Source organism: Amphibalanus amphitrite, unplaced genomic scaffold, assembly GCF_019059575.1.
Source record: "Amphibalanus amphitrite isolate SeventyFive unplaced genomic scaffold, NRLGWU_Aamphi_draft 000584F_arrow, whole genome shotgun sequence".
In the NCBI taxonomy this organism is placed as follows: domain Eukaryota; kingdom Metazoa; phylum Arthropoda; class Thecostraca; order Balanomorpha; family Balanidae; genus Amphibalanus; species Amphibalanus amphitrite.
This window is the reverse complement of record NW_024882078.1, coordinates 318,678-390,054: the sequence shown is the minus strand read 5'-3', so window position 1 is coordinate 390,054 and position 71,377 is coordinate 318,678. Positions and strand designations below refer to the sequence as shown.

General features: G+C 49.8%; 3 protein-coding genes across 3 annotated transcripts; 2 read left to right on the top strand and 1 right to left on the bottom strand.

Moving 5' to 3' along the window:
- Positions 1-26,033: 26,033 nt before the first annotated feature.
- LOC122394309 (zinc finger CCCH domain-containing protein 10-like) lies at positions 26,034-31,072 on the top strand. The gene is made up of 4 exons (XM_043391090.1): positions 26,034-26,241; positions 27,839-28,544; positions 28,967-29,886; positions 30,345-31,072. Exons 2-4 carry the CDS (start codon positions 27,867-27,869, stop codon positions 30,346-30,348), a joined length of 1,602 nt encoding a protein of 533 aa, XP_043247025.1. The 5' UTR covers positions 26,034-26,241; positions 27,839-27,866; the 3' UTR covers positions 30,349-31,072.
- A 12,102-nt stretch (positions 31,073-43,174) lies between these two features.
- LOC122394308 (putative phosphoenolpyruvate synthase) lies at positions 43,175-57,638 on the bottom strand. The gene is made up of 25 exons (XM_043391089.1): positions 57,327-57,638; positions 55,722-55,900; positions 55,132-55,267; positions 54,661-54,775; positions 54,151-54,363; positions 53,607-53,837; positions 53,345-53,469; positions 52,864-53,017; positions 52,306-52,632; positions 51,980-52,107; positions 51,392-51,675; positions 51,029-51,146; positions 50,727-50,878; positions 49,525-49,652; positions 49,030-49,204; positions 48,621-48,791; positions 47,991-48,216; positions 47,642-47,733; positions 47,325-47,480; positions 45,998-46,158; positions 45,572-45,679; positions 45,261-45,380; positions 44,895-45,102; positions 44,414-44,591; positions 43,175-44,197 (listed from the first exon to the last, which is right to left on the bottom strand). Exons 1-25 carry the CDS (start codon positions 57,424-57,426, stop codon positions 43,512-43,514), a joined length of 4,671 nt encoding a protein of 1,556 aa, XP_043247024.1. The 5' UTR covers positions 57,427-57,638; the 3' UTR covers positions 43,175-43,511.
- Positions 57,639-66,879: 9,241 nt separating this feature from the next.
- LOC122394313 (larval cuticle protein 65Ag1-like) lies at positions 66,880-68,164 on the top strand. The gene is made up of 2 exons (XM_043391100.1): positions 66,880-66,940; positions 67,667-68,164. Exons 1-2 carry the CDS (start codon positions 66,932-66,934, stop codon positions 68,057-68,059), a joined length of 402 nt encoding a protein of 133 aa, XP_043247035.1. The 5' UTR covers positions 66,880-66,931; the 3' UTR covers positions 68,060-68,164.
- The last annotated feature ends 3,213 nt before the right edge of the window (positions 68,165-71,377 follow it).

Below are 71,377 nucleotides of genomic sequence, written 5' to 3'. Positions count from 1 at the left end.
CGATATATTCGAGATACGCAACGTCAATTTTTGCTGATTTTCAAAGATGATGTTTGTACGGTTTGCTTGTCATTTAGAGCGATATTGGTAATGGTATTCGCTACGCTTCAATAACCTGAATGTTTCCAAATCATTAGCCTGCTGCTCGCGCAAAGCATAACCAAACTTTGATCCATCCGTCTCACAAAGCCTGCGGCGTGCCTCCACCCCTCCAACAGCGTTATTTACAAAACTACCACCAGGAAAAACATCCCGGCGGCTTCTGTCGGGGCCACATTTTGCGGAAAAGTGCCTTTTCAGCATCATCAGGCTCACTTCAATGCGATGGTTTCGCTCCCGGCGGAGCGAAATTGGCGCAGCCTCGCCCGCCGTCGCCCATAGCACTACCCCAGAGAGTCGCCCCCCCCCCCCTACCCGTCCCCCACCTACGGGGGAGGGAAGCTGTCCCACCATCCCACGGGAGCTCCTCCCAGGGCGGGGGCGGGGGCGGGAGCGGGAGCGGGTCGCAGCCGCACCGTAACATGAGCGATCGCACCACATCCGTCGAGGCGCCGCTCTCAACACGGCACGGCGCACGTTAATGACCAATTACCGGCTGTGCGGCTCGTGCCGGGACCGGTGAGCTCCCTCCTCCGCGACTCAGGTGCGAGGAAACAGCGAGTCTCGTCGCGTAGTCGAGAGGAGAGGCCCTCCGCCGCCGCGCCGCCGAGACGAGCCGTCGAGTTGCGATGAAACGCGCCGATAACGCCACTGGCTCGGCGTCGCTCAGTCGCCGTCCGCGGTCCGGGTAGACTGAGAGCGCCAGGCCGGCACCGAGGTCGCGCCGCCTTCCTTTTCGGGATAGGCCGCCGGCGGCAGACGACCGGAGTCCGGCTCGAGTCATGACTCGCGCCAACCGACTCGCTCATGACTCCGCCACAGCCAAGAATGGTAGACAGGCCCTCTTCTATGGAGGGAGGAATGATAATTTGGCGTGATGCTGTGTGCCTAATTGATTTATGTAAATGGTTTTGATAAGGTTTGTGGTTTGATCATCGTTTGGTAGCTCAGTCAAGATTGTTCTAATGAGAATAATTTATGACGATCCATTAGCATCACACAAGTTACATTAAAAATATCATTTAGATTATTGCAAATTAGTCGAATGTGCTTATAAAGAGCAAAATAATTTAACGAGAGATGCACAGATAGTTTTTAATTGAAGATGGAATGTCACAGTTGAGACATGAGTCGGAGTTTGCCGCCCGCGCCGGGACCCTCTTAGAGAAGCAGTGCAGTGAGATCCTCGCCGACTGGAGTTCGTCGACCTCGTCGGACCGCGCCGGCGCTCCTCCGTCAGCGCCGACGACCGTCAGCTGGCCGCGTCGACACCGACGATGAGACCACCGGGACATACATGGGCAATGCAGCGACCGACGGCGGCGGTAGCGGTACGATCCCGGAGTCGAATCGACACCGCTCCCAAAATCGTTATGCTCGTCCGCTGCCAGCTCTCTTGAGAGCCGCGACTAATTGATTAATTAAAGCAGCTATCGCTGGCGGGGCGGGGAGGCGGCTCGTTTTCGGAGGCTGCTCGTGAGGAGGCGGTGGGGAGGGTGGTGTGTGGGTCGGGGACACAGGAGCGCCGCCGCGGTCGGCGGGGACCCGCCCAGTTCCGTGGGCGGTGCCTCAGACTCGGGTGATGGGCCGCCAGGCGCTGACATGGCTCCACTCTCTGCGGACATGTGTTGGCAGGGAAGGGCGCAGTGGCAACAACGGAAACGGCTCAGAGTTGTTCGACAGCGGACAGATGCGCTGCATTTGTTGTATTAGAAACAAATTAATGAGTTAGGTCCACTAGGTAATGTAGCATATCATGCTCAGCTCAAGTTGCAATCGGCTACTTCACGGCTTTTTTTTTTTCTTTTCTTTTTTCTTGTTTATTTGTACATCTTTCAATGCATTCGTTTACAGACCTTTGGATGTGTTAACATGCGCTTACATTGTTTACACAATCCCGCTTCCTGCAAGCGGCGGAAACTGGTTTACAGGGGTCACGTGTGACCATTACGTCGGTGACAGCGATGCACAGTACAATCGAAGCGCCGCGACCGACGGGTGGAGCGGCACCACTGCACTCGTCGGCCCACTGCCCGTCGCTGCCTGGCGGACAGAACGGCGAACGCTTAGCCAACCCCTTCGCGTGGTAGTATATTCCGCTGACTGTCCGTCCTCGCTCCCACTGCACCGAGCATGGTCAACAGTTGGCTATATTTACGACAGAAGACATCTACCCTATTAGTACAGTCTGCTATATATCGCTCCACATTTAAGTAATTTGTTATAAACGTGATAAAACCGGAAGCATCTGGTCTTTTCCCCAAATTTCTACACTGCCATATGTAAGCTTTACCGAGCAGGAGCGCCACCCGCAGCGGCGCCGCCGCCAATGGTCCGTTGCGCTCACACGTGCCCAGCACTATCACCGACGGCACAAGAGGCGTGGCAAGCGAGAACATTCTTTTGAATTCTAACCAAAAGGTTTTACTGGATTCGCAGCTCCAAAAAATATGCAAGATGCTTTCAACGGGCCATGAACAACGATCACATTTTTCGTCGTCCCTAATACGGTATAAAAACAGGAGCCTGTTTGTAGGTAAAATCCTATGTAATAGACGTAACTGTAGCCAGCGAATTTTGAAGTCATTTGTGCTTTCATAAATACATTTAAAGACTTCTTTCCATGAGCCTGTTTGGATTTGTAGTTCGCGTTCCCATTTTTCTTGAGCTTTATTAGGAGTAGTTGTCACAGTGAGATTTATCATTTGTTTGTATGACCACTTTGCCGTTTTGTAAGTATTGTTTAATTCCTCGTATAAATCAACCTCACGATGATTCATTGTTTGTTCGGGCCTGTTCAGTTTGCGTTTCCAATCTCGTGGAATTCGTTCCAAAATAGTGTGCCAGGTAAGGAAGTGACCACAATTATACTTCCTCTGTAGTTCATCACAGTTCATGATACGCCTAGCGCTGGCATTATACAAATCTTTAATTCTCAATACGCCATTCGATAACATCCTTCTTTTCGGAATGCTGGGATGGTTTTCTAATCGCAATGCCTGATTGAGCCAAAGGGACTCGTTTATGATCGACAACTCAGTTAAACTGGTACCCTGTGAGATAGTCTGCCAGGCAAGTACTGTCTCTATCCAGAAAGGATTATGCACTACATCACATAACTCTTTCTTCGCTATGTTGCATTCAAAAATACTAAGGGTATCCGTAACACTGAGTTTGCTTTTCATCACGTCTTTCCATTTCCCTCGGGTATCATCGTCAAGGTATTTCTTGACCCATGTTATTCTAAGGCTGTCGGCCTGCACTGACGGATCTGGCACTTTAAGTCCTCCAAAGTGATAGTCATTTTTCATTGTTGTTCTCTTTATCTTATCCTTGCCTTTGTTCCAAATAAAATCGAACATTATCTTTTCAATCTCTTTTAATTGCTGTTTGTCTGGTTTCTCTATTACTGACATTGTGTATACCAACTGTGACAATGCAACCGATTTGATTAGATGGACTCTACCGTATGGCGTTAAGCCAAACTTGAGCCATGGGTTTAGCGTTTTTTTAAGCTTCTTTATTTTTTCAGGATAGTTTAGGCTTGCTAAATCTGATTTCACTGGGTCGACCCGCACACCTAAATATTCTATCGGACCTTGTGTCCAACAAAGTTCCAGGTCATCACAGATCTTGTCAGTCCTATGCTTATGTTTTCCAATCCACATTGCATTTGACTTGTGCCTGTTAAGCACTAACCCAGATAATCCACCAAAGCTTTCAAACATTTCCATACACACACGTAAGGACTGCTGAGACCCATCAAGTATTAATGTTGTATCATCTGCATAGCTCGAAATTTTTACCTCAGTGCCATTAAATGTCATACCCTTAATACGCTCATCCCTACGAATTGACTGAAGGAGCGGCTCCATACAGATGACGAACAATAAACAACTCAGGGGACATCCCTGTCTTAACCCCCTCTCAATCTTGTATGACCTTGACAGGTGTCCGTTCATTGTTATCTGCGCACTTACCGGATTGTTCGGACATTGCGTGTAAAGCATTGAGACCCATTTTATAAAGTTCTCCCCGAAACCAAATTTGTGCAAAGCAACTTTCAAGTAGTCCCAGCTCACACAATCATACGCCCGCTCAAAGTCACAGAACACGAACAGCCCTGGTAAGTCACGTTCACTCGATTCTCTTATGATATCAATAACCAATCTTACATTCTCGCCTATGTATCGTCCTTTTAGAAAACCAGTTTGGTCTTCATTAACCAGACACTGGATCACCTTTCCAAGCCTTATGGCTAAACTTTTTGTGATGAGCTTGTAAGCAACATTCAATAGACTTATTGGTCTTAGATTTCTCACCAGACGTTTATCCTTTCCCTTTTTTGGAATAAGTGTTGTGATGCTGCTCTTGAATAGTTTTGGTACGCTCCCGTTTACAAAAAATTCCGTTGCTACCTGCCCTAATATACCTTTTAGTTCGTTCCAAAATATTTTATAGAACGCTGCAGAAAACCCATCCGGTCCTGGGCTAGAACCATTTTTCATCGTTAGCAGAGTTGATCCCAACTCCTCTTCCGTGATAGCACCCTCACACTTTTCCTTCAGCCCAGATGGAAGTTGTTCAACATCGGCAAAATAATTTAGATTGTTATCACTGCGTGAAGCAATGAAACGATATCGATCTTCAAAGTGCGTAACGCACTCTTCTAACATGTCTTTTATTTTGTTTGAATAAGTTCCTGGTGCCGTCTGTTCTAGCTCTAACGATTCGTAAGACAAACAACCCCGATTACGTCGGATAAGATCATGGAAGTATTTCGTGCCTCGTTCTGCATTTTGCCGCCAGTTTGCTTTTGAATAGAACATATTCCTTTCGGTCCGTTGTTTGATCAATTCGTCGCGTTCCATTTTTAGCTCCCTTAACTCGTTGCTGTCCCTTAATGAGTTGTCGTTATCCATTTCACTTATCTTTTTATCCATTTCCTTAAGTGCCTTGTATCTCTCTTTCTTTTTGTAACTCCCATATTTAATAGTTTCACCTCTTACCACGCAGAGAACAGTTTGTAGCAACGTATGTTTACTCACATTATCCGTATCGTTTATACGTATTGTCTCTACAATAAGCTGCCTAATTCGGTTAACATAGTCTACGTCCAGCAAAAGCGAGTCATTAAATTTCCAGTAAGATTTCCCAACGTCATCTTCGCCTAGTTGCAAACGAATCTCAAGTCTCCTATGATCTGTTAAATAGCCGTCTAAAATTTTTACCTCTGGCTTAGCCACTCGAAATAGGCAACTTGAACTTATCAAGAAGAAGTCAATTCTAGATTTACTCGGGGGGTTCTCTCGATGGAAGGTGTACTGCTGCACATTGGGATTATTTACTCTCCATGCGTCTACAAGGTTTCTGTGCTCCATAAATTGAAGGACAAACTCTCGACACTTGTTGTTGTTAACAATTCTACGTGCAGTGCTTAGCCGATCTACCGAGACATCGAACACAAAATTCCAATCTCCACCAATTACTAGAGTTTCACTGTTTAATTCTTCGCAACTGTTGAACAGATTCTCGAATGTGCTAACATTGTCACAGTTTGGTCCGTATATGTTTGCTAGGGTAATCTTAGACCGATTGATTACTGCTTTGACGGCAACAAACCGGCCAGCCGTACATGTCCTAACATCAACTATTTCTATTTTAGCTAATGGACTGAGCATGATAGCTACCCCTCTGCTATTACGATCACCGTGAGAAAAATAGCATTTTCCACCCCATTCGTTTTCAATCAGCTTTCCTAGGTTCTCATCACTGTGTGTCTCCTGAAGGAAGACGACATCTGGTGCTAATCCCTTAAGCCAGGTGAAAAGTTTACGCCGCTTTAGAATACCATGACTCATTGTTCTAAGCCCGTTGACATTTAATGAGACTATATGTATTGACATTTTACGTTGCTCGTTACCTGCGCGCACGCCTCCTGTACCGTCTTACCACCAACAACTCCAGATTCCATGCTCGCGCAACGGACGGCGCCACCGCGACGGCCAGCGCTCCCGCCCCAGATGCTTCCTCTCCTCGACCCCATTGCGTACACCTGTGAGTGAGAAATAAAGTCACCATCGATTCTGAGTAAACACCATCGTGGGACCATCGCTCCTGTCACCAAAACAACCCTGCGTAGCCAGCAGCCGCCGGACTCAGCTCGATCAAGTCCGCCACCGCTGTCGCCGCCCGCGTAGCGACAGCTGTAAGCTCCCACCAACATGACTATTACCCCTACTTCAACCAACCAACCAACCTAAATACGTACGGCACTGACGGTGAAATTGCCGGCCGGCGCCACTTGTATTCGTGCTAAATATGAAAACAGATTATCATTGCCACCTACTTTACCGTTTACACTTTTTAAATGTGTTTTCCTTGTAAATGTAGCTACCTTACTTAAACATTGCAAGCAAACATCGGTAAGTATTTTTTTTTACTATAGCTAAAGAGATGTCGGGAACATTTAACATTTTTCATCTTAAGAAGCTTTAACTAAATATGTACACATGAAAAACATTTGAGACAAAAGAGCTCTGTGGAATCTATTACCGTGTCACCGTTAAATTAAACCCAAAGCAACAACAATATCAAAACTTGTTACGTTGAAACGTCAAGATGAAGCCAACAGAGTAACTAGAGAACGTGTATACTTATCAGTTTTTACTCTTCCTTAGCGTTGGCTCGAAGTGTCGAAGTTCCCACCTCTCTCCCGGATGCTGCCGCCCCTCCACTGCCGAGCACCTCCGGCGCGGCACTGACCGGCGCGCGGCCCCGCCCCGCCGCGACCCAGGCCGCGCAGAGGCGCCGCCAGGTCCCGTCGGCTCGAGGCGCCCGCTCAGGTCACGACTCACGAGCAGAGCCGTCCGCCCCGGGATCACTTGCTGCGGCGTCGACGTTCGACGAGTTCCGCGGCTCATTCCCTCCGCGCCGGGAAGGGGACGAATCCGGACGCGATGAAGTCTCCTCAGGCTCCGGCGCCGGCCCCGTCGCGCTGATTGGTGTTTGAATCTCGAGCGACCCTGGGCCGCGCTGCGTCGAGTTCAACTCGGGTCCCACGGCGACCCGGCGGGCAGGATCACGGCGTCCGCCCCGCGCCGAACCCCCGGGCCGCCCAGCTGCAGGCCGCGCAGGGGCGGCGCCAGGTGCGGGCGGCGCCGGGGCGCCGGACAGACCCGCTCGCCGCTGACCGGCGCCGGGACCTTGTGGGTTGAAGATCGTCTTCACTTGGTCCATGTTGTAGATGCGCCTCCCCGGTGACTCGAAGTTCTGTTTGCAGAACACCAAGCCTCTCTTCGTGTATACTGTGTATATGCGTCTCTGTCGTTTTGCCTCCAACAGGGCATTGAAGACCGTCTGATTTGCTGGTGACAACGACTCGTTGATGAAGAGAGGTGCCAGTTCTGGCCTGGAATTGCTGGGGTTAGTGCGGCTCAGGCGTTTTTCGTACAGCTCATTTTTGCGATCGGTCTTCACAAACTTACAGATGACGGTTTGTTCACCTTGCAGTCTGTGCACTGTCTGGAAGTCGCCGCCTGATATTTTGAGCTCCGGGAACCTTTTGTTTATTACTTTCACCGTCTCTGCCTCTATGTTTTCGTTGATCTTTCTCCCACCAAAATCTTGGCACTTCAGGATAAGAGTATTCATTCGCCTGTTTGTTTCCATGCGGTCCACCTGTTCACTCAGTGATCTGATGGTAGCCTCTTGTTCGGCTAGTTTCTCATGCATCATTTTACATTCACTGCTCCTTTCAAAACATTCCACCTCCAGAACCTCAATTCTCTTCTCAAACGCTTCAAACTTTCTTTCTATCTGAGACAGCACTTTCCCTATTCCATCTTCAACGATTTTCTTTACCGCAATCAACGACTCACCAGCCAGGACGCATGAGTGGACAGGGTCATCAGCGTCCTCGTCTTCCTTGCTGTCACGCTTGTGTTTCTTGGATTTTCTTTGTTCTGCACGCGAACACGTCGCCTTCCTCAGCAATGTCGGCGGACCTTTACTGGCGGGTCTCGCCTGATCTTTTCCGGTGGCGCTGTCCTCAGCGTCGCCAAAAACAGAGTCCGCGTCTGACGCCGCCGTGTCCGACGGCTACTTCACGGCTTATCTGTCATAATTTATTCGTTTCCTCGTTCCGTCACATCTTTTATTGAAACATTTAGGAGAGCTCCCTCCTTCTTTTCAATCGCCGTCGCAGTATTAGTTCGTTTTTTTTTATCGATGCACATAATGGCTTTCACATTAGAGCCAACGTTTGTCATAGTCGCTTCGACTTTTTTGATTCGGCCCAAAGTCCTTCGACAAGAAATCATCAGTCGATGATCGAGTCGAGTCGGTGAGCGGACCCCACCATCGCTCGATCCAAGATATGCACCCTCTCTTCCCCTCTCCGAACCCTCTTCAATAACACGAAAACCACCAGCTCGTCCCGGGGCTAGAACGGGGCCACATCAGCTCCGATGGCGCGACCATAAAAGGGAGCCGAAACTTCCAGCAGCGACGCGTGCTGGTAAAAAGGCCAACACGGACCCCGCCAGGAATAAATGCAGGGAATAATGACGGCTCAGCTGCCGGAGAGACAAATGGTTATCGAGTGCCCCGGCACGTTTGGACAAACAAAGAGAAGAGAAAGCGATACAAGCGTGCGAACACTTAAGTAGATGATTTTAAAACGGTTGTGGTAAAGGTGCATGCACGAGTATGAGCAGTGAGCTTACACATTCGAGGTTGTTATTTACAAAGTTTCGAATAAACTTAAAGGGGAAAGATTGCGATGGTCCAAAAACGTCGCATTAACTTTCAATTCAGGACACAATGCAGAGCTTAACCTCGAGTAAGGCTATGCCATTCAGTACATACCAGTCACTGTTCATGCTTTAAACTCGTCACTTATTCAAACAGCCGTTTGGCACTGCATGAATGGATTCCAGCTTTGCGCAGCAGCTAACAAGCGCCGCACATTGTGAGCATTGTGACGGTGCCCGGAAGCACCGCTCCATTCGGCGCCGCGTCACACCTCGTAACATTGCCCGTGACATCATCATCAGTACACAGCGTGGGCAGGACCAGCTGAAAAACCCAGCTAGTGAGGCCCTCCAAACGGCCCGACCACCCACAGCCAGTTGGGCCCGGTTCTCGCCCCAGAGCGGAGCCAGTGGGCACGACCTCCCCTCTGACCCGAGCGGGAGCTAACGGCGGAAAACCCAGCCGGGCTCCTCTCGTGGCTAAGTCGTCTCCTCCCTCCCGCTCTCCCAGTGACCAGTGCCCACTTTACTCTGCACAGCTCCCTATCTCCTCACCCATGCAAACTCAGCATATAAACTCACACTTCAGTGCCGCAGCTCTTACACTCATCCGTTCCCCGTTCATCTATCCACCACATCTCTATCCCACTTCATTTTTTCACGCCCTCGCACTGAAATCCTCCCTCTTCCATCACCGTACTAACACCCAGCGAGGGGTGCAGGCAGGCGCGCTGACCCACTTGCGATTTATTGAACGCGCCGCGTGCACCGGGCGCAGTGTCAACATTTGCCCAGCGCTGGGAGATAGGGCGTTACCGGGCGACGGTCAGCGACTTTGTGAGCTGAGGCCGTGGGGATTCGATCCTAGGGGAGACCGGGGGCCGCTCAGGGCCAGAGAGCGCGCTGAGGAGAGGTTATAAGGAGGCTCGAGAGGCCAACCACCTGTGGCCGATGGCTGAGTGGTAAGGCAGGCGTGCATTGGATGGTGAAAACACAAAAAGTTAAACCACAGTATTATCCCGAGAGATATGATTGTGATTGGTGATTGGTGGATAGTTCGTGCCTCGTGGGCTTCGTAAGTGATCATTTCTAACCTTATGTGCGTATAGGGGCATGGCATGTGCAACTTAAGCGGATACCTATACGACAGGAAATTAATTTGCATGAAAGCACTGTATTGAATATTGATGCTATACCTATTAGCTAGTTAGAGGAACATGCTACGAGGAAAGTGGAAACAGTTCCGACAGTGGAACACTCAGACATTGCAATAGCTGGGAACTACAGAAAAGGAGAGTCAACAGAAAGAGTTAGCAAAACTTGAACAGGTAACAGTGTCTTTATTGTGCAGGGCAGGTGCGAAGATGGTGACGGTGCATGCTACTCTTCTTCCGGTGTCTAGTGCAAATTTCCCGATATCTGGTTACGGACAGATATTTCCTTCAGTCGCACCTGGTGAGTAATTGGGAGACGGAGCTGGAGACTGTCAACCATCACATCGCGCCCGAAGCGAGTAGACGGAGGGAGACGAAGAAATTGAAGGCTGCCTGCAACACAAGGACAGAGAGAGCTGTTCAGCCATAGTCACTCGCCCATTTTTATGCCAATCTCACGCTGAGATAGCATTCGACCATTGCAGAAAACCGTGTTTTGCACTAGCCATATCAAAGACGGAGAGAAAATCTGAAATCTCTGAAAAAAAAAACTCTGGAAAAACAGGCTTACCTTGAACGCCTAATGAATATTCACTAGATCGCAAGTAGATGAATTGCAAGGCGCTTGCATTGCGACAGATGTAGCGTAATGGATAATGAAAAGGTCGTTTAGTTGAAGAAATTTGAAAGTTAAAACCTATTATTTATAAGGCGTTCCAGTCGGCTGCATGACTCGGGACGCCAAGGAACTATTCGTATTGCAAGTTAGATGTTAGGCATGTCTTGCCAAGTCACAAAAACTGCTCCCCATGAAATTCATGAGAAACTATCGAAACACAGTATCGCACTTGGCCATCCCATCATGCTAGCTCATCTGCTTTATTCGTTTAAAAAGCTGGACAGAACAAACCACTTCGGCTTCCACTTTAAAGCGCACTAACAAAGTGAGATCACTATACCAAACCAAAAATGTAACATTATAAGTCAACTGATAATGTTTTTTCTCCGCGGTGAGGGCGAGCGCCGCCCATGTGATTGCGTCATACCGCCCGCTCGTCAGGTCCGCATGACCCGAGCCCGGGTCATTCGCGCTCGCAGCGCCGCCGAGAGCAGTCAGCCACTGAGCCGTGGGCTGAGCGCGGCGCTTCCTGCTTTTCGTGACGTGTCGTGTTTTTTTCGACACTGCTGCTGCTTGACAGCACTGGAGGTGAGGTGTCTTGGAGATCGCATTAGTGATAACTATGTCGATACCTTTGCGGCCGCATTGCCGATCAGCAGATATTGCATCTAGATTCTTTGCTTGGACTTGACTTTCCAAGTCTGACTGGTTTCATCGCTGATGACATCTTAATGTTTCGCGTTACGTGCGAGCTTGACAGTCTGTGCTGTGCGCGCAATATTCTCGGCCCTCCGGTCTACCTCGTCAACCTACGGTCTAGCAGCATGATTTTCGCATTTTAGGAGGCTCGTTTGTAAATTACCTAAGTACCTATAGGTAGCACCAATCAAGCAAAATCTAACTTCTCGCTGAGTTTTGAGCTGCATGGGACGGTCTAATTCCGTCCCCGCCTACCGGTTTCCTTCCCCGTCTGTGCCGTGGACGGTCGCCAGCCGCATCAGCTGCTCATGCCTCGGGGCATTTATCGGCGTCTGGTGCCTGGCCGGCGCGGCCCGGACACTAGTCCGGCCGACCTGCCCACTGGGCCCCCGGGGCATTGACCTACTGACCTCTCTCCCGCATGAGGCGATTCGCATTGACCAGATTCGGACGCAGATACATAAGTGAGTGATGGACAAATAACTTACAGCTACATCACTACAGCTATTACAGCAGCCTGGCATGAAAATTTTGCGATGGATTAGTACATATGAGCTTTTCCACCGCTGCATTGGCGTCTCAGTGCATCGCTTGCCTCAACCTCGGTCGTCTCCGGGCGTTTTGCAAAATAAAAAAAATAATAAAACTCTGGTAACACAAAGTAGCCTTGGGTAACACGACTCATTATGCATTGCTGCCTCAGTACAGGGCTCGCTTAACGCGTGCCCCGTGCGTCTATGGTTTGCTTTTTTTCTCTAACGAGCAGAAATGAGCAGAAGTACGCGTCACTTGGCAATATTATTCCATTAGTAGTCAAGTTCCGGTTGTCTCCGGCACACAGGGCAGCCTGACGCATTAAATGCTGCGTTTTCTGGCATGAGACAGTAGCATAAAGGCCTCTCAATTGCACTGGCTCAGGACATGTTGGATTTTTCTCCGGCCATGCCAAGTGTTACCGGCTATTACTTAGAGTACGCCATGTTGGCACGCCACATACCACATTTTTAGGTAACACAAGTTGGCTTGTTTGTCCGGTCATTTTATCGGCATTGCCGGTTCTTCGTATTAAACGGCAGACTATGTAAAGAAAAGGCTGCACTATTTGCGACTTTTCCGTCGTTTATAGGCATCACAGCTGCGTTGTCGGCTCAGTGCATATTATCAGTATATATATAAGTATATATATAAGTATATGAATAACTTGCTACGGTCGCACCCGAGTCCGGTGCTGCCGCCTTGTTAATGGCAAACCAGTAAAATACTGGTCAAATTTCAGTAGCATATTCAGCTAGCGCTGCGTTTGAGTCGAGCGCGCGTTCAAAGCGTTGTCGTCTCAGGGTCGAGCTAGCATAGGCTCCGGTCGACTCCGGTGCTGCCGCCTTGTTAATGGCAAACCAATAAAAGGGTCGAGCTAGCATAGGCTCCGGTCGACTCCGGTGCTGCCGCCTTGTTAATGGCAAACCAATAAAATACGTACTACTGGTCAAATTTCCGTAACACATTTCACAGCTGCGTTGTCGGCTTAGTGCAGTCTCGGCTCCGGTCGTCTCCGGTGCAGCCGTCGGAGAAATTAGTACGTAGGTATCTCCCGGCCGTTTCCATAGCCCAATGCGTAATACCTCGTTAGAAGCACATAGGATAATTTGCACTCGATATCTTAAATATCTCAAACAAATTATTAAAGTAATGAAATGTCCAGTAGAGCATAGCATCTCTCAAATTCAGTAACTCATCAGCTCAGTATATATAGCTCGCTTATGCTCCCGTCGTTCCCGGTACTGCCGAATGCCGGCTGCAATACCAGAGCTATGTTTGAGCCCCCAGACAGAGTTTTCTCTCAAACTACATGCATTATCCGGGTGTGTCACTTGACGGTTTTTGCGTCACGCCTCTAGCAATGCAATCGTTGTCTTCGTATACGAAGACAACGTTACGAAGGCAATGCTATACGGAGCTGCTTTCCGCTTATGTCTTACCCCAGTCATACCGACTTTAACCTGCTGAGTCAAACTGGCTTTTTATCTCAAGTTTAATAACAAGTGTCTCAATGATGTCGTTTCAATGCAGAGCTTGATTATGAGCCGGTCGTCTCCGGTATCGCCTGCTTATGGCCTTGCATAGTCCGGTCGTCTCCGGTATAGCCTGCTTATGACCTTGCATAGTCCGGTCGTCTCCGGTATAGCCTGCTTATGACCTTGCATAGTTCGGTCGTCTCCGGTATCGCCTGCTCATGGCCTTGCATAGTCCGGTCGTCTCCGGTATCGCCTGCTCATGGCTTTTGCATAGTCCGGTCGTCTCCGGTATTGCCTGCTTATGGCCTTGCATAGTCCGGTCGTCTCCATTATCGCCTGCTCATGGCCTTGCATAGTCCGGTCGTCTCCGGTATAGCCTGCTTATGGCCTTGCATAGTCCGGTCGTCTCCATTATCGCCTGCTCATGGCCTTGCATAGTCCGGTCGTCTCCGGTATCGCCTGCTCATAGCCTTGCATAGTCCGGTCGTCTCCGGTATCACCCAAGCCTGTGTGAAATGCGCATTACTGGTCAATCATCGGAAACTTATGGCCTTGCACCTATGGCCTTGCACCTAAATCAGTCGTCTCCGATGTCGCCGATGCTTATGGCCTTGTAAATATGTATAGTCCGGTCGTCTCCGGTATGGTCTGCTTATGGCTTTGCACCTAGTCCGGTCGTCTTAGTATCGACTGGCTTATGACCTTGCATAGTCAACGCTGTTGCATAACGCATTATACCGCCCGCTTAGGGCATAATTGCAAGGCAAAGCGGAACAAGCGAACGTGTCGGTGATAAGCGTTTCCACTGTCTCCTGCGGCGCCAGACACAACAGGTCGCCCTGTTCATCGGCGGCAACGATATCGCACGCAGGGTATTCCAGCAGCTTGAGCTCCTCTGCAGCAGGTTGAGGAGCTCTGCATGGCTGCAATTGCTCTATGAGCTGAATCAGTTATATAGTTCGCGTATACCCCGTCATGCTCAGAGACAATCTTCGGAACGCTCGCGCTTTTACCCCCGGGCCTGTTTCTCTGGGGCGGGATGGTGTCCACCCTTCGAAGATATAGGGCGAAGGGCTCTGGAAGCGTTCTTACCTACCCTTGTTGAATTTAAGATTGGGCACAGGCAATGAGCTAGCAGAGGAACATGACAGTGAGCAGTGCCAGTGTGTGCTACTTTCGTGAGGTGTGTTGCAGTACGCATGATGTGGAACATATGATGTGAGCATGATTTCTGTCTTTTTCATGCCTGCCACGAGTCCGCCTGATCGACACACCCAAAGCCTCGGCGTCAACACGCAGCAGCCGGCCTGACAAGCACACCTCGTCCAGCGTCGCTCCGCAGAGCACAAGGGGCGCCCTCAGGGGCTGCACAGCGCCCAGAGGCAACTCCGTCGCCGCTATGCCCCGACGTTCTCCTGTCCGGCCAAGCAGAGATCCTGCACTGGCTGACGCAGTAGCATCTCTGAGGACTGCTCAGTACCCAGCTACACTCGTCCGCTACACCAGCAGCCCCTGCCGATACCATCGCGATCAGCAAAAAGCAGCTGCACGGGATAGTCGTCGGGATGTTTCAGGCAGCCATCGCGGCCGCTGCACCAGCTGTCATCCCCGTCCCATCTACGCAGCACACGTCGTCGGGACCATCTCTAGGTCTCGAGTAGCCGGCGCAGTTCCGGAGGAGACGAACACCCAGGTAATACCTCAGGTTCAGCGACATGCCTTTAAAATTAGATATAAAAAATAACAATTACAATGTGTGTCCGCGGACATCACTTTTAGTGTATCAGCTATCAGATACAACATCGAGAGCCACCGTTTTGCCAATCTTGACAACTGGTTTTGTACCTCTGATCCTCGCTATGAGGAGTCTGTAGTGTCGGCACCTTCAGCGTTGTGGGTGGTCTTCTGCAGCCAAGCCATCCATACGCGTCATCCAGACATTCGCAGTCAGTAGTCTTTGTCCGATATACGGGTGGTTACTTGAGCCCATCCTGAGAATGTCGCTCACATGCGTCAAGTCAGCTTTCTCTCAGCTCCCGGCATGGGGCTCTCCTGGAGGGAATATGACAAGTGGTTAACACGCGCTAGTGAGCTCCCTCCACACCTGTACAGTGTACACAGTGGGGCGAATCTGATGCTATTTCGCCAATCTGGCTCAACTCCACTGGCCGCGGCATCACCACTCACCAGCGTATCAGCAAGGTAGGAGCTGGGGCGTTCGGGGCGCGGAGTTCTCAACTCCTGTGTTTCCGGTGGATGCACGCACGGCCGCTGCCACTACAGCCACTCCTGGCGTGTCTGCCGCGGAAACCACGGCGCTCTCCGCTGCCCCCGCCGCAACGCCATTCGCAGCCAGCGGCCGGTCACCCCTCACGCCGCCCTACTCGCTCCTAGGGAATAGCAGACGACCCGCTGGCAGAGTGCCCGCCATCAGCGTGCCACATGTCGTTCTTCGTGAGCTTCTTAGTAGCTATAACTTATTTCTTGCGCCCTATGTTGGTGTAAGACTTCGAAAACTGCTTCATAACTGGATGTTTGGGCGCCCATTATAGTGGATGCATATGTCAATTGCGATAGACGCGCGGGTCGCATTGCCGGTCCTGCTTCCTCAAGCAGTCAATGGATAAGAATGTTTGTCCCGAGCAGACTTATTCCCGAAAACGCCGGGGATGTAACACTTTAACCGCTACCTCTCCCTTCCGGAGGCCGATCTGTTAATGAATTTATCCCCACCTTATAAGTTAGAACACAGACACTTAGAAATATGACCCCCAAATATAGCTGACTCATAGACAATCCTCTCGGACGGATGGTTTCTGTGCTGATATTTTTTTCAAAGACGGCATTCATGACGTCTCTGAATTCGCTTCAGCGCATGTGCAGCGAGCTCCACGTTCCTTTTTGCTCTAGCAAGGCAAAGGAGCCCTACCGTATCCTCACATTCCCACGTAAAGAATGTTTTACATTCCAAGTTCTTAATGAGTACTGTAGATACATCAGCATGAGTGCGTCCATCGGGCAGAAAGTGAAGCTCCAGTGTGATCACCGGGGTAGGACGGATTAGGCTCGCTATTAACGCTTAAAAATCTCCCCTATCGCGACGTTCAAATCTTACATTGGTTTCATAACTTGCGTGCGTGGGTGGATCGGCCTTGGGAGTGTTTTCCTACGCCGAACGTATGATCTGCACCAAGGCACGTTCCGTCCGCACCATCGCATGGCGGTCAGAAAGACAGCACGTTTGGATCTCAGGGCATGGCCGATGATGTTGGTCCTTTTTGCCCAGGCCATGGGACTGGGGCTACCACGTCCCCGTAATCCATAGAAGTGTTCATGGCAGTAGCGCTGGCTCCTGCTACGACACGAGCCTATCACGCTGTCTGAAAGGAGCAGAACTTTCCTCGGGAGTCGGCTTCTGACAGCCTGTTTCTAGTCAGCGTCACAAATGTTGACAACCTTTGGCCAAGCAGAGTTTTGCGTACTGCAATGCTTTTGCTAGAGCTGGGACAGCTATGTAACGCTCGCCGGCAAGTCACCATGTTTCGTTCAAATTGCTCAACGTTCCATGCCATTTTCACGCTGTTTTTTTGCCCCTCTCCGTCGCGGCGAAATGGTCCGTTGCGGGCTACAGGAACATACTGGTGCACGTGCAGTGCCATTGAGTCCTGGCCACGACGCAGTTGTAGTATTCCGTGCTTCTTCCCGTGCTCTCTTTCCGGTGCGTGTTAGTCGCCATGCTCCACTGAGCGTTGGTCGTTGTGCCAGTTTGGCCAGAGGATTCATGTAAGCGATTCTCCTGGCTCTCTTGCCGTGCACTGGTCCGAAAGGAAAGGTTGCCAGTTCCGCCAGCCGAACTTTCTCTTTGCACTGTTCAGCCGTGCGCTGGTCCAAGATTGGTGCCAGTTACGCCGGCCGATTTTTCGTTGCACTGCTCAGCTGTGCGCTGGTGCCAGTTACGCTGGCCGATTTTTCGTTGCACTGCTCAGCCGTGCGCTGGTCCAAGATTGGTGCCAGTTTCGCCGGCCGATTTTTCATTGCACTGCTCAGCCGTACGCTGGTCCAAGAAAGGTGCCAGTCTCGCCGCTACACTGCTCAGCCGTGCGCTGGTCCAAGATTGGTGCCAGTTTCGCCGGCCGATTTTTCATTGCACTGCTCAGCCGTACGCTGGTCCAAGAAAGGTGCCAGTCTCGCCGCTACACTGTTCAGCCGTGCGCTGGTCCAAGATTGGTGCCAGTTACGCCGGCCGATTTTTCGTTGCACTGCTCAGCCGTGCGCTGGTCCAAGATTGGTGCCAGTTTCGCCGGCCGATTTTTCATTGCACTGCTCAGCCGTACGCTGGTCCAAGAAAGGTGCCAGTCTCGCCGCTACACTGCTCAGCCGTGCGCTGGTCCAAGATTGGTGCCAGTTACGCCGGCCGATTTTTCGTTGTAATGCTCAGCCGTGCGCTGGTCCAAGATTGGTGCCAGTTACGCCGCTACACCGCTCATGCAGCTGCGCGCTGGTCCAAGTTTGGTGCCAGTTACGCCAGCCGAAATTCGCGACACGAATGTTCTGTAGTCCCTGTTCTGCTGATCTCCCCCGTGCTATAGCAGCGCATTACTCTCAACGTAATGTAACTCGCTAGGGCTTCCGTGTATGCAGCAGATGTAGTTTTGCTAATTTGCAAGCACGCTGCGTGTGTTGCGGACCATGTGCTGGTGTTGAAGCGAGCTGCGTCTCACGCGCTCCTCAGTTACCGTTTGCGGCTATTGTATGTTGTGTGCCGGACATGCGCCGGGTGAATGCATTTGTTTTACTTTTATGCAAATTTTTATCTGCACTTAATTTTGCTAAGCTTACCTGCCTACGCATCGTTCTCGGGTTCGTGGGGGTAATGGGCTTTTCCTCACCCAAAGGCATTGTTGGAGTGCACAATACATAGACCCATAATCACAACAACGCCTTTGCGAGCTCGAACGAAGCGTAGAAATGTAACATTATAAGTCAACTGATAATGTTTTTTCTCCGCGGTGAGGGCGAGCGCCGCCCATGTGATTGCGTCATACCGCCCGCTCGTCAGGTCCGCATGACCCGAGCCCGGGTCATTCGCGCTCGCAGCGCCGCCGAGAGCAGTCAGCCACTGAGCCGTGGGCTGAGCGCGGCGCTTCCTGCTTTTCGAGATCACTATACCAAACCAAAAATATATCTTCGCTCTGCTCAATGTTCAGTCTTCATTGGTCATTACATCGAAAACGTGACCTCCCCTCTGACGACGGAGCCGGACACATGTGGCGCCGCCGTGGGTGGCATTCCACGATAGCACGTGACACGCTCATCGATACCTGTCCGCGTGTCACGCCCGTCGCCAGTCAACTGTGACAGCGGTGTTATTCTTGGGCCCGCCAAGCTCCATCGGTCCGGATCGTGTTGCCTTGAAGGAAGTACTGATAGCTAGTCAGTCTCATTGTTAATGGCCAGGATGTGTATGTATGTCCTAGCATGCATAGGGCATACCTTTGTGAAGTTCATAAACACTGAGGATGGGCTACCCAGATGCAAGAGCAAATTTGATATAAAAAAATTCGGTTTGATTTCCAGAGGATGTTTAGATGCGGAAAAGCTTACTCACCAATCATCAACAAACTTTCAAACCCCAGGCCCTTTTACCTCATGCAGCCATCCAATTCAAAGTTCAGTCTCCCTTTTTACATCGACACTAAGAGCAGTTCAACTGCTCAACACTTTGGGGAAAATGTGGCAAACTACAATCAAAACGGAAATGCATTCACATTCTTTGACAGTCAAGTAGATAACTCCCTACGGAACTACACCAGTCAATCATATTTTCGCATCTCCTCCTTAGCTAACCGAGCACGTCTGATCGCTAAAAGCCGCGCCTGGTGATATAGAATATCGACTGGCAGCACGTCGGGTCGTTTTCATTTCCGCTCGCCATCGCGATACATCATTCAAACATCGCTGATTTATGAATGGCCCTGAGGCGTTCCATTTGCTCCTCCGCGCTACAGCAGCGGGGTTCAACCCGGCGACCCGTGAAACGCAGATAAGTGCGTTACCGTTGAGCCTTAGCTGAGGAACTTCTGGCCTGTGCTCGTTGGGTCCGCCGTGGGCTGCAGTGTACGCGATAATTGGTTTTACTCTGAAACAGTCTCTCGGAAAGTCTCCCGGGAGGTGCGATCGAACCGTGGAATATTGGGGGTCCAATAGAACTCGACATAGCGTCACGTTACCCCCTCCAGCACATCCCACCGTGACCATGGAGTGGAGATCAGCGTTCGCCGTGACGGGTGACGGTTACGGTCATACATATGAAGCAGGGATTACAGTCCTACTGCGGGCTATCTCAGGACAGCGTCTCCGGTCCACCGCGGAAGTCTGAGATATCGCCCCCGCCTGAGAAACCGGCGCGCCCCTGACAAATTGTGTCTGCAAAGTATCCGGACAGCGTACTCGGTCACACGTTGACGCGGGACCAACAGCAATGTGGCCAGTCAGGGAGTCTTGCAGTGTCTGCGACGAAACTGGCGATAGAGCATCCTGGTCTGCCTCCTTGAATTGCAACTGCTGCAATGAAACTCCTCTTATATAAGTGTATATTAGTTGAAGGTGGTGCTCCAAACATGTACGATACACAGAATCTTCTCAGTTTGTCGTAGGTTACGAAAGACTGCACTACTTTATAAGGTTTTTAATAGAAAGAAATGTGTTGAGTTAACTGAAGCTTTTGGTCATACCTATGTCACAGCACAACATTTACTTTTACATACATAACAGAAAAAAGCATAACACAAAAACATTTACATAAGGGCATTTATTTAATTTATTCTAGCTACGCATACGTGCATGGGTGAAGGTCTAATGGAACCCATGATATCCATGACCTTGAGTAATGTGAGTCATTTTAGGAGATAAGGAAAAAATTGTGTAGGCAAAACTACACTACGTTTGCTTGCTTGGTAAGTGTTCTTGCAACCAAGCAAAGTCGACAGATCTCGATAACTGATAAATAGCGTCAAGATCGACGAACTTAACAAAGAATGGCCCAAAAGTCAATTCATCGTCGAATCTTCTGGTCCGACGAGCTGTTCGTCGCTCCCGTCTAGCCAACGAGCAGAGCGGGTCCGGCAACCTCCATCGAAATTCATAGGGTCCAAGGAAAACAGGCTGAGCGGCGCGGTGGCGACGGCTCATTAAAATGCGAGCAGTGGACACCGGGAAATGGATGGTGCCGTGTCGTGGGGAAGGTCGGGCGGGCGTGGCTGCTGTCAGGACACACTACACACAGGGTGCTGTATTGGTGTGATATTTGAATATGGTTCTGGATATTGGGTCAGGGGTGTAAGGAAACGTAAATTCTCCTGATAAGAAATAAAAAAGCAAGTGTTGGACGTTGACACTTAAAAGTATGCCAACTAAATTTCTCATTTGTTTGTGGAAGTATGAGTTTTCTAGCATTAATTGATGTGTTAATTGAGCGGCATGTGAATAGGACGAAATGATAATTGTTTCAATGATAATGTAACATATTACATAAGTTATCACTTATCATGTAGAAACATCACATATATCCAATTATATTCATATGACTATAATTCTAAGCCCTATGCTTCATATATTTGTCTGGTTCACTTCTAAGCTTCGCAAATCGCAGCGATGATGTTACAGTTAGGTAGGTCAAATAAAGAGCGTCTCAAGTTCGATATAAACGCTATACAGCACACCAGTCCCGTTTACATCAATCCAAACCAGCATTTAACCCCGAGTTAATTTATATTTATGTGCTAATAGGCGTAATGGTCAGTCTGAAAATAAATATTGGTCTTACTTATCACGCTGAAGTAAACTACCCCTGATGTTTGTCGATAGTTGACCTAGACATCGCCATCAAACCCATTTGACCGCACAACCCAACCACCATTAGAGCGTGTTTGTAGTTGTACGCAAAAGCACACACGTAGTTGCACATGAATGGCGCTCGTAATGCATGCGCACTATAGCTACGATTGAATCAAACACTTTCAATTGTACTTATTTCAAGCGTAAAATAAAATGCATGCAACGTGTCATAAGCAATGTTTTCGCTTTTTGCCTATGACGTAACAATTACGTAGCTGCTGCAAAAGGAATGCTTACAAAACATCTATTTTTATAAGGCACAATTCATCTTTTTCAAATTTGCGAATGCTTAGTGCTTGATTGTAAAAGTAGACGAGCGACTCGGCATTTATCTATGATGTGCTATCAGCATGCCTTGGGCTTCTGAGTCACCTCTCGCCTTCAGTGAGTCATAGGAAACGCATCACAGCTCACATAAACGGAAACACCGCCTATCTGCTCCTCATATCTCAGCTCAGGCTATGATTTTTAGTGTAGCCAATCGGGCGATAAGACAAAACGGTTTCAACGCCGGCTGTCTTATAGGTAATATCGCATGTTTGCCGGCTTTTTTAAGTTCACTGTTTCATTCTGACAGTTATTTCTGTGGAATAAAAATTCGTATTGCCACTTGCTGTGCATTATGCTCATAAGTCATTACTTCAATCAAATAATTTGATGGAAAACTGACATCTATGTTCATGAGGGCAACGTGACGATGATTTACTCAAACAGTAAAACGTGCAGCCAGAAGCTGCCACAGATACTTTGCTTTTCAGTTTTTATCGTCCTGACGACCTCACTTGGCTAAAACACGCTCCAACATAACATCAGATTTTATCCGCCGCTTTACAGGGTTGTGGGCGGCGTTTCGGAGAACACAGATTAAGGTGACAGATTCAATGTTAGAATCAGGTTAGAATGTGAAAAGTGAAAAGGCGAGAATATGAAAAATGCGTGAAACTCATGAGGAATGCTGTACGTGCAGCTGGAAATAGATGCTAAGAGCCAAGACATTACCTCCGCGGTCATAAATATATGTTATGTAAATATATGTTATCTTTAAATGTGTGTTTGTGATAAATGAATGTAAAGTATAATAGGTATATATGGTACTTTTGCACAGAGAGAGAGAAAAAAAAAACAGACAATTACCAGACAGCCGCCGTCTTCCCACGATGATGTTTTTGCATTATTCGTCCGAACCGTAGTTTGTAAACTCAGAAGCACTGACTGTTTGAGCTGAACTCTCGATGATAATCGTTCCAATGGCAACTGACCTAGCCCATGGGTCAGAGAGCCGAGAGCCGACCTATAAATTTCAGCTTATCTACATATAAGCCGCTTTAGTGTAAAGCCTTTTCAGAATCCATTTGTCTGCATGGTTTCTATAAGTATGCCTGCCTCTAGGCATGTACCAGAATTTACGTACCTGTTTATCAAATTTTCCTAGTACATCAGTCGCTTATCCGCAATGTTCTGCGTTATGTTGTCGGTTGGAATTTCCACCAGGTGTTGGTGATGTTAAAGGAACTGGAAGGATGGTCTTAGACGATAGTGCAGACAGAAATTTCATCGAGACAAAAAAAAAGGTCGTGATCAACGAATGAAGGCCTAAAGAGGCAATAATGAATTTAGTGCCTATTTGAGATCGCGAAGAAATTCGTATTAGGTATATGAGGTAAATCACTCATGAATGAATATTGTCTGGGTACGTTTATTTACCTAACCATACCTAACTTTACCAACCTTACCTATATCTTGGACGAATGAGCTACTGTATTTGTTCCGGTTGGAATTTCAGGCACTATGGCGATTGGCGAGTTCTACTTGTCACCTGCCGGGATTCCCAGTGTGGTACACGGCGATGCCCTTGAGGAAACCAATATAAATCGTGTGATACTCCATTTCGCCTGGTGTTGCGGAGAAAACTAATTTCCCTGAGAGCCACTAAACCATTAGCTGGGGACTGTATACGCCGGATTTGCATCAGGCCATGCAGTTAATTCCGGAGATAAAGGTTGAGCCATTCCGCCCAACACCCTCACGTCTGCCAAGCAGCTAGACCTAGAATATCGCAAGCCGGGCGCTCTGCACCAATAACGGAATACAGAAGCTGACTGCAATGCAGAATTATGGGACTTCCAATTTTAAGTAAAACGTTCGACTTAGGCGATATTCCATCCCGCGCATTATCGTACTTACCTATCCCAAAAATGCATGATCAGGAATCGCACTAGCTCCCTTTTCCAAATTAGAATTATCCTCAGAGGAAAAAAGCGCACCCTTCTGTTTCTTTCGCCGTCTCGTGCGACCGGCGGCATCGGATGCCCCCCCCCCCTCATCCAGACCAGAGTAGGCATAATCGGCTCAGGGCGAATTCTTGCTCGTCGACTCACCGCCCAAGTATTTGTACCCCACTCGACACCGCGTCGGCGGTCGTCAGGAAATCCATACAAACCACAAACGCAAAAACAAGCCGACAACCGTCTATCGATCGCCTCGGTAAAACGGCCACCGTCCAGAAGCAAAAAGACGCGGATGCTCGACAAAGACGGCACGCTTTTTTCGTCGGCCCCATTCCGAGATGATGAAGTTGAGCCCATTGCTGAGCCCATTGCTGAGCCCTTGTACGGAGGGGTGTCGATGGGAGCTGTAATGCTCGAAAGAGGGTGCCGCAAGGGTGGCAATGGGGTGCCTTCCTGGTGTATCAACGAGAGTCTTGTTTAATATAAGACGAACCCCAGAAAAGTGTTTAATTTCCATTCAAAGGCATGAGGCTAGGGGTGTTCTTTATATACGAGAATGTTAACTTATATCGATGAAGCGAGCCCGAGCGCATGAACGAATGAGTTTATCGGAGAAAAAAAAAACGCAAGGTAAGGCGTGGTGCTCTCAAAGGCCGGATGGGGCTTCCAGATCGCCAGTGTAGGACCCTCAGAGTCGCCGTTGGGGGCCATCAGAGTCACCGTTGTGAGACCCTCAGAGATGACGGTGTAAAGCCCTTACAGTTGCCGTCGAGGGGCAATGAGTGCACTGGCGAGTGGTGTGGTGCTCTCAGGAGGCCGGTATTTAAGACTAAGGGTTTATGTGGGGCCTTCGGTAGGACCCTCAGAATCACGGGTGCAGGACCCCGCAGAGCCGCCGGTTACGGGCATTTAGAGGCACTGGAGGCCCTCACCAGTGCCGGTGTGGCCTGTGGGCTATCAGAGGCATTGGTGCTGAGTTCACAAAGGTTCCGCTATGGGCCCTCATGGGTGCTAGTCTTAGTCCCTCAGAGGCACCAGTGCGGGCTCTCACGGGCGCCGTTGTGGACCCTCAGATTTCAGAGACACTGGTGTGGGGCCATCACAGACGGGTGTGGACTGTGCGGCCCTTGGAGCAGCTGTCGCGAGACGCGAACCCTTTACAATCCGGCAGGGGCTCTTTGAGACCGGCAAGGGGTCCTCAGGCTGGCAAAGGACCCTCAGAGGCCGGCGGTACATACCTTCAGAAGTCCAGTGGGGTCCTTAGAGACCGGCACGGTATTCTCACACGCCGGTGGAGCCCTCAAAAGTCACCGGTGGGTGGCCGTCAGATGCGCATGTGGGGCCCTCAGAACATTGGTGTGGGGCCCTCAGAGGAGGCAGTGTGGGGCCTCAGAGGCGCCGATATAGGGTATTAAGAGGCACTGGTGAGGGGCCCTCAGGGGTGCCGGTGTGGGACCCTCAGAAGCGCACTGGTGGCCAGGTGGCAGTGTGGGGCTCTCAGAGGCGCCGGTGTGGAGCCTTCACAGTCGCCGGTGAGGACCCTCACAAGCACCGTTGTGGGGGCCCTCAGAGACACTGGTTTAGGGCCATCACAGAAGTGCGTGGGGCCCCTTAGAGCTGCTGGTGCGGATCCTTCGTAGGCCGACAAAGGAATCTCAGATGTCGGCGGCGTCTTCAGGAGCCCTGAGGGGTCATTAGAGACCGACATAGTATTCTCAGACGCCGGTGGAGCCCTCAGAGCCACCAGTGCGGAGCCGCCACAGTCGCTGGATGGGGCTCTCAGAACCGTCGATGCAGTGTCGACCCTCAGAGTTGGGGGTGTGGGGGCTCACAGAAATACCGGTGTGGGCCCAGAGTGTGAGCTCTCATAGGCGCCGGTGAGGGCCCTCACAGTCGCCGTTATAGGGGCCCTCAGTCAGATTGGTGCTGGGCCATCACAGCCGGGTGTGCAGCTCCTAGAGCTGGCCCTTATTAGGCCGGGGCCCTCAGAGGCCACCAAGGGGCCCTCAGAGGTCGGCAAATGACCCTCAGAGGCTGGTAAGGGGCCCTCAGAGGCCAAGGGTCCCTTGGCGGTCTCTGAGGGCCTTTATCAGCCTCTAAGGGAACCATGGCGGCCTCTGAGAGACCTTACCGGTGACAAGAGGCCCTCAGAAGCCGGCGTGGTGCCCTTACGGAGATTTTAGTGTGGATACTTAGCGGCCTATGAGGTGCCCTTACAAGCCCTGTGAGGCCCTTTTGAGTCGAAATATGGCCTGCGTGGACTCTCAGCGGCCAATTGGCGCCGTAAGGTCCCTCGAGCCCTTCGTGCCCGAGGGGCTCCCAGGTCCCGATGGGAGGGGCACGTACCCCTTGTGTCCCCCCCCCCCCCCCTTGGCTACGCCACTGTGCTGGTAGCCAGACATTGGTGAATCCACTGCCACAACAGTGTATTCGAGGCGAATTTCTGAATTCGTTGCTTGTAGATGGACATCCGTCAAACCCACTGTCAGAGCAGCATATTCGCCCCGCCGAATGTTTATCCATTTTTTCTTTATCTGTGGTTTGACCACTGAACTTGACCAAGATTCTTGCAGGTTTGACTGCCAGTAGCAGATTTGCGAATATCAAGCTGCTGCAAGATTGACGAACGTGAATACATATTATCAAAGTATTCAGCTGACCTTGGTTCATTGATTTCGCGACAACTATGGTGGATGTTTGATTGTTATGCATTTTTACTACGCGATTTATCATCGCACGTGATGCTGGTATAAGGAATCTGATCCTCGCCTTTGATTTAAGGTAAGATAAATCGTTGTCTTCATACATCATCCAGAAATATTTCTCGTATGGCGAGTGTGAGGGCCCGCAGGTGGAAGCCTCGTAGATGCGCCGTAATTGTCGCACATTTCCTTCACCTTCTTTATTTCAACTAGAATGCTTTATTATTTTGCAAGATTGCCTGTTATTTTGTTCTTTTCTTTCTTCTTTCAGTCTTAATGACCATATTTGCAGTTTTGTAAATATTCAAATACTGTATACCTATACAGAAACTGTCACCCAATTGTGTGCCTGTGCTCGGAACATCATTGAGGCTTTTGAGTTGCCAAGAGGGCTGTTCACGGACCCTGTGTGCGGTCGGACCGCACACAGCCTCGAAGCTCCGCCCACCGCGTCCCTACGTCAGCCTTCCGTCACCGCACACAGCGATCGCTGTGGCTGGTCGGGACTGGCCACAGCGGACCGTCCACCGCACGCAGCCGTGACATCAGAACCGCCTACCCATCCCCTACCCCCACGCCTGCTGGACGTACCGCACACACCGCACGCAGCAGTGTGCGGTGCCCGTGAACACCCCTCTGCTGATTTGATTCATCTTTGGTTGGTAAGAGGATCTGCAGCTATATGAAATTGTTAAGTCAGATCAAACAATAATTGGTTTGATATTTGTGCCAAATTTTGGGAATTTATATTACTGCGATGCTCATAATTGTGGATTGCCTGATCTTTTTGGGTGCAATTAGTGTTAGGGCCAGAGGAACTCAGCAAGTATTGCATAGCATGGGTACTGGCTGTCAATCCATTGTGTCAGTTCATAGACCACTACGTATCATATTGGTCTACCCATATAGTGGTCTATACTGACCACTGACCATAGACTACATAGTGGTCTATGGTCAGTTATTTGATTTATTAACTATCAGTTATTTGATTTAATTTTTTTTTAAATTTTGCACTCAGCAAGTGTAAGGAACGTCTCCATTGTGCCAGTGTTCTGGAGGTTGGATTTTGGTTGGGTGTGCTGCCCAGCTGGTGAAGAAAAATCCTATGATTAGAAAGAGTATAGTTAAGTAAATACCTGTAGTATTTTCTTAAAAGGTGTGATGCCAATTGATAAAGCAGGATTTCATGGCAGAATCTTGACAGGATTTGAAAGAAATATATGTGGATGCATCAACTGCCAACTGCCAAGTCATTTGTTGCCTGGCTGATTGAATACATGAAAAACATTTCAAATTTGAAATAATATCACTTTTTTCTTCTTTGGGATGGAAATATTGTTCCTATTAGGTGTGATTTTCCACCCAAAATTCTGAAAAAAAAACTTAATTGTGCTGTTATACAGCTTAAAACTTAAAACATCATCATTTGGAATGTTTCCTTGCCTTAGCCTATATAGGCATGTCAGCAAACAATAAAGATTATTCATGATATGTTTTTTGCAGCATTGTTAAGTAAACTTACAGCGTCAAACAAACTTATTAAGTAAATAAACTTACTTAATAAAATTACAGCGGAGACATTTCCCTTATCCCCAGAAATCAATCATGAACATTGGCTGCCGTACCGTATTTTCTGTGACCTGTTTGTGACCCGCACCCTCTCACGGTGTCGTCAGGCGCTGCCTGCCGCCCGTCCCGGCCGCCATGGACGCGGCCTCCGACGCCAGCAGCGGCGCAGACAGCGCCGTCGACGACCAGCTGGTGTGCCGCGACTTCCTGCGCAACGTGTGTCGGCGCGGCCGGCGCTGCAAGTTCCCGCACCCGGAGGAGGAGGTGGTGGCGCCGCCGCCGGCCCGGCCCGAGCTGGTCACCTTCTGCCACGACTACCAGAACGGACAGTGCGCCCGGCCGTCGTGCCGGTTCGTGCACTGCGAGCGCGGCGATGAGGAGCTGTTCCGACGCACCGGTCACCTGCCGTCGCACGTGCTCGAGGCGGCCGTGATGCGCGGCGCCGATATCCGTGTCGGCCGACACGAGGTGCCCGTGTGTAAGGACTTTGCGCGCGGCGAGTGCTCGCGCGGTGTCAAGTGCAAGTACCGCCACCTGACGGTGTCCGAACTGGAGCAGCTGTGCAGTGGAGGTAGCGTTAGCAGCAGCGGCAGTCGGCCCGCCTCCAGCGGCTCCCCCGACAGCGGGGACTGTGAGCCGCCAGAGGCCAAACGGAGACACTTTGACGACTACTCGCGGCGTGGGGTGGTGGTACGTGACTATCGACAGACGCCGCTGTCGCAGGAACCCAACCCGCACTCCATCATAGACTACCGGCTGATAGAGGATGAGAACAGGATACTGCAGAGGAGAGTGCAGGAGCTGCAGAAACAGGTCAGACCGGGGCGAGTGGGTCGGGATCGGGACGAGATCAGTTTCAGCAATGTGATGTGCTTATGTTGGTAATGTCATTCAATTCAACATAGTTTGAGCCAAGGTTACTTCGCTGCGTGGAACGATGGCAGTTATATATGACTATCTACGTATGACGATGATAAGATTTGTCTACATTTTTGCATGTTGCAGGCCTTACGTAACCCTAAGCTTTCTAGAAATAACGCTGATTATTTCTTTTTCTTCCAAGATACACTTACGCTCTATCTCAGATCCTTGGATTTAAAAATGGCTCAGGAAGACTGGTGCGCTCTTGTGGCTGCCAACCGTTCACTGTCGGCAACTCTGTGATCCGTCCCATTTTCCCCTAGCCGGCCCGTCCTCACAATACCCTCTGACCCGGACCTTCCTCTGTACCGCAGGTGGACGACCTCACCACCACCAACGAGTTCCTGCTCGACCAGAACGCGCAGATGCGGCTGGCCAAGCAGTCGGCGAGCGGCGCGGGCGTCACCACGCTGGCCACCGTCTCGGTGCCGGCCGTGTCGATGGCGGCCGGCTCTGGCGGCGTGGCGGCCGCGCCCATCACCATGTGTCCCATCAGCCAGCCGCTGGTGGCGCAGGGCGCCGCCGCACAGGTGGTGACCGTGCCCGGCAGCATGGGCGCCGTGCCGGTCACCCTGACACACACCCCGGGCACGGCGGGGACGATCTCAGTCAGCCTGGCGCCGGTCACTCTGAACCAGCAGGGCGCCGCCGTGGTGTCTATGGCCAGCATGGCGGCCAACATCAACCACCAGGCGGCCGTGGCTTCCATGAACAACATGAACCAGCTGGCGGTGACCATGCCGTCTTTGAACCAGCCGGTAGCGGCGTCTATGACCAGTATCGCCAATATGAACCAGGCCGCGGTGGCTACCATGAACTCTATGAACCCGCTGGCGGTGTCGCTGGCATCCATGAACCAGCCCGTCGCCGCATCTATGGCGTCAATGGCGAACATGACTCAGGCGGCGGCCGCCACCATGGCTTCCATGAACCCGATGGCAGCTGCTACCATGGCCGCCAACCAGTCCGTGTTCCAGCCGGCTGCGTCCATCAACCAGCCGGCGGCCGCGTCCATGGCTTCCATGGCCTCCATCAACGAGGCGGCCGTGGCGACCATGGCTTCCATGAACAGCATGGCGGCGACGATGGCGTCGATGCCGCAGCCGGTGGCGGCCTCGATGGCGGCTTCCATGAACCCGATGGCGGCGGCGTCGATGGCGTCAATCAACCAGCCGATGCCTGTGGCCTCCATGGCCTCGATCAACTCGGCCAACGTCGCCGGCGCCGTTCTCAGGTGAGCTGATAGATTTGGGAACCTGCCCTCCCCATCTCTAGTGAGGGATAGCTTTAGGAGCGTGCCCCCCTTCCCCCACCCCCACATTTCGAGTGACGGCATACGGCATGGTCTTAGAATCCTGCCCTCCCACTTGAGTAAGGATTTGGTAGGGTGTTCCATTGAATTTTGCCATTGTCATTTGCCATTCTCATTTGCCTCCAAAAAGCAATCTTACCAATTTCCCGTCACGTGGGTCATTTTATCTGTCAGTTGAATCAGCATAAGTTTTGTCTGGAGTTCTTAAGATTTTTTTTAAAATGTGAATTCACGGATGCTGGCTGCATCAGTAATAACCTGACCTATATAAATACTGATTGTTGGTTTTTTTATTTAGAATTCTTTTTTTAGAAATTTTTCTTCTTGATCACTTATTTCTATCCTTTCGGCCAGTTTTAACAGCTCATTTTCCCCGGCAGGTGATCGCTGACCGGCGCCGGAACTAGCTCTGGGTCACTGCGCCGGGCCGCTGCCGTGTCGGTGGCGGCCTGCCGTGCTGAACACTGACTGCTCCCGCGAGAGGGAGCGTGCGGCGCTCTGACGAGCGGACGGCTCACTCTCTGACGAGTGGCGCGCTCTGACGAGCGGTGTCGTCGTCCCTTTTTGAGGGCACCTCACTGTCACCGTGTTGTGAACACACCCCGTGTTGTGACGGGATTTATCCCTAGTGAGTGCGGTGGTGAACTCTCACTGGACAGCTTATTCCGTGTCAGAGAGACGATAGACAGGTGTCTGATGTGGACCGGTGGTGTATGAATGGGCGACACCAAAGGGGGGATGCGTGGAGGTAGTGGTTCCGAACGTACGGGTGATATTATTTGATAAGGTATCGTTTTGTACGAAATGTGTGCGCGCTTAGGTAGAAGTCGGTTGTAAGTTGTAACCTCGTAGTAGCAGTGGTTGGGGTAGTTGATGGAGTGTAAATGTTATGAGTTCTGACTGTTGTGTTTAGATGTTGTGTAGCTTTTAGTGATCATCTCGTAGTTGTAGGGCATTGCATTGCTCAATTGTGAGCTGGAAGTATGTGAATGTACATTTTGTGAATGGAGTTAGCCTACTAATTCATTTATTTCGTTTCGCTATTGATGTAACGACTGAGGTGTTTTGTAAGTGTAAAAGGATCCACAATACACAATGTGGAGGTCAATTCGGGATGTTTCAAGACTTGTGCCCAGTGCGTACGTTTCTGTTGTATGCTTAGTTAGGACTTAAGAATTACGCCGCATTTAAGGAATGGCTATAACTACACCTTTTTGCACTCAAAATAGGCATCTTTTCATTCAATTTCGGCGAATTGCATTCAATTTTAGCGATCTCTCTATTCGAAGCAAATGAGAGATCGCTAAAATTGAATGCAATTCGCCGAAATTGAATGAAAAGATGCCTATTTTGAGTGCAAAAAGGTGTAGTGTGTTTGAAAAGGGGTGGAACGCAAGTGGAACGGGCCGAGGCGGACAGATGCCGACGAAGGACAGGCAGTTTCGGCTTTGGCCGACTGGCGGCGCCACTGTCGTCAGTCGGGGAGACGTTCAGAGGTGTATCAGCTGGTGACGGTGTGCAGCTTGGCGCCATCTACACCGGGGAGGTATGACACCCGTCCCCTCTCCTCGGGACCAACCAATCCTCATCCCCGATGACACTTTCCCGTCTCGGTTAGGCGGTCCTCTCGTCAGGCAATCAGTGCCGGGCAGTCCCGTTAGTAGCGCACGCCTCCTGGCTCCGACGATGACCGTTTGAGCGACTGCTGGTCTGTTACCCGTCTCAACGGGATGGATTCAATCCCTTGGGGTGGCACGCTAGTCGAATCCGTTCCGTCGTCTCCATGTTCAGGATGTTTAAATCCTTTTTCTCCACGCCTCTACACCTTGATCCGGGCTGCACGGGCAATTTCGTCCCATGCGAGTAGCTCCACATCTCATAGGCGGCGGAACGAGGGGGCACCGTGCACCCTTTGATTTTGACATTTTAACATAAGCCCTATGAGCGTTGCATGGAAAGAATAAGACCAAAAGTCGCCCCCCCCCTTAATTGAAGGTGTTTCGCCGCCACTGCCACATGTGGAGCAGGACCGTAGCCGGGTGCGGTGGGTGTCAGGGGGCTGGGTGGTCTGTCTACTGGAGGGGCTCAGCCCCGGTGACTCACCAAAGTCCCCGCCCAGACCAGTGTCTCCCTCCCCCTAATTCCTAGTATCCTTCCATCTCTGAAATAGTTTCATTAGACCGAAAGAACAAGCTTCAAACGAACAAACGAAGAAAGGCACACTACTCGGCGATCTGCTCATACCAACGTCCTCTCTTATTAGTTCAACAAGCCTGTAACAGTCCAGTCTCAATAGACCGAATGGTCAGACTTAGTCAAACAAACGAATAACACCGGTAAGTGTTCGGTTGACTGTTTCGCAATGAGTGTGGACGACGGGGCAGACGAGAGAAATAATTAGATGATCAGCAACGACTGAAGACAAAGCTTCACAGTAGGCATAATCAGCTGCCCTGCACGTATTTACATCTATGCGATACAGGACTGAACATCTTTTTGCATGGCAGTATGATAGTGATTCATATTGTTTACAAGATACGATACACCTATTATTTGTCTTATATGCAGACTAGACAGATCCCAGCCCTCAACTAAATAATTTACCGATACCTATCTACCACCATTGAACTATGTCCCTATCTCCAGCACAAATTCCGACCCCCTAAGCCGGACCCGAGGTCTGGCGAGAAGCCCGGCCCTGAGTCCGAGCCCGTGCTCAGCCAGAGCTCCATCCCTATCCTCGTGCCCCGTGTCTCGTGCCCCCCGGGTCGCCCGATTACCGCTGACACGGCACACTCAGTCAGCTCGGCCCGACACCAGAGGCCGTGTCTCCGCGGCGCGGCCAGTCCGGCGTCCAAACACGACTGGATACAGTCGAGCCCCGCGAGCACCTATCTGCACCCTGCGGGGGAGGGGAGGGGTGACACATACCCCAGGTACCCCCGTCCAGGCGTCAATGAGGCGGCCTCTGCCGTCTGTTTATAGTTCACGGTGGACGATGTGGGCCCAGTGACGGGGATGGTCACAAGGCATGTCGACTCAATCCCCAGGGAGCGCCCCGAAGACGCTGGAGCGATGGCCTGTCAGCCTGCCTGCATTTTTAGCATTTCTTGGCTGCTATAATAAACTGCTGTATTTTTTTCATTTTCAACAGTTGTAATTTCGAGCTCATTATTATCTTTTCCAAAAGACTTATACCTACTTTTGATGCAATGTCATTCCTGTTACAATAAAAGTGTCCCGTATATAATCACTGTACGCCGTTTGGGAGCCGTTTAGAGGTCGGATCAGATTTTTTACGTGTGTCTGAGCACGGGTCCTTCATGACCTTATCATGCATGATTTCCGTACATTAGAAAAAGTCAGCCCCAGGCCATTTATAGTTAGGTCACGAGGTCATGTCAGGTGACCTTACATCAGGAAAATGTAAATGCTTGCCCTGGCGGCACCCATTAATTGAGCGATGCAGTTCTAAACTTTTATCGATCTATAAGAGTATCAGGAATCAGGATGTTTGAAACGCTTATCTCGGACTTAAATATTGGTTACAGGTCAATTTTAGGTCAATTTTGAAACCTCTTCATAGCAAGCCAAGGGTAGGTACCAAATGAGACTGCGCCCGTTTCGAACGTTTAAACTAATCGCCTTTATCGCTTGGTATGAGCAAATTTAGTACGGACTTGGAAAAGTACTCTTGTGATCACGTTGATGTCATAACAGGTCATAAAAAGGTCACCAGCATTTCTGCGACGTTTTTACTAAACATATTCCAAAGAGATCAAAGTAGCTTAGGCGAAGTTGCATCATAGGTAGCATGGATATTGACCCGGTGATGTGGATAATTTTTCACCGGGCAGTGACCTTGTTCATGTTCAATCTTTAAAGTCTTACTTTCAAATCTTAAAGCTGAATTTTACGGTTTTAATGTCAAATTACAAATGATTCCATGTTTCCCTTAGTGCTGGAACATGGTGCTAACGTTTTTTTTTTTTTGGTGCAAAAAAAATTCTGAAAAAAAAAACTCCACAAAACGTCTATTTTGACGGTATTTTGTGATTTGAAGAACAGACCGTTGACCCTTAGTCAAATATACGGACACATTCGTAAAAGATATACCTATGTATTATGTAGGTATAGACATTGTATGTACATATAGCTTCCTCGTGGATGGTTCTTCAAAAATACTACTAACCACTCAAATAAATGCACGCCAGCAATAACCGCGTCATGACAAATCTATTTTTATTCATCATTAAAACATACATGCAGTCCATTGCGTTGCCCCATTACTGTCCAGTGCATGTCCAAGTGCGGAGCTCGTTCGCTACGAGTTTCTCGACATAGTTCAGCCACAGTACCAGCACCCAGTTATCAGAACGCCAGTTCAGTGCCATTGCGGCGCAACAGCTGCCTGGCTGCCACGTTGCACCGCGAGGCACCAGCGCGGCGGGGCACGTGGCTCTGACCAGAACTGCGCGCCGCCTGGCCTGCCACTGCTCCCAGGCGCGAGCCGCGTGCTGGGGGTGGCCGGCCGGCCGGCCCCTGGGGCTCGACTGTAGCCGGGGCGCCGCGCTGACACTGTCCAGCTGCGGTCAGCTGGGCAGGCCGCCGCGGGCACGGCAGTGTCCTCCAGTACTCTGTGACAGGTCTGGGCCGACCGCGAGCGCCGCGGACGACGGGGGGCGATACGGCGGCGGCGCCAGCGACGAAAAGAAGTCTCCGATCGTCGGAGCTGGAGACCGCGCTCTGTCTGCTCGGAGCGGAAGGTCAAGACCAGGGAGGCAGCTGAACAAGGTGAGAATCCGGAGATAAGAGAAACAACAGCGGGATCCAGTCACGAGCTCATCATGGAAAGGCATGAAGCAAAACAGACCTCTTGGCCTACCCGGAAAGAGCGTCCTATAGAGCCACCGGTCGGGAATAAACTCGTCTCTGATGAAAGTGGTTGAGCTCTGATTGGTGTGGTTATGGGGTGAATCGCTGTGGAGAGAATCGATTATTTTACGGATGCCGTCCTTTTGTATTTTCAAAAACAAAACAAAAACAATGGTAAGGGCTCATTTTGAGGTCAGTGACAAAAGTCATGTGAATTTTCATTTAAAACGTCGCATACCCATTTGTTCGTGCATTTCGAGAGGATAGTGGACGCGATATAAGCAAACTCGGTTGCATGACGGATTTTCTCGTTTATTGCTTCCAACTTTATTTTATGAATAATTTATTTGAACTCTTGTTACTTCTCTCTCTCTCTCTCTCTCTCTCTCTCTCTCTCTCTCTCTCTCTCTCTCTCTCTCTCTCTCTCTCTCTCTCTCTCTCTCTCTCTCTCTCTCTCTCTCTCTCTCTCTCTCTCTCTCTCTCTCTCTCTCTTCTCTCTCTCTCTTCTCTCTCTCTCTTCTCTCTCTCTTCTCTCTCTCTTCTCTCTCTCTCTCTCTTCTCTCTCTCTCTCTCTCTCTCTCTCTCTCTCTCTCTCTCTCTCTCTCTCTCTCTCTCTCTCTCTCTCTCTCTCTCTCATCCCCTGTCCCCGCTGTGCCCTCCCCACTTTTCTCTCTCCCCACCGCCTCCCCAGAGATAAGACAGCCACCTGTGCATTTCCCATCCGATGCCACATGGGAACTCGACACCTGAACAAACCGACTGGGAACTGAGCGCCGACGCGACGTGTGGAGTGCGACGCGTGGCACTCTCACCCGAGGTGACCTCCCAGCGCGTCGGACGGTCCCGCGGGGCGGTGGCCGAGTTCCCAGCTCTCATAACGCGACCCATCCCTGTCCTCACTCAGCCAGGTCCTTGTGAAACAAGAGAGTCGGGTGAGACAGCAGGTCCCCTGCTGACCGCAGCCCCCGGGTCCACCCCCATTCATATCGTCTCTTGACCCAACCCCCGCGATCAGACGCGACCCCCTCCCCCGACCTCCGGCCGTCGCGACCCGGATGACCCGCCCGAACCGGACACGACGCGCCGAGAGGGAGTGTGTCAGCGGGGGCGGTGACAGGGTGCGGCGGACGCCCTATCTAATCGTGGCGGGACGAGCAGGGAGGGTGCCGCTCAGGTGGCCGGCTGTTATCAATACCGCCAGTCACCAACAGTGGTGGCGGGGGCAGCTGAGGGGCTATCGGCCCAGACGGACACCGCGTGGGAGGCGCACACAGTGTGGTCCGCGCCGCTCCGAGCATCCTCGCAGGAGACGGCACGGGAGACGACTGGAGACAGGAGAACATTACCCACGAGCAGTATCAAGCGAACGAGTGGCTGAGCCTGAGAGAGATTCGCCAGGGAAGCGTCCCAGCGTCATGAAGACCCAAGATATTGGCCGCGACTAGTCCATTGGACATCGTTTGTTTTTGCGGAGCCTTGCAAAGGTGAGAGTTCAGATCTTCATTGGTTGTATCCGACACAACCTGTCACCTGTGAGTAGGTGCGGTCATGTCAGGTTAGTGGATGGTGGAGAGTCCCGTTTTATGGCACGTTGTGTAACGAATGACCGTAAGTAACAGGTAATTTAATTTGTTGATTTTCCGTTTTATGCATAAGATCATTTGCTTCTGGTGTTAATTATGTATAGCACTATCAGTTATAATCCACTTAATGTCACTGTAACATGGTATTATACGCTTAACGAGCAAGCCGCGACTAGCCATGTAACAGTGATAGTACATGTGTCTACATGTTTGTTTTAAGCGTAAAAGTTAACATTCGTTATAATTAATAGGCCAGAATATTTATTCCGAAATAAGCTACCGCTCATACACCTCATAACTAAATATTTGTCTCAAAGCTTCTTGGTTCTGGGTGGATATTTCAATACTTGCTTTAAACGATAGAATGATGCTAAACATCGACATTCCATCATCGAACATTTTTATTTTGAGAAATTACAAATGACAAGTAATGGTGCGATAACAAACCACCCAAAATATAACATGTGGTTGCTTAATCCTGTGTCTCGCATTTTGTCATGTATGGTCGGTTAGTACAGCAAATTAATATGACAAACTCAGAAATAATTGGTTGAGGATGTATGGTTCCTTTCACAGTGCATCGAATTCTTCTCTGTCGACTACCGTCCATCACCGTTTCTCATCGCATCACCAGACTACCCGGTCACTTGAGTTAAGAGAGCAAAGGATACATTTGATTACTTTGTTCGTTTGGCTCAAGTTACTAGGGCGGTCAGTTCAACGAGAGGCTGAGCAAGAAAATGATCGCCTTGCTTCCGATAGTTATCAAAGTTGGGTGCCAGCCGATGCATTTGCTGTTCATAAGTAACATATTTTCCTGGTATGCTTGAGTCATTAGGTATGTTGTTCGGGTCATGTAAAACGCTCCAAAAGAGAGTTAATTAATGAATATGCATTCCCATTCGCCAAGAAGAAAATACTTACTTAGCATGCGACATTATTTGTACAGCTACGGATAGCTAGTTATGAGAAGCGGAAATGGGACATACATACTGCAAAATTGCTTATCGGATGCTTGATTATTTTCATGCCATCGCCACGCCATGTATGGATCGCTGTAAATACATACATGCGTACATACAGATTTAATGCGTATTAATATCTGAGTTGCGGTACAAGCTCAAAGCAAACTCTGGCTCTGTACAACGTCGTTACCATTCAGCAAACAGTTATTTAAGCGCAACTTTTCCGTGTCCCCAGGCTGAAACTGACGCATTTTTCCCCATTGCCCCCTGTAATAACGCGCATTAGCACGCAGAGTACGGACATATTCCAGTTATCCGGCACAGCATGCATTTAGGAGCCCGCCGCTGCTGTCCGGCACAGCATACATTCAGGCGCCCATCGCTGCCTTGCGGCACAGCATACCTGCAGGCGCGCACCGCTGCCTTGCGGCACAGCATACCTTCAGGCGCCCATCGCTGCTGCCATCTAGCGGCCGCCACAGGTAATGTATTCATATGCTTCACTACCAGCTTTTTGCTTCGTAAATCAGCTGTTTAAGTTGAACATCGCAAATTATCTTAAGTGTGATCAAACTTAAACCTTTTAAAGCTATGCATGAAAATGAAAGCTAGTTAAATAACCGTTCCTGTATGGTACTTATTACGGAGCGAGCGAAGCGAGCGTAGTCTTTCCTTAGATTAACGGAAATTTCTGAGTATGAGCGGCCGGCCGGCCGGCCGGCCGTGGTCACGCTTTTGCGAGGCTTATATCTCAGCAACCACTTGACCGATTTACACGCGGTAATTTTTGTAGGGTAGCTTCATTCCTTCTACCAAGTATTGGACTATTCCCGATGCATGTGGGTGACCCCTTATGCACGTGCCACGTGCAAAACGAAGAGGTGTCACTTTTGTAATTGTTGCAATATCTCGGTAACTACTTGGCCGATTGCGCTGAAAGTTGGCATGTAGGTAGGCACCCACTAGGCACTGCATATCCATGTGCCAGAGTTGGGGTGCTGCTGCACGTGCGCACGTGCAGGGGTCGTTTCCAGATCTCGAGAACGGCTCGGCCGATTGCGCTCAAATTTGGTACACGGATAGGGACCGGTTAGTAGGGTGCCGTGCACAAGTCAGTTGGGACCCATTTTGCACGTGCGCACGTGCAGGGTGCCGCTTCCAGATCTCGAGAACGGCTGGGCCGATTGTGCCCAAATTTGGCACATCGCTAGAGACCGGTTAGTAGGGTGCCGTGCACAAGTCAGTTGGAGGTACCCCCTCGCAATTTCGCACGTGCAAGGCCCACCCTCTCGCTCGCTCCGTTAGTCGCCCCAAAAGGCGTTATACTGGTAGAGTTCCTACGTAAATATGGCTTACAGTTGCATTCGGTGCCTCAAACACTTAAATGATATGTGTCATGTCAGTCACTTCATTTACACGTTGGGTAAAAATGTTTCTAAACCACCATTGGTGCCTGATTGAAGCACTTGATACTGGTCGCTATAAGTTCATGACTGGCAGACGGATCAATTTCGGAGGGACGCCATTTGAAAATTAGGCAATTGTTGGATAAATGACTAGCCACCTCTTTCTATGTGCTACATTAACCCTCGCACCGACGGGGGGGCGGATATCCGCCCCCCCTGAGGTTTTTCGCGAATAGCAGGAAAACCGCGGCGCGTAGCGCCGCGAAATTTGGTATGACTATAACCTCATCAATTTTACACATGGTGTGCAAGTTTGAACCTCCTACCTTTTAAGGTCAGGTCACCAGGTCACTTTGAATGACCCAACCCCAAGTCACTTTTTTGCAACTTTGTCACCGTGCCAGAGCTACAGTAGAAGTCGGAGGCCTTTGAAAGTCGCAGGATATTATTAGGTCATTAGTAGCTACAATTTGTATATCTCGGAATTTTGATATCGGTAACCTAAGGTCAGGTCAATTTCGCGACCTCCCCATTATAAGTCAATGGGGGAAAAATCAACTCCCTGTTTTTACCACTAAAACGGGTCGGAATGGCCCCATATACCATACATGACTTCATATACGATCAACCTTCACTACCTTGAGGTCTGTTTTGCTGTTGGGCAGCTGTGAGGTCATGTGACGTCATCAAAGGTCACCAAAGGTTTTTGGCCAATAACTCCGTACAGGAACAAGATACAGACGCGTGGATGGTCTCATTGTGTTCAGCTCGTCAAGACGCATCGAATGATATACATGATGACCTCGAGGTCACGTGACCTGAGGTCAACCTTTGACCTTGACCTTTCGAGGTCAACATATATATCATTCGATGCGGATTGACGAGAGGATCACGATGATGCCCTTAGTTTGTTCCTATCTTGACTAATTCGAAAGTTATTCGAGAAAAAAAACTACATATCTAGCGCCGCCATTTTGATTTTTTCGACCCCTGTGACGTCATCTTTGACCTGACCTGAAAATGACCTTAGTAAAAATTGTAGATCTTGGCCGTGCGTATCCGATGCCGTTTACCGCTTGTCGCTATCTTGCTTCGTTCTCGAGATCTCAGGGGGGGGGGCGGTCATCCGCCCCCCCCCCGTCGGTGCGAGGTTGGCGCAGACCCCCGTCGGTGCGCGGGTTAAATAACTCCAAAGTATTAGGAAAATCCTGCTAGAATGTTTTTAACTAATTAGTTACGGTGAACACTGTCTGTACTTTGAAATCGGTGTAAATAAACATTGCAAGGTTCTCATGGGGGGGGGGGGATGGAGAGGTCGCAAAAATGACCTGACCTTAGGTCACAGATATAAAAATCCGATAAATATGTTTCATACATACTGTTACTCATATCAATCGATGGAAGTTTCAAAGGGATCGTTCAGTCGGTGTAGCTATAGCGAGCCTTTTCCTTTTTTCGGAGGTATAGTCACTTGACCTAACCTGGTGACTTGACCTTGAACGACCTGGGTCTGTAATTTTCACAACATGTGCAGAAATGATGTATGAACAGGTGTACCAAAAACGAGTTGGTGATTATTAAATGACTTGAGCAGATATGTTATTCTATTTATGTTCTTAATCGTTAGATAGATAAAAGACATTTCTCACTTTGGCAAAGAGTTCCATGATTTATTACATTCTCCTCGGCGCCATTATACACGTTGGTGCGTTTGAATCGCAACACGGTCCGGCAGAAACATTATAACCGCGGTATGACGGGCACCTCTCCACCTCATGCCCGCTCCGCAGTGACGTCGAGTCGGCACCACTGGCTCGCAGTGGTCCACTGCGACGCCACCGACTCAGAGGAGTGACGTCATTCTCTGAGATGACGTCACGAGCTCAGATACGTTGGTTGGCCTTGGCGCCTGCTCCGATTGCCCGCCCTGGCTGGCTGGATGCCTCGAATTTACTCGGAGACCGCCAGGTTTCAAATGTAATGCTCAACTCCGCCGCCGCCGTCGGGCATTTCCTTTGTTCTTGTCGTGTCCGCACGATGCCGACACGTCTTTTTGTAAGTCCTTTTTGGTAGCCGTCTTTCTCCGCGGTAGGCTTTCCCTTTAACCCTTCCCAGTCAGTCGGGTGTGGTAGAGCCGTGGGATCGAATCCGATCGGGGCTGATTGGTCTGTCTGACTCTGACCCTTTTGACAATGTTTAGCACAGCATTCCCAGGAAATATTGGTGTATACATACAGGCCGTATTCATGGCAAATCCCATAATGAGCAGTAGATGAGCCCAATGCAGCTTTTGAAATCCATTTAAGATTCAGTTCGCAATGTCCACGAAACCATTGTGAAAAGCCAGCATTTCAAGAAAAAACCCACAATGAGGCCTAAGGATGAGGAACTTATTCTAGAGTAAGCCAAAAATACAAAGCACTGGTTAGGCACCAAAAATACAATTGACGTTTTTAGCGCGTTAACCAAACTTATCACAAAAAATGTTCACGATTAAGAATGGAACAGAAATAGCACATACAGAAATAACTACCACAACTATATAGCTAAAAACAATGTTATGTCTAGACGTAAAAACAGGCATTCTTACCTATTTCGACAGATTTAAAGTCTCCCTTTAACCTCACTTGATTAACGCTACACAGTACTGGATAAGAAAACGAGACACGATAGATTTTTAATAAGTAACTTTTTGAAAGAATGACCGAGTAGTAAAGTAATCTTGAATGCACATATGGCCTCTTCGTCGTTAAATACGATCTTACGAGTATTATATCTTATAGATCCATGATGTGTTCGACGTTATGGTCGGAGACCATTTTTTACACCAAGAATATTCTCGATACAAACACGTACTGGCGCTGCATAGTTCTCTGGTCCAGCACTGTAAACATAGCCTCATTTCTGGGGTGTGTTTACCTTTGCAGCAGGCGACTTTATTTCGACATCCAGCGGCAATATATACCTACTGCACTCATAGGGGCAGCAGCTGGGATGGTTCTCTCTGGACACGCAGTACGCTGGCGCCCTCAACGACGCCTTTGTGTGCCTGTCTTATCTAGGGAACTGTGGTGTTTGCTGTCACGCTGGCTCTGTCTGATGATACCCAGCATACACGTGCTGTGTTCCCATGCGCTAGATTCAAATTTAGATCGCCATCTTACGAGTCAGGTGGAAACGAACCCACTGAACACTGTTCGTGTTATGCGGTCATAAATCAGGCTGTCTTTTTTATTATGAAGAGCACTATAGAGAACTGTGCCATGTGCATTTTTGAACGGGAAATACGCCTTATACGAGTATTCGTGGTAGGCGCGCAATCCGAAGAGCAATCTATGCTCGAGAGTCATCTCGGGGAAGCTGGAGGCAAACCGTTGGGTCACTGACCGGTGACTATCCAATTATCCATATCCAACCGAGTTAAACAAAGATAAATGACAAACATGGGGGCAAAACTACCGCCGAGAAATAGTGAGATGACAGCCCACGGCCGCCGTCCTGGTTAACTTTTCTATCTCTAGCTTGTCCAGGACAGCATCGGAAAGAATGGCCCTCATTCGAGGTAAGATGTCTTAGACTGATGCATCAAGCGTTATCCAACACTGCTTTGTTTGACTATGTAATCAGGGCTGATACCTACGCTGTCATGCTTTCTAACACTTGTTCAAGTGTCTTTATCATTCACTTGCGTGAGTGTATTGATATAGTGGGTTACACACAATAAGTCGGTGGTATTCTAAAGCAGGCATGCTCAATGGTAAAACCTGAGAGAGCTCATAAATCGAAATGCTCGTACATGATGTTGATGGTTATCAAACAATATTGTTTGAAGCAAAAGTACCGAGAATGGTCTAACGAGAAACACCTCATGTTGCAATTCCGATGAATCTAACTATGTTTTAACATTTGTTAAGCCTTGCGACATAGCCAAACCTATCAAATATTTTCTAATAAGTGAGGGCGTAGTTACGGGATTCATCGTATAGACGTGTCCGTATATGTTTGGAGCCGAGTGGCTGCTGGTGACGGGACGCACCACTCGGGCCCTTGGACGGACATGCCGGCCGCGGCTCGCCGCCACCGGTAAATATTTATCCAATTGCGCCGGGCGCAGCTCCGAGTGTAAACAGAGCGGGGTGGACAGGCCTGGCGTCGTCTGGGGCCGACTGACCGGCGCTGTGGTCGGCCTGGGCGCCCGACAGACGGGGAGAGCTCCACTGACCACTGCACCGCCGGAGCGGCATGAAGATAGTTGACTCTGACTGATGCGCCGTCCTGCAAACTCCTTGTAACCGTGATTGCATAAAGTGGTGCGGATTGAAATGTAGCGTCATAGACCATCGTTAGAGCAAACTCCGATCAACAAAAAAAAAAACATTGGTATATTGCATAAACTCCATATATTCATTTACTATATGCGATAATAACTCTTCATCAACATGGTACTTTATACCTATTCATTTCCATCAACGAACAAGTACTTGAGCAGAATCAAAATATTCGCAGATCGCATTTAATTAGCCGTACCGTTCTCAGTCTGTCATGGCATCCGATAAAACAAAGCCCATTTTGATAGACATGCGCCAGGCACCACACCTGGCTATATGGCATCATTAGATCCCTATTCATAGCTTAACACCCTCATAAATAACATCATATTTCACTAAGTTCCAGGCAGAGTAGCGAGGCATCTTGAAGATGTCGAGTGGAGCTACCTGTCACTCTCTAAGCTGCTTTGGCATGTCTTCTGTCGCTTCAGCCTGAGAGTTAGGCACCCCAGCTTGAGGCTTGGATGTTTGAGACTGAGGTTCGGGCTTGACATCAGGTTTGAGCGTTCGAGGCTGAGGTGTGGGAGTGTCAGTCTGAGGTCTGGACGCTTCAGTCTGAGGTCTAGGAGTATCCACATGAGGTTTGTGTGTCCCAGCCTGAAGTTGTGGCGTAGAAGCTTGAGACTTAGGCGTTTGTACCTGAGGCTTGGGCGTCTCAGCCTGAGGTTTCGGCATCTCGGTCTGAGGCTTGGGCGTCTTAGCTTCAGACACGGATGTGTTAGCTTCAGGTTTTGGGGTCTCAGCTTGAAGCTTGGGCGTAGCAGGTTGCGGTTTGGGCGTCTCTGCCCAAGACTTTGGCGTTTCAGTCTGAGGCTTGGGTGTCTTAGGTTCAGACTTGGGCGTCTTAGCTTCAGATTTAGACGTCTCAGCTTGAGGCTTAGGTGTCTTATCCTGAGCCTTGGGCGTCTCTACCTGAGGTTTGGGCGTCTCAGCCTGAGGCTTGGGTGTAGGCTTCTCGGGCTCACGTCTGGGCGTATCAGCCTGAGTTTTGGTTTTCCCGCTATCCTCAGACTCCGGTTTGGCAGACGCGATTCGAGTGATAGTGCCGAGCGCGCCGTCCAGAATCACCGTGTCCCCTGAAATAGGTCAGGAAAAATGTGAAGTGGTACGAAAATGCACAAACAAGGTAAGAGAAAAAAATGTCGGCCATTCTGCCTAAAGCATCGCTAACGTACCATTTATGAACTAGGCCTAAAGAATCATTTGTTTAGAGCATGGGATCGATGAATGCAAAAAGCAGTCACTTCCCCTTCGCACCACACACTATCCGCCTCTCCCATCCCTCCACTGACCTGACTGGAAGGCGTCGGTGGCGCCGGTGGCGCCGACCACACAGGGCAGGCCGTACTCGCGCGCCACCACGGCGCCGTGCGAGATGAGTCCCCCCAGCTCGGTCACCACGCCGCCCAGCACCGGGAAGTACGGGCTCCAGCCGATGTCCGTCGCGTGCGTGATCAGAATGTCGTCCCGCTGAGGGCGAGAGGCTCGGAGGTCAGCGGGGCTGGTGGATCGAGGGGTTCAGACTTTCAAAGGGTTGTGAGACAGATTAGCCTTCTTTTTGTATTCTGCGTGTTTCTCCCTTTCTCTCGACTAGCTATCTTCACATCTCTCTTCACACTCATGTTCTAAGAACTTCATCCTTCTACTTCTTCGTGCAAAAACTGATACATCAGGAATATGCGATTCGGAAACAACATAACGCGCCTAATATCAGCTGCAATGCCTCACAGTACCCCAATTCCACCCTTTCCGACACCTGCACTACTCCCTCACCTGAATCTGAGCGGCGTCAGCGATGCAGCGTGCTACCCGGGCCGTGCCCTGCACCCGACCCTGGCAGACGGGGGTGCCCCTGACCACCACCAGACCGTCGGCGCTGCGGACCGGCTCCTGGACCGGCAGCGGCCGGGGGATGCCGCGGATCACCTCGACGAACTTGAGCTGGTTCAGCTTGGGCAGCAGCCGACGTCGACGAGAGGCTCTGAAGATTCATGATGAGGGTGCCAGTGAATAAGTGAGGCAGATGGAACCACCGAAATAGTGCGAAAAGATGCGAGCAATCAAGGCCTATACTTATATCATTGACACAAAAACACGGACGGCTTATGACACAAACAATGAAGAAGAGCTTCGACTGACTTGATGACGATGGCCGGTGACCTGGTATCCAGCAGGTTCTGCAGCTCGCGCAGCGTCAGGAAGTGAACCAGCTCGGCGTCCGGCAGCCGGCCTTCGTGGACCATCAGCTGACCCAGGCGCCTGAAGAAAGTAAGATATTGAGGGTACATTAACGAAGGCTTAACATTTATCTGTCGCTTATTTTTCTAAAATTGTAGGCAACCAACAACTGAGACATACTTATAGCAAGAAGAGTGATGAGTAAACATCAAAATTGATATCGACTCAAACTACGTCTCAACACCGACGCACGCGGAGAGTCGCAGCATTACCTGAAGGCCAGCCGGAACTGGTGATGGACGCGCACCAGCAGAGACTTGGTGCACTCCCTGCGTACCACGCTCTGTCGTACGTACGGCAGGAGGAACGCCAGCCCCTTCCTAAGGAAGCAGACACGTGTACGTCACACTCGGGACAGCAGCAGGGCGTGAGACGACACGTCAAACCTCGAAAGCTAAGTAAGCTTTTTTGAAATCTTTACACCGGAATGAAGCCATCGACATAATCCACCAGCAACCATGAAACATCACATTTGGGAGAAAAAGACGAAACACCAGACCACGTAATCTTGAGTAGCTTAATCTGAAAACCTCTAAGTCGCAATGATATTTAGGAGTATCATCACATTACACCAACAAGCACATGCTTAACGAGCTATCCTATTTAACTAGTTGACGTTTGTCACCGTCACCACTGACCTACTGCGGCTGGAGACGGTCACCTTCAGCTGGTCCAGCGCCTGCGTCACGTCCACCTCCGCCTTGCTGTCCTCCAGGGAGTCGGCGTTCTTCACCATGGTCTGCAGCGTCGCCACCAGCGGCCGCGGGTCCAGCTCCCACGGCGTCGACAGCATGTCCATCTGCAGCGGGAGCGGGAGGTGAGAACAGTCCCCGGTTAGTCGCGGTAGTCAAATGGTGGTACTGGTTACGGTGGTGAATTTGAAGTAAAGTTTACAAAACCAGTAAAACGCCTTTTGGGCGAAGAACGAGCGAGCGAGATAGTGAGCCCTGCACGTGCGGAAGGGCGAGAGGGTGCTTCCAACGGGCTTGCGCAAAGCACCCTTCTAACTGGTCGCTAGCGGTGTGCCAAATTTGAACGCAATCGGCCCAGCCGTTCCTGAGATCTGGAAGCGGCATTCTGCACGTGCGCACGTGCAAACGGGGTCCAAAATGACTTTTGCACGGCACCCTACTAACTGGTCCCCAACCGTGTACCAAATTTGAGCGCAATCGGCCCAGCCGTTCTCGAGATCTGGAAACGCCCCTTGCACGTGCGCACGCGCAGTAGCACCCTAACCGCAACACATGAGAATGCATTGCCTGGTGGGTGCCTACCTGTATGCCAAGTTTCAGCGAAATCGCCCCAGTAATTACCGAGTTACTGAAATGGGAACAAATTTGGCACCTCTTATTGTTGTATTTTGCACGTGCACTGGGGATGACCCACATGCATCAAGAGTATCCTATTTTGGGTAGAAGGGATGCTGCTACCCTATAAAAATTACCGCAAGTCAATCGCCCAAGCGGCTGCTGAGATATGAGCCTCTCAAAATCACTACTTTTGCAAAACAGCTTGAACACCCTTGACTTTTCACGTGGCACGTGCCACGACGGTCATTGAGATGCATCAAAAGTTGTCAATTGCGGGGTAGAAGGGATGGGGCTACCCAACAAAAAAGACCGCAGGCCAATCGGTCCAGCGGTTACTGAGATATAAGCCTCTCAAAAGCGTTACAGGCCGGGCCGGGCCGGGCCGCTCATACTGAGATTTTTCCGTTATATTGAAAAGACTCACTTCGCTCGCTGCGCTCGCTCGCTCGTAATAACTTATGCCTGATAAGTTTTCCCATTGGCTTAGTTAATCTGCCCGGACGTATGTATATTATATCCCACGCACCTCTGCGGAAAATATTGGAGTTAGCTCGGCTGAAAACTAAAGAGAGTGACGACACGAGCAGGCATGAAACAAGATCATGTATCTTATACGGTAATGATGGGCGATTTAGAGCAAGAACATGCTGCTCACCTCGGCAACCGCCCGATGACCGTGGGTGGCCAGAAAGTCTTTGAACGTGACGGCGACCACGGTGTGCTTGGTCTTCAGCCAGACGAGTGCCTCCTCCGGCGAGGCGGAGACAAACTCGTCGGCGTCCCCGGTAGCGGCAATCAGCCGCGACAGGCGCTGTACAGAGTGTGGGGTCAGCGGGTCAGCTAGGCGAGTGAAGACGGAGGGTCAGAGGGTGAGCCACGTGAATAGCTCAAATGCTTTGTGACTGTCCTGATTAAAATTGTTCTGCATTTGTAATACGGGAAATCCTGCACGATAAAAGTTTTTCCTCTTACCTTCAGGGACGATGGAACCTCGGCCGATTCAGCGCCGCTACAGCTCGAGAGGAGCACAGCGAAGCTCGAGAACATGTCTTGGTCCCACGCGTCTGAAAATGCATCGACATTTAGCATTGACAGTCTTTCATGCAAAAGTTTGATTTCTTTGGACATACGTGATGAATGAACTGAGGTTCTTGAACGTTAGGGTCGGGCATGACTGTGACAGAATGCCGTCCTGAGTATCTAACTCTGACCAAGTTTAGCTTCTCTGTGGCAGACAGGGACTATCCCGAGTCCTGCAGTCTCTACCCAGTCCCTTTCAGGTTCCGTCCCTGTCCGTCCCGGTCCCGTCCCGGGCGCTCACTCTGTCCGTTCTCGGAGAGTGTGACCAGCAGCGCGATCTGCAGCATGTTGCCGGTGGTCGTGCAGAACATGTGGTCCTCAGTGATCTGTTTGAGCTGCGGCAGCTGGCCACAGATGTGGCGGAACAGCTGCTGGGCCGTCCGACTCCTCTGGCCGTCCGTGTTGATCCTGAACCTGCCGAACTGCTCCTGAGCACGCTTCACCAGTCCGCTGCAGCCCCACGCCAGCTGCGGACCAGAGGTAGTGAGGAGTGAGAAATAGGAGGTTCTTCAGCTCTCTTGGCCGGTTCCTTTTCGAGATATTTATTTGACGAGTGGATATGAAGACTCATGCTAAGTGAAGAGAAATGTGCTAACATCATGAGCATATACAGGGCATGTGATAACTGTGGGGGATTGGCAAACATGAGCGCTGAACGTCTTCACATGGCCAGACACACTCGACTTAGCTATCCAACCGGTTCGTGGCGAGACTTCATGCTGCAAAGTGCAGGAAATCACCGTCAGTAGTATATACGCAATAGTTAGAATCGAACACCCAGCCTGTATATTTATCATTTGTTGCGTGGCTTATCAGCCTGGAATTAACAGCGCTAAAACATTGGGCCCTGATCGCCACCAGCATCCCTTACCCTTGCAGCCGAGATCTGCTGGTGGATGCTGGAATAGCGGCTGAGCACGCCGTAGCGGCGGATGGCCGTGGCTCTGGCCTCTTTCAGGTCCACCAGGTGGCCGAATATGGTCATGGCAGAAGCCCTCTCGACGTCATCCTCCTCCCACGACTGCACAGAAGACATGAACGTCTGCCGATGAGGACATTTAGTTAGCAGCTTCGGGAACTCGCGGATGGTCAAAACACGGAAAGAATCGCGTGAATGGCAAACGTAGCTATTTGTATGCACTATAGGTAGACAAAAAATAACATTGACGCCTAACTAAATGGTTATGTCTAAGTCCAACCGTAAAACGGGGAAACCGCAAATCAAGAACTGTAAAAGGTAAAAACGTATAGTGGGACTAAGACGCCTTCACCGAACCCACCCTTGTGACGTCGATCATGTATCGGAAGTGTGTGATAGGGAAGTACTGGCCGGCGTAGGGCGGACACGGGTTCTCTACTCCCATCAAGAAGGCGCGCAGCGTGTCCGAAACGATCTCCATGCCCCGAGCAATGGTGTCCATAGACAGCGGGCTGATGGCGTTCGGCAGCACCTCGCTGTCGGCGAGACCGGCCGGTCAGAGGAGGGTGCAGGGGGGGGGGGGGGTGACGTGGAAAGGGGAAGGGAGTAAAATTGGAAATGAGTTTGAAAACTTAGAGCTTACACTAAAAACGTCATCAATAGTATACCGGTACTTTTAATAAAATATTATGAACTGCTCTTCAACTCACCGTAAACATCAATTCGCTGATGTTCACGAACTACTTAAAGTTACACCTCCCTTACGTTATCTTCCCCCACCCGGTTAAGAATCGATCCCTCCCCTCTCCGCCTCACGACAATCACTGCAGGAGTGTATCGGAGTCGCCTTACTGACCCGGTGTTGGCACCCGTGATGCACTCGTGATCCGTGAGCAGCGCCGCGTCGTGCTCGTGAGTCAGCTCCAGTTCCGACCAGCCGGCCAGAGACGTCACCGGACGGGACTGCAGCAGGAATATCTGGTCCTGTTCGGGCAGGGAAGGGTGCGTTATCGACATCACGTGGTGAAGACAACTGAATCTCATACGGAGAGTGCAATCGCAAGTCACATAACTGTTGTTCCATGATCCATCACATAACAGTCAGTGAACGAAATACCTATCGTAACTGATTCCTAAAACGATCAATTTCATTGACTGATGTCCTCTGACTGTAAAAGCCGCTAGAAATTTGCATCAAGCAGTGTCTGCTTATTCAGACGTGTATTGCGGCACAGCCTAACAGTTAGACATGTATTGCGGCACAGTCTAACAGCTAGCCGGGCTCAACAGCTTAGCAAACAGGTGCGTATTGCGGCACAGCCTACCAGTCAGACGTGTACTGAGGCACAACCTAACAGGCAGACGTGTATTGCGGCACAGTCTACCAGCCAGAGGTGTTTTGCGGCACAGTCTAACAGCTAGACGTGCATTATAAGAGCATACCAAACAGGTGCATATTGCGGCACAGCCTACCAGTCAGGCTGTATTGCGGCACAGTGTACCAGCCTGGCGTGTATTGCGTTACAGTCTACCAGCCAATAGTGTTTTGCGGACCACCCAATCAGACATGCGTGTACGGCGGCACAGCCTAACAGGCAGACGTGTATTGCGGCACAGCCTACCAGCCAGAGGTGTTTTGCGGTACAGTATGTGACTCAGGCGTGCATTGCGGTACAGTCTACCGACCAGACGTGTATTGCAGCACAGTCTGATTGTCAGAGTGTATTGCAGCACAGCCTAGCTTGCTGCTTTTTTCTGTTTTCTGTTTTGTTGTTTTAGGGCAATTGCTGCGGTAATGTTTACATGGCTCGGTCGTCCGTATTTCAATAAATCTGGGAGTAAGGAAGTTTTGTGTCGCATATAATGACACAAATCTTGCCATCGTTCCAACAAACATCACTATGTAAATATAAAATAAATCACATAACCAAAAGTAACTATATTTAATCCGTCCTGTCTACCTACCTGCCTGCTTGCCTACCTGATCGTCTGACAGCGGGCCTGCCGGCCTGGCGGAGTATCTGGCTTTCTGACCGTCTGACTGTCTGACTGACTGACCTTTGAGATGGCCCACTCGACGTCTCGCGGTCCTCCGAAGGCGCTCTCCAGCTGGACTCCGATTCTGGCCAGCCGGAGGGCGGCCGAGTCGGACAGACATCCGGCGGCGGCGGCGCTGGAGTCGATCGGAACCTCCGCAGTGCCGCCGGCCGCTGACAAAGGCACATGATTCAGATTCAGTGAATTGGGCTGTGTGTGTAGGAGCTAACAATCAGTTTTAAGGTACGGTAAATGTAATAGCGCTCCGTAATGTTTCAATAACGCTACATCCAGAAGATATTCAGTGTAGCAAATTATCTTACCAGTCATCACCGTTTGGACTTGCTTCGTTCCAAGCTGGCGGCCGGAGACGGCCAGTTCATCAGTGTGAGACCGACTCACTGTGATCGTGTCGGGATCAACCTTGGCCGAGACGACACTCTGGAAACAATCGTAAAAACGCTAAAATTATGCAATAAACACAACCTTATGGCAAAGAGATCAAGTGTACGACAGCCAAAGGGATAACATGCACTGAATTTATTTGCGATGAAAGCATTATTAAAAACAAAAGATGCTCGATTGTTACTCAAGCAACAATTAAACATCCGTTATAAAAACGGCATTTCTTTCTAACAAATACCACGTCTGTTTTCTCCCGCCGCCTTATCGGTCTGTTCACTAACCTCTCCGAGTCCGTAGCTGGCCGTGATGCTGATCTGGGACGGGTCGCCGGTGACCGGGTCACGAGTGAACATGACCCCGCTGACCTCTGAGGCCACCATCTGCTGCACCACCACGGCCATTCCCGGGTGGATGTGCTGCCCGTGCTGGCGGCGGTACTGTACCGAGTGCGGCGCGAACAGCGAGCCCCAGCACTGCGCCAGGCCGGCCCGGAGCTGGTCCCGGCCCCGACAGCCAAGGACTGTGGCGTTCTGACCGGCCGAGGAGAGCTCCTCGCCGTCCTCACCTGGGAGAGAGGGAGGGGAGGGCTTAGACGGGTGCATAAGAAACGGTGGATGACTCGGCGTTCAATTTTATCGTTTGCCAATCGAGCGTGACACCAAAGCCAATAAACTTATTTTCGTTGAAAAATGTCATATTGGTTCCAGGTAAATGACTGTGAGTGCAATATCCCTCAAAAACATCGTAAAAAGTCATTTGTTAAACAAGAACGCTATGCAAGGAACCTGAAGAAAAAACAATTCGACACTCGTAAGTAATACGAGGAATAGCTAATAATATAGACATTGTTCTGTTCGACTTTATTTTACCTAGTGCCGACGATCTCACGGCGAAGCGCATTTCGGGCCAGGTCTTTCCGAACTGCTCCTCCAGCAGCGCCTCCAGCTCATCTATGATCTGCTGGCTGACCGGTGTGTTCTGTATTTCCTGAACGGTGCTGGAAATGGCAGCGTAAGGCGGTGAGGTGAGGCAGAATGGAAGGCTTAGGTCGCTGGTATGAGCTGGGATTCCTAAACATTAGAATAAGATCTACCGGCCGCCACAAAGCTGTCACCCATCTGTTACACAACTGTAACAGACCTGTCACCGACCTGCCATAAAACTACCGCACACTTGTCACAGACCCAGGACTCACCTGTCACAGACCTGGCTGAGGTCGCCCTCCTCCAGTCCGGCCGACACCCTCACCACCCGTTCGGCGGCGCGCCGCAGCGCTGGCTGGTGCTGCAGCTGGTGACGGTAGCCCTCAGCCGTCACCACTGCGCCGCGCGGCACCACCACCTCGGCCAGGTCGAGCTCGGTCAGCAGCGCCAGCGAGCACGCCTTGCCACCGACCAGCGCCTCGCAGCGGCACGCCGGGTCGGAGAGGGACACCACGCGGCGCGGCTCGACGGCAGAGAGCTCCGAGCCGACCAGCAGAGGGAGGGAGATCTCCGGTCGCAGCGGGCACGGACCCGAGTAGCTGCAGGTACAGAAACGGTCAGAGGAGTGGATATCATCGAATGATTTAGACGGATAACATGGCATCGAGAAACTTGAGCCCCGGGTCCGGGTCTAAATCTAATTATTTCAACTCATACCGGCCAACATCATAGGGACACCATATGCCTAGACAGTATCAATCTATAATCATCAGACAGGAACATCATATAGCCACGGGAATCAATATTCCATCCTGTCGTTCTTTTATTACCGGTATCCGAACTCCAGGATGGCGGTGCCCTGGACTCCATCTAGGCAGGTATCCGCCACCTGTAGTTTGTTGATCCACCGCCAGGGGCGCTCGGAGAAGGACGAGATCGGACTGCCTGTCGCTATGCATGCAATAGCGTGCTCCTTTTTGCCATCTATGGAAGAGACATTAGTTATATTGAATTCGTATTCATCGGAGGTTCGAAGGATCTGGCATTTTCAAATCACGCCCATAGATGGCGCTAGCGGTAGTCGCCTGGAGTGATGCTGTACCGCAATGCTTATCAATAGATTGAACGACTTGGGGCGGCCTTCGATGTCTAATCACACAAGGTACAGCACTATCCAATAACTTCCCTCGTTCTGAATTATTATATTGCCTAACCAGTAATCATATGCCATTTTCCACATAAAGGAAGGCTCGAGCCCCCGAGTATGTAGGTAAAACCGTGGCGCCATCGGATCCTGACAGATTGACTGACCGGAGAAGATGACATTGAAGATGCTGGGAATGTCGCCCTCCTCGGCCAGGTCTGGAAGACTGATGTTGCAGGACTTGATCGGTGACATGTGCAAGTTGGCTCCCATGTACACGCCGTACACCAAGCTGCAAAACAGCAAACACCATGATAAATCATGATAACACTAGCCTACAAATATAGTGACTTGAGTATACAAATTACGAAGAAATATTTCAATGAAGATGAGCTCTCCCGGTCAGCTGTGAGGCTCCTCCAAACTCACTGTGAAATGCCGCCGCGCCAGCTGTCGGCAGCGAGCAGCAGCTGACTGCCGTCGGCCATCCGCGCCTGCAGGCGCAGACTGCGGTGTCGAGGCGCCGCCTGTGGCCCCTCGCCGTCCGACCAGCGGTGCTGGCGCGGGCCGCGCAGAAACACCTCCTCAGGGGCGGCCCCGGCCACCGTCAGCTGGCCGCGCATACAGCCGAACTGGGCGTAACCGTCCAGGGAGAACGACCTGCGGGGTGAGGGGTGCAGCGGCGTAAGGGAGGTATGAAACCCTCCGTCATCGAACGTATATATTGACTGTGATGGGAAATTGTCAGAAAAGCTTGGTACCACTAAATAACAGCAAGTCTGTAAGCTTTGTTATGACTTTTTGCCTTGCAGCTATTCCTTTTCCCTGTACTTGAGTATGCAAAATACTTTTCATAAGACGTCACTATTTTGTAGAAGGGCCTTTCATAATTTCTCATTCTGGTAGGTACGTACGTGTACGTATACGGATAATTTTGTCTGTTGATTAGCGCCGCACATCACGTCTCGCTCACCCCATGAGTGAGAGGAACTCGGGCGTCCAGAGCTCGCAGGCCACCGCTCTGGCCATCAGGTCAGTCTCGCACTCTCGCAGGTCACAGGGTGCCGAGAGGGGCTGCCAGAGCAGGCTGAACTGCATCGGCACCAGCTCCCCGGCGGAGGGGGACGCGTAGGTGGCGCCAGCGTCACCCGCCTCCTCCGGGCCCTCCTGAGAGGCCACACAGCGGCTGGGGACGGAGAACAAAGGGTGAGGGTGACGTGAGGGTGAGTAATTTAGTCCGAAGACTCCGCACACGATGGTGGATAGCAACATACTTTTGCATATTTACGATTAACAAAATCGCCAGTATCCGAGCATAAGCAAGCACAACAGGCTTCTAATGGACTAATGATAAGATATCGAAAGGACATAGATCGACGACACGTAGTGGCGTTCGGTGTTTGATGCACGAAGTCATTCCATGATCCTTCTTTTTCCTTTCCACCCGTCTCCCATCTCGTAACCATGTCTCGTCCCGACTGACCGCAGCTGGCCGCGGTAGCTGATCCTCCAGAGCCTCATGGGCAGCACACACTCGATAGCCAACGCCCCGGCCCGCCAGCCGCTGCCAGTGTTGTAGATGGTCGTATCCGGCATACCTGAGAGTACGGCACGAATTATTGGCCGAAATAACGAGATGTGGTATGGAGGCTGAATTGGAGCAGGTCGAACTAGCACGTATCTACACTAGAGGTGCCATGGAGAAACACGATATCAAAGGTATTCGTTATGTGTGGCAATTGCCGAGTCACAACGCTGACTCGATTTTTACTTTTAGGACGTGTCCACTAGCTAGCTTAGTCTAGGAGTGAAAGGATTGGATTTCACCGAGCACTCCCACACAGCTTATCTTGCGTATGAGCTGAGACATAGTTTTCAGCCAGGATCCTGAGACGGCAAAATAGCTCGGGAGCTGAGCTATACATAGTGTGCCGTTGGCAGTTGCAGCTCTCACCGGGCAACTGGTAGAGCTGGCCGTTGACCTGCAGCAGCAGCAGCAGCTCCGTCTCCCGTCCGGTGCGCCGCACCAGGCGAATCAGCAGCTGCCGGCCCTCACAGTCGCTCCCAAAGAACGTGATGCCGTCATGGGACTGCACAACAGGCGCGGAACGGGCATAATCGTGTAAGATATGCAATCGATAAAATGCAAGATATGAAATAAAATGCACGATGATGTCATTTAAAAATTAAAGCCGTTTTTGACAGGAACTCACGGTTGAAATAATTACTACCGTCATGGATCACGCCATCTCACAGAAGTACATCTGTGCATCCATCTCCCTGGGACAGGTCGACCTGACAAGTTTTCTAGGTATGCCTTTTTTCGTGTCACTGTTAAGCATCACATCTACTTTGTGGAAAATGGATGGGTTTGTAGGCATTGATGTAGCCTTTAATAGCAGTATCACATGGAGCGTCATTGTGGCTAAAAAAAAACGCATTTTGTTTCAGAGCCGTCCTAGCTTCCCGGCAGCAACGGCAGCCCAGCAGCCACGGAGAGGGGTGCGAGTCGCCGACCGGGCTCGACCCGACCAGTCGCCCTACCTCGGGCTCTGCCAGCGGCCGGAGGCTCTCCGCGTCTTCATCCTCTGGGCTGGGCACGAAGCTCTGCTTCACGTAGTCGTCCGCGTACAAGTTGTAGTTGTTGACGCGTGGAGAGCGCCGAAGGCGCACAAACTGGAAGTGTGCCCTCGCCAATAGACGTTTCAGGCTGTAGCATATGCCTGTGAAGTGTGAAACGCGTTGTACTATGACATTCACGGTATTACAGCACTGCAATAGCCGCGTATGAAAAATCGAAGTAAGGCAAATGATAGGTAATTTCCTGGGAACTTTCAAATTTGCATTTATCTCTGAAATAAGTCCTAACACTGATATAGAGTCACGAAATCACAGTATTTTTGGTTTCACGCAGTCTTGCATACGATGTTATAGGTCAGCGACCTGATGCGCCCATGGGGAATGAGGTAGCTTGTTCAGAGGTGTACAATTAAATGAAAAGGTTAGTTTGAGCAAAAATCGAATTCCCTATCTCAAACATATTTTGGTAAACCACCAATAAACAATCAGTGGCCGGTGGCGTCACCAACCCCTTTTTTATCGGCCGGCGACAGGAATGTTATTAATTTTGTCATATTTTATCACGGTGAGCCCAATCAAATAATATATATTAACACATGGTTTCCCGTGTGTAAATGGTTTTAACGCACGACGTGGATGGATTGGAGCACGAGTGTGTTAATGCACGAGTGAAACGAGTGCATTAACGCACAAGTGCTCCATTCCATCCACGAGTGCGTTAAAACCATTTATGCACGGAAACCATGTGTTAAACTAATTAATACATGCTTTACGGTGCGAATTTAAATGAAAATTAAACCTAGTCCATGCCACTAAAAAGGGCCCTTTATGGGAAATCTTAGAATAAAGTCAATGACCCTTCCGAAAAACTTCAGTCGAGAAAGTCATCACTGCACGCGCGTGCACCAATTTAAATTGGTGCACGGCTACCTTCGAATTAACGCACGGTTAATCTCCAGTGAACGCACCGTAAAGTATGTATTAATAAGTAATAAGTATGTATATTACGTCGCACGCTCCACGCTATCAGTGTTCAATGCTCATGATGATTTAGTGCAATCTTAATCGCTCTAAGATTGTGTTTACGCTAGCCTTAGGTATATGTAGGGCAATTAGAGCGCTGCACACATGCTTTCGTGGAAGTTCGCTTCCGTAAACATTGGAGCACCAAAACCCAGCCTGATCCTAACTCTTCTTATATAAACGTGTAGTTAGATGCGGATTTGTGCACATTCTATCGAAATACAACGGAGTTTTGCACATAAATGATATTTTAGAGGTCTTTTAGAGGTCCCAATGAATCAAAAGATCTGCATTTTCACGGACGGGGTATATGCAGGCTATATCGAACCAAAAGTCATCCTAAATTGCAAATTTTACTCAAATAAAGCCAGATACTTCTTCCCTGGAGATATCGAATTTAATGTCCACGACTTTAATCGAAAGGCGGAAGGACGAACTAAATAAAACAGAAAATCCCAGTCTATAACGATCACCCATTACCTGCTATACATCGGAAAACCCCTGGACTGGTACGGCCGCTGAGAGCCGCTGCCGACCGTCACTCACCTGGCTGAGTGTAAACTCCACATCGCTTGTATTTCTTCTCCAGGTACCCGAGAACGACCAGCACGGCCAGCGCCAGGAGCGCAGTCCAAATCAGCCACATCGCCGGCCCCACTCCGTCCGTACACGGCCGGTACCGTTATAGAGCTCACTGCACCCGTCACCGGTCCGCCGCACCCCGTGCACCCCTCGGCAGGTCGCCACACCCACTGCACCCGCCGCGAGCCGCTCCACGTCAGCCGAGCACAGGGCAGGTCCGCAGAGACAGCCAGAACGGCGCTATCGCGGCCGTCTGCTGCCCTCTCGAACAGCCAGATAGCGGGTGCTCGGCGCGAGCTCTGGCCCGGGTCTCCTCAAAACGGTCCGGCGAGAGGTCAAGGTCCAACGGCCCCGGTCGGCCGGTTCAACTCGGTCATCGTGCTGAGACGGTACAGAGTCAGCCGGCCGAGGAGACCGCCACCGGCCCAGCGACTCGTCGGCGCGACTGACGGCGCGAGACCGGCGTGCCAAGGCCCTGGCACGGCTCCAGGCGCGATTCGGTGGTTTGTTTTGGTGCCTAAACACTAAACAGCACGATGTTATTTTGCTACGTCGTTTGTGTGAGTGCATTGAGTTCAGCTCGTGTTGTCCGTGCATTATCAGATGTTGTTAGACATCAACGAATGTAGTGCACCCTACCTATCAGGTGGCTGTGGCCATATAATGGTGGGATGGGAGGCTGTGAGGATCGCCCACATACCGCGGGACTGAATTACATGGTTGCTATCCAACGTACGAATATAAAAAAAAAAAATGATGCACTGGGTGGCTTTGCGGAAAGTCTTTTTGGGCGTGCTGCGTGTGCACTGCTTTGATATCAATTGCCTGGCAGATAAATCATAAATAAGATAGATAACCAATCAAAATGTCATTGAATGCCCTTTAAGTGCTTTGCTTTCCGTACGCCTAAGGCTGTGTGGATTCGCCATGTACCCTGAACTAGCGTGGGGCAAACAATGCCAGATAACCAGATCGTGGTCTATCGGCTTTTATCATTGAGTAGCGAATGCATTGCCTCACCTTCAGAAAAGAAAGATATGATAACGGTGACAGACCTAACGTAGCAAATAGGTACTTTGTTTCTAGCGGATAGCATGTTCCTGTACGGGCTGCCTTTGGTTTGCAGATTTGTGGTGTGAGGCGAATATTTGCCCCACAAGTTAGAGTACAGCGTCAACCAAGGTCATCTATGTTGAAACCGAGCCAAAGTACAGTTCCTCTCGAGTAACTGAGGCAAATGATGGGGCAGCGTGTCCTGCAGAGTCCCGAGACCTCGCTGTATTCACTTGACCCGTTCGGAGCAATAGTCACCACTCACCGTACTTTATCGCTAGTCATACCTCTCTCAGTTCCATGAGCGTGAGACAGGTCCCGGGCTGAGCTCGCAGTCTCGACTCGCAACGAGATTCGATTTCTGGTGGCTCAGCAGCGCGTCAGAAGACCACACCTTAAGTGTGCCCCATTCTGCATGCAGTAGAGACTAGAGAGCAACGTTGCAATGCTGGAGACCCAACAGCCGCATTGAACACGCATTGCACTACTGATCAAACACAAGACAGCTCATAGGTATGTTACCCGGGGAGGATAGTGGGCAATACGACCACTGACGAATGACTAAATAGTAACTATGGCAATTTATCTAGTTGTTGAGTGATCATGGGTGCGCTGATCCACTTGACACGGGCCGACCGCCGCCCATACATACGTCCGCTGTTAAGCGTGGATTGACTCGCCACAATACTTAATCATACGGACTGAAACCTGAAACCGACTACACTCAGAAGTTAACGTCCGAAATCAAAGGCCCGGGGCCACTTAGACGACCCGAGTCAAATAAATGAAATCTGGTGCTGTTCTGAAACAATAGTTGTGACATTTGATGTGACTTTCCGAACTCTTTCATCAATTATGCACCGAAATATAGACAGATTTATTTAGACAGATGACTCGACATGTCCGTGTCCGTCATGATATGACATGATACGGGTATCATCTCGAAGATACCCGTAGCGCCAGATGGCGCCAGTGCAGAGTGCGCCGATAGCAGTGGCCGCAGATCCTCTCGAACACGGACCAAATTGGCGTCGCTGTAGTCACAGGTGGCGCTGGAGTAGCAGCTTCGCCCTCCGTTCGCCCTGGAGTAGCCCGCTGTTCGGCTAACGCCGGATGATACTACCTGTGCAAACGCTCTCTAATTTGATGTCATCCTCTTTGCATCTAAAACGTCTCGATTATTTGATAGGCATACGCCTCATATAGCCGAATTGTGGATGTGCTGTCATCCGTTTACTATTATGTTATGTCTAAATGATTACAACAGACCATTAGATTGTCCGTTAGATAAGAAAATAACGGTGTTGGTGTCTGATAAGTGCTGGACGTTAAATTTATGTTTTGTGGTGCCTTAGCAACTACATTTGTGCTTGCCACGTTACCATTTTCAACACTGACTGTGCCCCGCTGACATCACTGACTTTTTGTATTATCCAATCGTTCATTTAAAAGTTCCAAAGACCAGGGCCCACCGCGACGAAACTTTAAGTACCCTCGAGTTGATCAGGTTTACACCTACTCTGAAAATTTCATGACCAAAAGACCTTTGACCTGTGACCTGATTCTGGAGACCATGTTCGGCCGGACTCGCGATTTGGCGTATGTCAGCTCACATTATCCACGCGTTTCCAGTCTTTTTGTGATTGTAGACGTCCAAACATGTGAAATTATGTTCGTCCCATGCATTACGGTGGGTGTGAAGGTCACCTGAAGGTCAGGTCATGTCATTGACCTTTGATGACCTCGGTTCACTTTTTCGAGTATTGCATGTTTCTTGGGTAGTTTTTCGGGCTGATTTCGAATTTAGCATCCATTTGAACGTTTACGAAGTAGTTTTAGTGCCTTCGTAACATGCTACGACGCCGTCAGTGGTAGTTGACAACTACTTTGGATAGCCGGTAGGACGCCTAATGGTTGACCTGACCTGACCTGACCCGATCTGGCCTAAATGCATGAAGAAATCATCTGTCATCAAAACTAACATGATATTCGTGATCAGCACCCCGAAAAACCCGTTAACAGCTTCACTTTACGCAGTTCTAGCAGGTCCCGATCTTCCCGACTTTTGGAACATTGACCTGACCTGGAAGGTCAACCAATGACCTAGGACCTTAAAATTGGGTATCATCGGCTTCCTCTCGTCACGGGCAACATCCTCGTTTTTTCCACGAAGCTCTAGCTCGATCACCCCCCCCTCCCTCCCTCTACAGATTAGAAGCTGGAAAACGCCGCACAATTGCAAGGGTTAATATTGTCAATATTGACTACCGCAAAAAGTAAAAGCGGCCAACTTAGCCATTTTCGAAGATATCGGGCTAAAAATTTTGACAGTGGGTTATCGGCTCGGTATGTGTTCAATCACATGCTCCATTTCCTTTTTTTTCTTCAGCACAAATGTAAGTTTTGAAGACCATCACAAAAGCAAATGCTTCGAAAGATGGATAGTGGGCAACATATCCTGAATTTGCCGTGCTGCATGGAAAGTAGTGTTGATGAGAAAAGGGGTTTTTGGTTCAGATTATTGTGGGTGCAGAATACATTGTCTGCACCCACTGGAGAAATATTGTGGGTGCAGCTGCACCCTTGCACCCATGGTTCCTACGCTTATGGATAAAATATCACCGTAAAACTAAAATGACGCCAACATTCCCACGGGAGTGAGAGCAGCATTAATTTGACGCTAGACGTAGACGCTATGTGTCGCGTCTGCACTAGTGATGATGGCTATTGTTGTTCTCTCAAACCGTGTTGGGTCCTCTCGCTCATTGTTTATGCAGTGACCGCTGTTTTCAGCTTTGTTTGGCTTGTCGGCGGTGAGTTCTCCCCGACCGTTACCTCAATCAAACAGGCTAAATGGGTCAGCGAGACATCGCATTCACCATCGACCTTGTAAACCGCATGTCCATCAAATATTCGAGGCATGGTTGATGCAGACTGCAGTCAGGGAAATATTGTTTACTGTGATCGTCTTGAAAACATTAGACACCAGCTGATGGCGCGCTAAATTTACATAAACTATGGTCAAAGAGATAAACTGTAAGGCCGCACTTGTGTGCTATCTTCCTGCATAGCGCTAATAGCTCAAAAGAGATGTGAGTTAATCGGCCTTATCCTTATTTCTAATCAGACCCAACCTATCACAAATCCAGCCACAAGAAGCACGTTACCGTTTAACAATGGCATATTCTTCAGCTTAAGGAGTTTGTTGTGACGTTTTGTCATAGAACCACGAGCTGAGGACCAGGCAAGCCCATTGCCCAATATCAGAAACAAGCATGCCTAATTATTAATTAGTTTCTACCGATCCTACCGATCCTACCGATCGTTATCGAGTCTGTTAAGACCAGCACAAGGTTCGGCAGCCGCAGCCGAGGAGTGCCCTTCACGATGTTCTCATCAGAGACGATAGGTTTTGCTATCACTACTCAACTCTCAGGTGCAGTTCTGCCGTTCACTAATGAGCATTTCCAGTATGCCATTTGAATGATTCCCAGATAAGTCAAATAACTCAGCTGTTTGGCCAGTCAGAGGACTTAGGTGACTTAGTGCGACCCTACATCCGGTATGATACATGCACTAATCAGAACAATGAACACTGAGAGAACGAGCTTTTAGTAAAGCATGGTAAACAAAAGCAAATAATTTTGGTTTTGTTTACCATGCCTTGCTAAAAAATTGCTTTGCTATTGAGCGCATTGTTTCATTCTGGCAACACTCTTTCTTTAAGTACTTCTGTTTCATCGCCACTCTTTTCGCCCACATTTATATACGTATCTAATTCTATTGACGTACTCACATCTGAACTGCTGAAATCACACCATTGAAAAGGAGCCCGTGATCGACCGATAGAGGCTGCTAAACCGACAGAGGTCAGCTCTGAGCCGAGTGCTGTTTTTGCTCTCAAGGTAACTCGCCCACAATGAAGCTGCCATGCAATGTCAGCGTAAACAGCCGAACAGACATGCCATGTCAATCTCAGACGTCTGTCTATGCGTGTGAGTGACGTGACATTGGAGCCTCGCATGTGACTGTAGGGTGCATACCGGCAGATGCAAGTGACACACGGTATGCATAAGACGACCTCAGCGTTGTAGCACGTTATGGAAACACACAGGCGCAGCGATTTCACTGATACTTTGCTAATGAATGCGCATTTAAAGTTTGCATTAGAAACGTGCCAAAATGTGAAGTGTTTCTTGTCCGATGGGTCATTGTGAGTGTCAAGGTGACATGAAAGTCAGGTAAAGGTCTTTGACCTTTGTTGACCTTGGTTGTTTCTTCTTGTTTTTCAGTTTTTCAATATAGTTTTTAGGGCTTATTTCGAGGTGGCATTCATTTGAGCGCTGGGAATAGGTTTTTGAGCCCATGCCTCATGTGACAAAATCGTCAGTGGTGGTAAATATATGATTGGCCTGCTCCACGCCTGATGGTTGGCCTGGCCGGACCTGATTTACCTACCTCAAATGTCGCAAATGCATCACTTTTCAACAAATAAAAGCGAAATTCGAATTTGGAAATACTGAATATCGAAAAACCTCATCCCATGTTTTAGCTCCTCGGTTTTGGGATTGGCGTTACCTGTTTTAGAAGGTCAACGAATGGGTAAGGAAGGGCCATAAAATTGTAAGTACACCATCAGATTCCTCTCGTCATGATCAATACGCTCACACAGAGGTAGATGGCTAAAGGCAGGTGGGTATAGCCTTGATTAGTGGTTAGTGGCCTATTTCCGTCTCATCCCTGTCCCCCCCCCCCCCCAGTGAATCGTCGGCCCGCAGAGCTGAGGTCTCAAGAGCGGTGAAAAAGCCACCGCACTCACACCGGCTGAAGGTCACTGAGGTCATCGTTACCTCTGCGGTCATTCCATCCCCCGCGGTCGTCGCTATCCTGGCGGTGACCAGCTGTTTGCGGTGCCCAGCTCGACACCTCTCTCCGCTGCCGACATCAGAGCGCTTCTTCCCGACGCGACAGTTGGCTTGCTGTGGCTGTGGCCTGTGGCGGATTGCAGTCCCAAGTCCCAGCAGAACACCACAGGGAAAACGAGGTCGTTTATGTCAATTTACATGGGGAGGTGAGCTGATAGGGTTTCCGCCGGAAGGAGCCAAGAACTATTGGTGTAGACGTTGGTTTAGACGGTTCCGAAAGTGACAGGAAATTTGAATAGGCTTTTCCCTGAAAACAAATTAAGTAGGTACCAAACGCGTTGAAACGTGCAATTCATGTAATCTATATGAAATTGTTATTTTAACTTCATGCAATTCCATGCAATTCATGAAATCCGCTTCCTGCAAAGGGAAATGGACAAGACGACATTTTCAAGATATGACCACTGATGACTCCTTACATTCAGGCAGAATAACTTCAACGTCTTAAAATAATCACTTGATAACTTTAGAATGATGTCATCGAGGTTGCGTAACGACAGGCCGAATAGCTTCTGAGAACTGCGCATCAGCTTCTGTTCACGTGAACGGAGCTCATTTCGCATACCAATCCGCTTTAGTCTAAACTCTGCAATGCGTCGTCTGATTTGGGCTTGAGCAGGGTGTTGGATAGATCTGGTAAGATCTGACCCTGGGCCCACCGACTGACCAGGAAGGGTGGCAGAGTACGTGGCCCGCCTGACACCATGTCTGGTACTGGGAGCAGGGCAGGAGTTCTTATTAGTGGAACCAATCGGAAGTTAGGCCTTCGGAATTCAGATTTTGTCCCATGTTCGGAATTGCTGCCTTGGTCGCACAAAGGCAGCCAGGCTTTGAACAGCATTGGACGATCACTTGCTACAGTCTACACCGCAGCAATTTTATAAAGCAATCGCGTATAGCATTGGTTGGCGAATAGGAATAGAAAACTCAGCTCTCTCGATACGGTAAACACTTCTGGGCTGGCAATAAGGTACATTGAAAGCAAAATTGAATAACAGTTACAGTGTTGAGTGTAAATTAGTGCGAAGTTTTCGGACATCTTTGGACAAATGACTGCTTGGACATTTTTGGACGAACAGTCGACGAAGATATTGGATGCTTTGGACGGACATTGGAAGGACATTGGACGGACATTGGACATACATTTTCTGAAGCAGGCACCACTACATATTTCTTATCGGCGGGCACAGGGCGCGACGAGCCAGACGAACTACTGTTCTGCATGCAGCGATAGATCACTGGTAGTGAAAAGTCTGCGATCATAATGCCAAAAATGCTTCCATGCATCCATTGAAGGTATAGGTAGGCACTCAAGCCAAACACGGAGCCGAGAGCTGCAGGCTTAGGTTCAGGTATGAGAAGGCCGGGTTGGTGACTGACGCTGAACGCAAATCAGCCCGTCCGGCGCTCACTACCAGTTGCTCATTAGTAAGCACAGAGAAATGTTTGCTGTGTGGCTGGCGGCTTAGCTCTGACAAATATGTGCTGAAGGGATCAGGAGCTTAGCAATGACCAAATAAGTACCCTTATTCTGAAGGGATCAATTGCTCAGTACTGATAAGTATGCTAGATGGATCGGTACCTAGTCTAGCATTGAAACAAATGTGCTGAAAGTGCCGGCTGTAAATCAATAAGCATGTGTTGAAAGGATCGACTGTTCAGCAGTGACTCTCAAAAGTAAATATTTTTCCTCAACAGTGTGGACTAATAAGAGCCACACTATTCAAGCGCTTCATCAATTCTCCCATTCTTCGCGATCGTAATCCACTCTTCTTCACTTTTCAGATGGCGAAGCCGGTGAGGCATTTGGGTCACCCCTAGGACCCAGCAACGTCCGAAACTCATTCGAATTTGTCATTTTTCTCACGTAGAAATTAACTAATGAATATGCAACAAAGAGCATCAATAGAATCATAGAAAGGCAATGAGAAAGAGAAATAGGAGGTTTTTAATTTGGCTAAGCGTTTTGTCCTTTTTCTGCTGTGTCCGGTCCCGCAACGAAGTCAAGTAGGTATCCGAATACTTTACTTCGTTGAATACCGAATGAATGTCTATGATCCGATTGAACGCAACTCGGCTTCCTATGCATTGTGAATTAACCCTCGCCGGCCGAGGGGGCGGCACGGGGCGGGTGCCACCCCCCCCCCCCATAGGTTTTTTTTCGCGATAGCTCCGAACACGCTGGCGATAGAGAGCTAGAACTTGGCATACCTGACCTTTGATTCAAGCTAGATCTTTTGACACCAACCGCATTTTCAGGTCAGGTCAGGTCACTGACCTATGACGTCATAAGTGAACCTCTGCACGGTCTTCAGATGTCGCAACTTCGCAACGCCCTCACTGCCAGAGGAGCTTTCACAGGGAAATGAAACTGGCAGGATCTATGTAGTATCCATTACGAGTCTCATAACTTGTATATCTCGGATTTTTCCTAAAGGTCATATGAGGTCAGGTCATTTTCGTGACCTCACCATTATAAGTCAATGGGGAAAAAATGAAAACTGCTATTCTGGCGCCGGGAACGACCTCCAACTGCCTCAAGCACACAGAATCGTGATTTGATGCACTCCTTGCAAGGTAAGATGCGTCACTTTTGCAATGTTGACCTTGCGGGACGTCATTTATGACGTCATTAGGGTCATATTAGTTTTTCGTCAATACCTAAATCCCGATCAGTTTGAGCTAGCGAGTCGGGAAAGCAGCCAATGGACTCCGGAAGACCTGCCAAATCGAATGATATGCGACATGACTTCTTTCAACCAGCTTCGTGACCTGGGGGCGCTGACCTGACCGTGACCTGAGGTCAACACCCTAAGTTGACCCCTGACCCAAACAAAAAGTATATCATTCGACGCGCCTGAGCGAGGCAAACACGATGCTGCCAAAATCGCGGCTCTGCGGCCGTTTTTTGCGAAGGTATTCACCAAAAACTAAACCGTACCTTAGGGCACTTGACCTGACCTCAGCGGCCACCGGTTGACCTAGGACCTTAAAATCGGGTACCAATCTCTGCGTCTCGTAACGGCGCACACGCTCGTTTTTCCGCGACGCGCTAGCTCCACCAGGGGCGAAACGGCGAGGGGGTCGTACCCGCCCCCCCCCCCCCCCCTCGGCCGGCGCGTATGTAGAAAACCAATAGGTCCGGCGAGGGTTTAACCATGGACATTTCCTTATCCCCATTCTATATTTCCATCAATACGCCACTCCACACGAGCACACTCATACATCATTTACGTCGCCTCGTAAATTCCTGTCGAGTGTCATTCGCTCATTAATGTGCCCAGGTGGGCCGCCACCAGCTCATCTCACGCAAAGGCGGCAGCCTGAGAGTTTGCTTCGAAACACTGCGGCTGGCTTCCGGAGCTGCAGCTGGCTACCGTGCAGTGTTGCCAGACGTTTGGGCAGTGTTGCCAAGCCGGGACTGGCCGCGGGGTGAAGATGGCTCCCGCGACTGGCCGGCGGCCTTGTCCCCCCCCCCCTCCCCCACCGTCACCTGTCCGCCCCCGTGGCAGCCACCGGACAGGTATAAAGGCGGCCGGCGGACAGCAGCAGACATCATTCCAGTGATCCTCGCCCACCAACACACTCAACATGAAATACGTGAGTACACCGGCCGGCACTGAGTGCAGAGCTGCAGAAAGCTGTTTGCGTTACGTTCAGGTGACTTCAAACCGCCTATCGTAACAAATATTTGATCGAAGAGATGTCACGCAAATTTAAGCAATTCACTCTTGATAAAGACAGAGAAGCACAGTGATTCCATTTCTCGTGATACTTTTCGCTTGATCGCTTTTAGTGCATTGGAGAAGACCGCAGGAGAGGACCAAAAAGACAGAGAAGCATAGTGATTCCATTTCTCGTAATATTTTTTGCTTGATCGCTTTTAGTGCATTGGAAAAGAAAGCAGTTTCGCTGAGCCACCCACCACCTTGGGATGGAAACGGCAAACCACAAATTTTAAAGCCGTCATTTGTCTATAAGTTTCGTGTAAGGGTTCGAATTAATTTTGAAGAGACGCTATTTTTTGCAAAACTGTTCAATGCCTAAAAACGGCAGGCTTCCCAATAGATATCGTGCTAAATATCTTTTCGCGTTTATGCCATGTTAGCGGCTCTCGTGTATCGGTGATAAGTCAAATTTCATTTGTTTTTTTATTTATATCCCAAAAAAAGACAAAGCATTTGTCATTATTTGTCAGAAGCTAATGGGCCACTCTCTCAGCTGATCTCCAGAATAACCCATGCTATCACCCAGACCATCCTCTAAACCCCTCCCCTTAGACCTGACCCCTTCCTCTGACCTGACCCCTCGCCCTCTGTTGGACAGGTGGTCGCTCTCGCCCTGGTGGCCGTGGCCGCCGCCCGGCCCCAGGAGGTCGTCGAGAAGACTCTCGCCGACTTCGGCATCCTGCGTATGACCTCGTCGCAGTCGGATGACGGCCGGACCTTCCAGTACGCCTACGAGACGGCCGACCCGGCCGCGCAGGACGTCAGCGGCGAGCTGAAGCAGATCGGCGAGGAGGCCGGCACCGTGCAGCGCGGTTCCTACAGCTTCACTGCCCCCGACGAGAACGGCAACCCCGTCGACATCACCATCAACTGGGTGGCCGACGAGAAGGGCTTCCAGCCTCAGGGTGATGCCATCCCGGTGGCGCCCGTCGACCCCAACGCCGAGGCACAGGCGGCCGCGTACGCCTCCGCGCCCCAGCAGTTCGAATAGACCGAGAGAGGCCGCTGAACAACCACCCTTCGCCGATCATCGACCCATGTGCCCCGTGAGGGGCGACTCGCCAATTTGTTAATACACAATTCATTGCAGTTTTAATGCGTTGGTTTTGGATTCAATGGTGCATGGTGTGTGCACTGTGCACATTTGAACGATTGAGCTTGGAGATTTTTGGAAAATCATGACAACTGATCACCAGCGAAGTCAAACATCACAAACGTCCACTTAAGCCGCTCAAGAAGTAAAAGTGAGGGCATTTAGCAATTCTCTATATTAATTATGCTCAACCACAGACTTCGCTATATACGTATCGTATAACGTATCAAATCAAAAAAGGCCAAGTCTATATGCTGGCATTTCAACGCAATGTTTGCATACGGTAATACGATAATGATGTCTGTACGTTTAAATGGCGTAAAACCATTCTCCAATGCCAATTTTTGGCAGGCGACCAAAACAGACGAAGTAGATAACATAAATACCTCATGTAAGACTTGCAGATATAGCATAGCAGCAGAATTAGTGAAAGTCCCAAACAGGCTGGGCCCCTCAACTATAGCTGTATTTAAGAACCATAAATGCTCAACCCATCCTTTAGTGCACAAGAGACGAGCTATTTGTAAGAAATCATTGCCGATTTCTCATCGCTGAGAACATCGACATCAAGGTACTTGCGGCATCAACCGTCAATGAATTCCCTGAAATAGGAAGAACCGGCTATTTGCAGTATCAGCAACGAAAGAAAGTACCTGATTCCGATTAACGTCTTATTGATATCAGCCTAACGCGACCAATAGTCCGATGTATGCAGAGGAAATAAGTCTTATCTTTATCGTTATTGGTGTCCGTATCAAACGATTATAGAAGTTGAAAAACATTGAGCGTTACATCAAAATCAGTTTTATTTCGGTACTTTTCGGGTCACATATGGCGTAGGAGAATCATAAGGAGGGAATTATTTTCATGGCTTTTGGGAGTTGCTGTGCAGATTAAATTTAATGTGATTCTAGTAAAAATTGTTTCCTCTATGCGCGGGTAACGATAAAATTTGTCAATTTTGGACGGTGCGGGAGGGACGAATGTCACAAGTGCAGGGGCGGCGCCACGGGTTTTCGATAGGGGGGGACGGGGACTGTAGCTGTCCGAAAATCCCAAAAGTAGATACTGATCGTGTATGCAAAAAAAAAAAAAAAACGAGGCACGTAACGCCGCGAAACTTGGCAAAGCCCAAAACACATCGAATGGTGCATCCCGTTTCCAAACTTATCCTAGGACACCTAAGATCGATCACCTTTTCAAGCATCCTTGCCTCTAAATCAAAATTTGCAGTCTTGCCAACTCAAAGCTGGTTTCCTACAAGCTGCGAATTGCTTAGGGATACTGGCCGCGTGGCCGAGTGAACTGGGTGTCCGGCTGGAAATCCGGAGGCGGGAAGTTCGCGACCGGTCGGTCAGTGTCGAGTAGCAGTGCCAACTATTCTTACGTTTCGTACTTTCAAATTTTCGATCTTACGTCTGGTCAGCTTCATGGCTTCACCCCCATATAGTCATGGAGGAAAAGTGGGAATGTCTTCTGCTCTGACAAGTGCGCCAAAACTGCAATATACTTTCAGAATCATGACATCACCACCTGATCCATATGCAACGGGCAGGGTGCAGCTAATGGCTAGCCGTCAGTGGTCATGTCATTGGTGGTCACTCAAAAGGTCATGCTAGGTCATGGAAGGTCACCAGCCGTTATTTGATCACACTTTCTTATGGATTTTACTTACCAAGAGCTTCGCGGGAAAAACGAGCGCATGCCGCATGCACCGTTGAAAAAAAATTGAGTGAAAGGGTCTCAGGTCCGGCGGCCTCTGCAGGTGAAATGCCCCAGGGTAGGATTCCGGTCCTTGTTGATTAACTTCGTCAAAAATGGCAGTAGAGCTGTGATGTCGGCACCATTGTGTTCGTCATGATCGAGCTGGCACGACCTGCATCGTTCTCATATTCACCCTCCAATCGTAACAACACAGCATGGGGATTGGCAAATGGCGGGGCACCCCCTTTGGGAGGTAATGAAGGTCTCTGGAAACCTCATCCCTCATCTCTTTAGACTTTAGCATTAGTGGCTCTCCTTATGGAACAGGTTTCTTGACTGGTCTGTTTCACCCCAGAATTCAAAGACTAGTCAAGGTAAAACCGAGCGTACCACAGTGAGCACAATTTGATAAGCTGGTGTATCTCAGTTTCCATGTAGAACCTTTCACGTATCACGTACCTAAAACACTTTCGTGCACTCATGCAAAAGCAACTGCCATGTTTCAACAGCTGGTAATGGCATTTTCACAGCCGCTGACGTAAGAAGGGGAGGGGGCTCGATTAGACCCCCAGCCGTTCGGCCGCCGACCGAACTTAGTTTTGCAGAAAAAAAAAAACGAGTGCTATCGAACCCCTTGACGAGAGGGAGCCGATGCTACCCAATTATAAGGTCTTGGGCTACTGCGTGCTTTTTTGGTCCTGCCTATGATCTATCCGAACACTTCTCCCCACAAGTGCTGGGGTTAAATGGCATAGATTTGAAATGGTTCCTGTGGTAGAACTGCCATGCTTGAATTTGACTAATTAGGAATGGAAAATATCCATATAGTAACGGAAATCTATGGAATTTCAGTTAACTTGGTTTTGTCGGCAATGGGGTCTGGCAGTGGGGTGGGGAGGTAATAACCCTGCCTGGCGCCCCAAAAAAGGGGGGCACGATCCCCGAGGCCCTGCCGATCACCTTATAGGCATCACAGCTCCACACCTTTTGCAGATGGCCAGGACCCCCTGCGATACATCCCAACAGCAATCTTTATTCAGAACCTGCCTTGATTAACCAACGATGCATTAAATGCGACGGATAACTTTACAATGCATTATTATCAACTATTGAACGGGCCTCGCCGATAGGGGGGTACTGTACCCCCCTAACTTTCGATAGCGGGGGACCTGTCCCCCCCGTCCCCCCCGGTGGCGCCGCCCATGCACAAGTGCCCTCCCCCCCCCCCTGGATCCGCCAGTGAACAGTTTTTTCCCATGATCGAAGATGTGGATGTTCTAATGCTGTTAAATGCTATTGATTCATTACCGTGGCAAATGGTAATATGAGAAGTACCGAAATGCTACATATATATTTCTCAGTATTGTTTATTTGAAGCTTAGAAATGCCACCGCGGTCAGGGTTCTTCTCCTTTCCTCTTTGCGCCACTTCCGTGACCTTTTGCCAATCGCCTGTTATGCCCGAGAGTCACGTTTGTTTATCAGTGTATCATACAATACAGAGGCTCACCAA

Coding starts and splice junctions, on each gene's coding strand:
- LOC122394309 (XM_043391090.1), top strand. CDS start 27,867: ATGGACGCGGCCTCCGACGCCAGCAGCGGCGCAGACAGCGCCGTCGAC. Junction 28,545..28,966: donor TGCAGGAGCTGCAGAAACAG/GTCAGACCGGGG, acceptor TCTGTACCGCAG/GTGGACGACCTCACCACCAC.
- LOC122394308 (XM_043391089.1), bottom strand. CDS start 57,426: ATGTGGCTGATTTGGACTGCGCTCCTGGCGCTGGCCGTGCTGGTCGTT. Junction 49,205..49,524: donor ATCACGGGTGCCAACACCGG/GTCAGTAAGGCG, acceptor TCTCGCCGACAG/CGAGGTGCTGCCGAACGCCA. Junction 48,217..48,620: donor AGCAGATCTCGGCTGCAAGG/GTAAGGGATGCT, acceptor TCTGGTCCGCAG/CTGGCGTGGGGCTGCAGCGG.